This window comes from Pleurodeles waltl, chromosome 4_1, assembly GCF_031143425.1.
Source record: "Pleurodeles waltl isolate 20211129_DDA chromosome 4_1, aPleWal1.hap1.20221129, whole genome shotgun sequence".
NCBI lineage: Eukaryota > Metazoa > Chordata > Amphibia > Caudata > Salamandridae > Pleurodeles > Pleurodeles waltl.
Window position 1 is genome coordinate 822058486 of NC_090442.1, and position 72089 is coordinate 822130574.

Consider the following 72089-nt stretch of genomic DNA (forward strand, 5'->3'; position numbering starts at 1 on the left):
CGCAGCCATGGCTTTTAAACAGCAGAGCAACACAGCAGCCACAGGATCAAGTGTGGCTGAAAAATATGCCACAGGCGTGTTAGCACTTCTGTGTAACTGTGTCAAAAGAGAGAGCACATCCATCCCTCTCAGGGCAACAAAAAGACAAACATCTGTTGTAATTAGACATTCCCAGAGCTGTGGCTCGCCACAAACGTCTTCTCAGCTCTGTGAAGGCTATCAAGCATTCGTCATCAAATGGTACTAGATCAGACACATCCTAGTGTGTCACTCTTTGTAAGGGTTTGGAAAAAAGGGGAAAATTTGAACTCCATTGGCAGCAGTAGCCAACCATTCCCAGGAACAGTCTGACCTCCCTTTGAAAACACTTTTCTTGCACCTTTCTTTTTCTGTTGACCCAAGTATCGAACTTTCTTTTAACAGTACTGCAACTTTTCTGGGGAATCTTTATGTGTTTTCTCCTAAATGATTCAAGAGAGCTAGGGTATCTCTCCGGCATGCTTCTCGTGTATTTGACACATCCAATGGGTCATCAATTTATTGCATTAACACTGAATCTTAGGGCATTTTAAGTAACACCATGTTCTATTTCAAAATACTGATTAAAGATTGATGGTGATTGCCTATACCCCTGAGGAGTACAACAATATGTTAAAATATGACTACCAAATCTAAAAGAAAAAAGGAACTGACATTTCTCGTGGAGTGGAATGGAGAAAAATGCCTTACACAAGTCAATGACCGTAAACCTCGCCAACCTCGGCTTCACACAGCTCGTCAACACACCTACCCACACAGCCGGTCACACTCTTGACCCCATCTTCTCCACAAGCAACCATGTCACCTTCAACCATACCACCGAACTCTACTGGACCGACTACCACTGCATCCATTTTACCTTCAAGAAACAAACAGAACACCACCTCACCGAACAACCACCCAGCCGACGATGGGGCAAAGTCACCGAAGATCAACTAACCAACGCCCTAGCCCAGAAACCGACCGCCAACCCCACGGACCCTGACATCGCCGCACACAACCTCAAGCTATGGATCAACGACTGCGCCGACCGCCTTGCTCCACTCAGAAAACCCTCCAACAACCACGTCAACAAAAAAGCCACCTGTTTCACTGACGACCTCCAAGCCTCCAAACGCCGCTGCCGGAAACTCAAGCAAATATGGCTACTCGAACGCACTCCAAACAACCACAACTCATCAGGCTAGCAAAAAGATCCTCCTTCAAAATCCGCCTAGAAAACACAACTACAAATAACTTTTCAACATCGTAAAAGAACTCTCCAGCCCAAGCGCCACCATCAACGACATCACCCCCACCGAAGAACTATGCGACACCCTAGCAACCGCCTTCCACCGAAAAATCACTGACATCCACAACAGCTTCAACTTCTTTCATACCTCGGACACTCCTATTCCACCCTCCACAAACTCCACCTGCTCCAGCCGACTGACCTCCTGGACCAGCATCAGCGACGACGAAACCCGCAAGACCATGAACTCCATCCACTCTGGATCACCATCAGACCCCTGCCCACACCACATTTTTAACAAAGCAGACACAGCCATCGCACTACACCTATGGAAAGTCATCAACATCTCCTTTGAAACTGCAAGATTCCCAGAAAGCTGGAAACACGCCGAAATCAATGCTCTTTTCAAGAAACCAAAGGTGGACCCCAAGGACCTAAAGAACCTCCGGCCCATCTCCCTGCTCCCTTTCCCGGCAAAGGTAATTGAGAAAATCATCAACACTCAGCTCACTCGGTACCTCGAAGACAACAACATCCTCAAACCCTCCCAGTCCGGCTTCAGATGTAACCACAGCACCAAAACCGCCCTCCTCGCCGCCAGAGACGACATCAGAAGCCACCTCGACAATGGAGAAACATCAGCCCTCATCCTCCCAGACCTATCGGCCGCCTTTGACACTGTCTGTCACCACACCCTGAGAACCCGCCTCCGTGAAGCAGGAAACCCAGACCAGGCGCTCGAATGGACCGCATCCTTCCTCACCGGCAGAACCCAAAGAGTCCGTCTCCCCCCGTTCCAATCCAAGGCCTTCGACATCATCTGCGGCGTACCCCAGGGCTCATCCATCAGCCCGATGCTGTTCAACATATACATGGCCCCCCTCGCACAAGTAGCCCGTCAGCACAACCTCAACATCATCTCCTACGCCGATGACACCCAACTCATCCTTTGCCTCACCAAGGACCCACACACTGCTAAAACCAACCTCCACGAGGGACTGAAAGCCATCGCCGACTAGATGAAAGACAGCCGGCTAAAACTGAACTCGGACAAAACAGAGGTCCTCTTCCTTGAGCCCACCCCCTCCGCCTGGGACAACTCATGGTGGCCGGCCTCGCTGAGTCCCCCACCGACACCTACCGACAGCGCACGAAACCTCGGCTTCACCCTCGACTCATCCCTCTCCATGTCAAAGCAGGTCAATGCCGTCTCCTCCTGCTACAACGCCCTCCGCATGCTTCGCAGAGTCTACAAATGGATCCCAACAGAACCAAGAAAAACAGTAACCCAGGCCCTCGTCAGCAGCAGACTTGACTACGGCAACTTCCTCTACGCCGGTATCCCATCCAAACACCTACAACGCCTCCAACGCATCCAAAACACCTCTGCCTGACTCATCCTCAACATTCCTCACCACAGCCACATCACCCCCCACCTAAGAGAACTTCACTGGCTCCCGGTCAACAAGAGGATCACATTCAAGCTCCTCACCCACGCACACAAGGCACTCCACAACACCGGACCAACATACCTGAACAGCAGACTCAGCTTCTACACCCCCACCCGGCAACTCCGCCCCGCCAACCTCGCCCTCGCCTCCATCCCCCGCATCCGGTGCAAATCTTCCGGTGGCAGATTGTTCTTGTACCTCGCCGCAAAGACCTGGAACACCCTCCACTTCTGCCAAATCCTGAACTATGCTGTATTTTCCATTTGGCTTCCGCAATCTTATAATATAGGGATTACTATGGGTGTGCGGGGTGCTCCGCTAGCAGAGCTAACGGAGCTTTTGGAACTCCACGCTCCACCTGGAGCACGGAGTTGTCCAGAAAGTCTGCACTTGCGCTGTGCAACCCATACTGAGCTGCAGCATGCTCAGGAGCAGAGGAGGGAGGCAGACGCTGGAGAGGAGGACCCCCAAGAACACCCAAGTAAGTCCTCCACTCCTCTTCTCCTTTTGTGGTCATTCTTTGTGCACACTGGTGAACAAAAAAGGACTGACACAGCAACTTCCACTGCCTACGGCCCTGGCCTGAAATTAGGACAAGGCTGTAGACTATGAAAGTGCCATTTGAGGACTCTTGTGCACTGGCCTGTACCTGTGTGCACTGTACATGGGGCAAGCCGGTGCCCAAGAGTCCTGGCAGCTTTCACTGTGTACACCCTGGCCTGAACTTAGGCCAGGGCCATAGGCAGTGAAAGTAAGCTGCTGTTTCAGGCCTGTGCACACAGGACAGGCCGGTGACCAGGAGGCCTGAAACAGCAGTTTTCACTGCCAAAGCCCTCTCCTGAATGTGCCCAATCTCGGAAGTGCAAAGTAGGGTCGAACCTGGCTGGCCAGGCCTGACCCTACTTAGCACTTCCGAGATCGGCCGCATTCAGGACTCCGCGGGTTATGGAACTCCAACTCCACAGAATTCCACTGAGTTTTTTTTTAACTCCATGGAAGTCTGTGGAGTCGGACTCAGTAAACTCCGCCCAGGCCTAGGAATTACAAGGGCTTCCCAAAATTTCCTGCACAGCACTTTGCTCAATTACACTCTCAATTAAGGGTGTATTTCCTGCAACTATCTTAGTGTTATGTCATAAGATGATGTTCTAGGATACACTGCATTTGGCTTCACTATTATTTTTACTAACTCAGCTCCCTTTATGAGACCTGTGTCTTTTCCTGAAAAATTCCAAAGATCAGGAATCTCTGTTTCCTGCAAATCTTCTGTAAATCATTGCATGTATCACTAGGTACAGTGTGACAAGTAGGTACTGCTCTATAATTTGATAAGGGACATCTTGTTCCTAATTTGTTTGAATTTCAATTCCATTAGATTTGCAGCTGATTTACTGGACTTGAATCGCATACCGCAAACTAGAGTATGTCTTCTAATGAACCTATTTTTACTGGGACATGTTCTGTCACTAGGTTTATCAATTGCTTGTTTGTTACTCTTTTAACCTGAATTTTTATTCATGGTATGGGCAAGTCTGGTACTTCTGCAATACTAACAGTGGAACATGTAGCTCCAGTGTTGGCGAAGAATGACACAATCTGTCCCATAACATTTGCATTTACATAAGGGACCACACTGATCTACCTCCAAGGATCCAGCTAACATGCAATTCTCATCATCAGAACTATCACTGTGAAACGTTTCTAAGAATTCCTCATCACTTCGGTCACTTAAAGGAAATTGGGAAGCTATGTGATTTACATTTAAGGTTATCAGTTGATTTGTGTTTACTTTTGCCATCGGATTCATGTTTTGCTGAGCAACAATTTCTGTAGCTGTGACATCGGGGCTTGTGAAAACTGCATGTGTTCTACTCGGGACATTTGCACACCTGAAATTCGGGGTCTAGGGACTCCCTAAATTTGAATATGATTGTTACCCTGACACTGAGCAACTCCAGCATTCTACACCATAGTATTCACATTATTTAATAGGCATTCCCTTTGCCAATGTCCAGAATTTCCACAAGCATGACATGGACTATTTTTCTTCAATTAATGAACATCAACCAAATTTCCCTTCTGATCTATGTTAACACTGCATCCTCTACTTCTAGGCTGAACCACATTGCTAACTTGTTGCTACACTCCTTGCATTCCGTTCGTAGTCAGCATCACGGGTGGATTCTGATTCCCTCTATTTGCAGGTATCCATTGCATAAGCTGTTAGAAATGGGGTTTCTGGTTGGCTAAGTTATGCACCTAAGCCAGGCAGAACCCATCCACTCTAGTCAGGGCAAAGGAGTTACACGTCCAAGATAACCCCTGCGCACCCCCTTGCTAGCTTGGGGCGAGCAGTCAGGCCTAACCCTGAGGCAATTTGTAAAGCGTTTGCACAACACACACAACATATGTGACGCAATAAATACACCACAAAGGAACACAACACCAAGTTATGTAAAAATAAACTGTATTGTACAAAACATAATTAGACCAAACATAACATGTCAGTAATACCCTGCTACCTTAGCAGTTGTCAGAACATTATGCAATAGTCGCTCCGCAGAAACCATCAGTACTCACACATTACACACAGGTTAATTATTGTTCTGCAACATACAGAGAAGTCAGGAATCACATTACTAAAGGAACGTACTTGCCATAGAAATATCATAAATGGCCATCTCAGGGACACTAGAAAGCATATGGCAAGTCATAAAAACATATTAGCATAGAATGCCCATAACAGGAACATCAGCATATATATGTCACATTATACCAAAAACAGGTTAGCATCACAATTCCAGCAAGTCCATAATAGGAACATCATGAAAGTGTATGGTCCCCAAAAAGTACCTGTTTTTGATGAGTACAACGAGTGGGCCACAATGCTCCTCTGTGCACAACGGGGGCCTTGTGGTGATGTTGGGGGAAGGGGGGTAGCAGGCACCTGCTCTGATTTTTCTGGTGTGGCCCTCCTGGGGCCTGTGATCTATGGTGCCCCGGACCACTATGGGCCCTCCAAGGGTGGGGGGGCAAAGCCAAAACAACACTTGGTGACACAAGGGGACTTTGCGGTGGGGTGGGCCTCTGGCGAGGCTTCCACCCCACCCGTGGTCTACTGCCAACAATCAGGGCCCCAGTGGGGGCGGGGGGAACCACCGGAGAGGCTTCCTTCCCCCGCCCGATTACAACACAGCAAAGGATTCCGGTGGGGAGCCCTCGATGAGGCTTCCTTCCCCGCCCAACTAATCACACCCAAGGGGCTCTGGTGGGGCAGGGGGCCTCCGATGAGGCTTCCTTCACCGCCCGATCTTCCCTGCAGATCCGACCAGGCCACAGCGGTGATCAGTCGTAAGTTAGGGCCTTCTGGTGCCCTGGGGCACTCCTCGGATGACGCTACACCCCTGGGGCACTGCTAGGAGTGCACTTGTTTCAAATGTCCCATTTTCGTGCCTTGGGGCACTGAACGGAGCATGATTCCGACATGCTCAGTTCTCCAAGGGCACCCAGGCCATGGCGGTGAATCCTTTCATGGCAACGTGCTTATGAGCGCTGGGGGCAATGAAACAAAGCGCTTTCAAAGCGTATGGCCAGACAAAATTAAGCGGTTTTCCCAGCGCTTTCCAGGGCAATATGAAGAAGCACTCCTCTTGTGCTTAATGCAGTTGCAGGGGTCAGGGGCCACAGCACCCTGCCCCTGAGGGACACAGCAGTTGGATGATAGGGGGGCAGGGCCTGGCAGCAGGCCAGCACAAATGATTTCAGTCAGTTGGCAGTTCCTCCTGGTGACCAGGCAGGTCACAGGTCAGCAAAGCTACATACGTAGCATCCTGCTCATAGGGCTACTTAGGACCTACCTTAGGGGTGACTTTCATGTACTAAAAGGGGAGTTCTGGGCCTGGCAAGTAAATTTAGAAGCCAGGTCCATGTGGCAGCAAACTGCACACGTAGGTCCTGCACTAGCAGGCCTGAGACACTTTTGAAAGGCTACTTCAGTGGGTGGCACAAGCAGCAATGTAGGCCCATTAGTAGCATTTAATTTACAGGCCCTGGATATAGAGATACCAATGTACAAGGGGCTTACAGGTAACTTAAATATGCCAATTAAGCATAAGCCAATCATACCAAGTGCACAAGAGGGAGCACATGCACTTTAGCACTAATTAGCAGTCGTAAAGTGCAGAGAGTCATAGTGATAGACAAAAAGGGTCAGGAAAATTAGGAGGAGAAGACAAAAAGTTTGGAGAATGACCCTGTAAAAAGGTCCAATAATCACCATCAATTTCTCCCTCAAACATTTATGCTTCAATTCAGTTCCATCACTACAGTACCTTGCGTACTGTAGCACTTCATCAATGGGCTTGTTCTGCCAGCAAGTTAAATGCTGCTGAATCATGGTAATAATCTCTGGCTTCAATCCTTGAACAAACCTAAATGCAAAATGACTCATATCTTTTGACGCAATGGTTTCAGAACAAATGTGCTGCTTGGAAGTGTTCAGCAATCTCTGACATCATGCATGAATCAACTCTTTTGTTTCATGTGCTGTCCTGTCAATGTTCTGGCAGTCAACATCTTTCACGGAAACTTTGATCTTCAGGAATGTAATTACCTTATAGAACCCTTTGGTCACCTCTTCAGATGGGGCACCTGTTACTGGATCTTTCGGACGCTGACATTCTGACCAATCAATGGATTTTTACACTCTGTCCACAAATCAACTGGAACCACTATGCAAAATAATGTGTTTAAATCTTCCCACAGGCATTTTGAAAGTTTCACAAATCTCTCTGCCTGCTTGTACCATTCCACTAGCTTCTTTCTCAATCTCGGGTAATCATTTGTAAATGGCACTATGTCACTCCTACTCAAAGGTACATATACATAACCTCCACCTGGGATTTCTCTCTTGGCATCATTTTTACATTGTCTTCAGCTTGATTTACTCCTGCTGGAGACAAATTCTGCTATGCTTTCTGTTGCTCTTTTTCTCTTATTGCATCTGCCTTCTCATTTTTCTAATGCAGTGGTTCCCAACCTTTTGACTTCTGTGGATCCCCACTTTATCATTACTGGATTGTGGGAACCCCTACTGAATCCTTATTGGAATCTGGGGACCACCCAATGAGTCATTACTGAAAGATGGAAACCTAATCTGTTAATAATATTTATTTTTTTTAGCAGTCGTGGACCCCTTGAGGAGGCTTCGTGGACCCTGAGGGTTCCTTGGACCACAGGATGGGAACCACTAATCTAATGCTCCCCATGTTTGAATGTACGTAAGTAATTCTTTAATTTGTATTTTCATTCAGAGCGATCTTATGTTATGAGTATCTCTAGCACTGAATCGTAATCTATAACTTCTCTTTAAAGGTTAAGATTTTTCTAAATCAACTTCATATTGTTCTGCCAATACTGCTTACCTCTCATAAGCTAGTCCTGAGTAACATGCTTGCACATGAATTGCAATTCTTTTTCCATACATGTTTCTAATTGCTCCATCTCTAGCATTCCCCTAGTTAACTCATTTAGTTCTAACATTAATCGGGGCATATTCCCTGTTCTGTTTTTTCTCTGGTATCTTTGCTGACCTAATGTTACCGATCATTGCACCAGTTGCTCGTTTTGGGCTCAGAATTTCTAACCTATCAGTTATCTTCTCTGCTGAATCACCTTGCAAACTAATATTATTTCTCTAGGGCATATTTTGTGGGGTACTGCAATGTACATTTGCAATCTGATCTGGTGTGGGCATGTTAGGAAGTGGACATCCCTGAGGAAATCTCACATCAAGAACTGCTCCTACTTGATTTAACATCTGGTTAGGTTCTGCAATTCGTGTAGGGGTCAAAGTTGGGACAGAAGAAGCTATTCTGTCCATCTCCAAATTGTTTGAACATACTTATCTCTACATAACAATTAATGCTATTTCCGCAGATACTGGTGTTTCAGGGACTGATGAGATATTCATTGACTGGGCATTATTTCCAAAATTACCTGAAGCATATAATGGAACAACTGTAACTAAAGTCATGGGAACTGTTAATGCATCGGGTCCGATGAGTCCCGTCTGAGTCTGTGGAATTTGCATTCCAGTACCTTGACCTGTTAAAAGCGTACTGAAGGTCTGTTACATTTGACTGGGGGTAACATTTGACATTGTCTGCAGAGGTGTATGCACAGGCATAGTTTGATTCGGATTACAGTTCTACACAGATGTAGTCACATTAGATGCCTGCACCATCTGATTCACTTAAGGACTTGGCATTATCTGATTCATAACTGGATTTGTAATGGATTGTACTTTATGGACAGTCAGAACTGGTGGATAAACCATGGGCCCTTGTGACACTGAATTTGCAGATGTACTAGGAACTGTTTGACCCGGGGTCTGTGTTACTGGAACAGTTGGCACTTTCGGGACTATGTTCAGTACTGCTCCGTCAACTTTATGATATGTTGGGGGACGATTCATCAGAAGCTGATTTATGAACTCATCTTCCTAATCACTTTTATATGTGGCTGTCTTTTTACTCTCATCTGCTGTCTGTTCTGCTTTTGCTGTCTGCTTCTTTCTTGTCTTTGGGGTTGTACTCCCATCACCTTCCTCTGTGATAGCTGGAAACATTCTCACTCCATCTACTATGGCTGCTGTCCACATTTTTTGTGCTTCATCCTATCTAGCTTCTACTAATGTCTTAACTTCTTGCTGCACTCTACTCTCAAATGTTGCCGTTTCTTTCTGTCTTGCAACAAGTATCCAAATAGCAAGAGCTACAAATTGTGCGGGTCTTGGAAGAGGCTTTGATTCGCACATTACTCTCCTCAAAAAATCAAAATTTCTCAGATTAAATTTTCCATAACGTGTAAGAGCAAATGGACCTTTATTCTCAGTGATCTTACACCGTTGTTTAAGTCATAAGCATGCTGAAACTCCTTTTGCTTCTGATACTTCACAGGCTGGTTTTCCCTTGGGTGTTACCTTTTCATCTTGTCTAACCAGAATAAATACATCTCCTCTCAGTGCAGTTCTTAAAGCTTTGGAAAAATGTCATTTTTGCAGTTTCAATTAATCACAATGATTCAGGAAGTAAATTTAATCCCACAATCCTTTTTGCAATCTGTTCTCAACCAATAGCAACGTGGTACTGTCGACTTATACCAGCGGAGCTTCACACTAATTGACCTCTCTCAGCGTGGCACAAAATGACATCACACTCACTTTTTTTAGCAGCTGCAGTCACTTCCATTTGTCTCTCACACAATTGTTCACACATACTAAATGCAAAATGACTGCGAGCAAACCAAAAACCTGTCTGCACACTACGGGTAGGGCTCAAATGCTTTGAAAGCTGTATGAACCACACTTCTGACTGTGGCTTACACAATTACACAATGAGTGAAGCTTGACCAGCAATTCTCACTGCAGTTGATATAGATCCTTCATAGGCCTTTCAGATTCACTAAATACCAACCACAACTCACACTCACTCAGGGAACAACTACTGGCACTCTCAATGGCACCTCATGAAATGTATTTCATTGCAGACAATAAATTAACCAAGTATCTTCTACACTTGTGCATTATACTGGGATCTTAGGCCTTGACAGACCCGTCAACAACAACAACCACAGACATTTTTGATCATAAAGGGCCATAATCACTTTGAGTATGACAACTTCGCAAAACACTTTACAGCATCACATTTCAATGTAATATTCACAACATCACACTTCAATGCAATCTTTGCAAGCCCAAATCCCTATTATACTCACACAACTTGTCAGTCATAGTCACTGGAACTTCGTCAAACTCTGAAATGGACCAAAGGACGAATTACAGGGTGGGCAAAATTTGGACTGGGCAATGACATAAGATTGATCCTATTTCCCTACCACTAGACATAAGTATGGTTCCCCCTCCTATAGGACAAAACTATGACTTAGCTACCAGAATTGTAAACCCAAATTCCCTAACATTAACCTTAAATGTGGTTCCCCCACTTATCGGCTGAAACCGCACATCTGCTACCAAAACTGCAAATGCATTTTTCATCCTCTGCAGGAATCTAAACTAGATCGATTAACCTTTTGACCCAGTAAGATTTGTGGTGCACCATAATCAATTACTTTAACAACATCCCAATAATTTAGATACAAGGACCAGTGTGGCCACAGAAGGAAAACTCCAGTCAGGAATATAGTTCAAAGCTTTATTTCAAACACAATCTCAGAGTCATGTAGACTATGTGTAAAACCAAGTCATAAAGATACATATTCACCAAGAGTCACCCAAGGTGACAAAACAAGTTCAAGCAAACTGACATCAATAAATATATGTATTCAAGCAGAATAATACAGAAAGTTAACAGAAATATCTGAGACACAGAAATAACATGGTGCTCGGATTGCACAATCATTTAGTCAATTCAAATTCACAATCATTTAGTCAATTCAAATTCAATCGAGTCAATATTCATTGACTGAGCACATGTCAACTCTCCGGCTAACCAAATTAGGGACATACATGTGTGGTGAGTAACACATGCAGGCAAATACAATAAAGGACTACCTAATTTGGAAAAATAGAGTAACTAGGGACACTAACCAAAATAAAAATAAAATAAATGTCAGCATAGTGGAGAGTCTAACCTAGAATGGGCATTTCAAGGGGTAGGGGTAAATGGCAGAGAGGAGTATATCTCTTCAAGGGATATACCATTCAGGAATCCTTCAAAAGCAAAGCATCCGATCATCAACAAAGTTCAATCAGAAGGTAAATGAGGAAAATGCAGAGAGAGACGGGCTGAAACTTTAAAGTCCAACACTAATTTAAAACACATAAATCAAATTGATTTGTCGGATTAATGGCATCAGGTCACCAAAAACGTGACTTCATCCAATCAAAGTAAATTGACAACTTCACTTTGCAACAGTCGGATAATTCCCATGTCTGTCATGAGAACATCTCCTCTTTCTGTGTGACTCCAAATCATTTGAAACAAAAGTATACCTTTGCAACAGTTCACTCGGATTCCAGGTTTTCACCATGGGATCATCTCAGTTCAGAGTGAATCCAATGAATTTGAAACAAAAGTATCTCAAGGACAACCGTACACAGTTCTTCCATAATTGAACAATAGACTTTTACAAATGGGACCTCATGTGAGGAAAAATAATTCCGCACATCTGTGTGATTGCGAACTCCAAGCTCTGTAGCCCTAAGTTATGCTAACACAAGAAAGTAAAAAATCCATAAAAAAATACTTGTTAATAGAAGACACATACTATGCAGACTTATAAGTTCAGCATTAAAAGTATGCCATCAGAATAAGTAAAACATCTCATTATAGTTTGTAAAAATATTGTTAATGCACTAGATTAATTATAGCAGAGAAGTGCAATTTTCTCACTTGCACATATTGTCAAAGTCATTAATCCCTCACTAAACATTTAAAATGCACATTTGTTTCGATATTAGCTATTAGTTTAGAGTCTAAATTATACTTTAACATCAACTTTAACCATCTAGCATATGAATAAATTAGAACAGCACCAATGTTGTGTTTGATACACAAGCCAAAGTACACATTTCAAACGTATCAGTGCAGCTTTCTACTTCAGTTTTTCACTTATGTACTTTTGTGACTGAAACTTGACACATTCTGTTGAGTTCAACAGCAGGAGGAAAGGGCAAAATTTTATCCTCTACCACATTCATCACTCAAATTAGTATTGTTTCATATTTTTTTTATAACATGTGTCTATTGTGATCATTACATGTAACAGGGCAAATATGACTATACAGTTGTGTCTTGTGCTACATCATAGCAATCAATATTTCTAACATAGATTCAAGGCATTAACAGGAGTGTGGCTTCCAAGTCCAGTCATTCAGCAGCATAAAGTAAGATCATCAAACAATATTACTTGGAATAACACAGAAACATATAACCAGCAGTGCAGTGTGTAGACATAGAAAAAGCATGCTATGTTGCCTATTTATAATATTTTTATCCCGGTCATTTACTTCCAATGACTAAATGCAAAAGACAGCATTCCTGGCAGCAAAATATATATGTGTGGGGGGGGAGAAGAGTGACCACTAACTAGTGTCCCCTTCCTCAACTTGCAAGCTGCACTGCACCCCTTGTCTTCAGCCAGCCACTATTGGTCTAAGCCCATCACTCATGGCCATCATTGAATTTGCCACTGAAGTGCATTCATCATCTGAAGCCTGGGATGCCACCGCAGCAGCTTCACGGGCAGAGTTGTAACTGCCAAACCATACCTGCCCACCTGTCCAAATCCTGTACTGCATGTTCATCTGTGCAGACCATATTCAGCCTTGCTCCCTCTGCCACACCCCATTCCTGCAGGCCTATTAACTATTTCTGAGTCAAAGGCCTACATGCAGTGGATAGCCACTCAGCATTTAGTTAGCATCAAACCCAGGAGAACAAACCAGTAGGTCATCTTGGTTGAGCGCTAGGGTGCCGGTAGTAGGAGACAGGGTATGACAGAGTCTCCAATGATATGGTTGTGTCATATTGATAAACTTCCAGTATTGTCGCCCAAAACTGACATAGACTAATGCAGTCCCATGTCATATGCATTCAAGATGATGGTGTGAACCTGCATCTTGGGCATGTCATGGGCCTCGCTCTAATAATTTAATAATACATATGATGGATGTAATAGAATTGCTTCAATTTGAAATGCGCATTGCTCGCCACTTCCCTGCCTGGGGCAGTGCTCGCCTCCAGGCCACATAAGAGATTGGCTTGGGTATCGCAGCTGCCCACCTTGGCCATGTTACTGACAAATCAATCTGGCCATCAACCTAGAAAGCCCTGTAAAAATGGAAATCCGCCTCCAGGTCGATCCGGGGTCCAATATTAGCTGCAATGTCTGGTATTGCCTCGGCTTCCCAAGGAATGCAGCCCATATTTCCCATTGTGTACGAGACTCTTTTGAATACTGTAAGAACTGACTGCTGCAAAGATCATATAGGTCCTGTGCCTCCTGCAAGGTAATGAATGGCCCGTTGAGGTAGAGGTCACCTGCCATGTGACAGCCTCCTTCAAACCATTGTGACAGATACATCACAGTCTGAATATTGTGAAAGGGGTGCAGCCAGTAAAGGGGCACCAGCCTGCTACATAGTGCCTGGCGTAAAACCGGCCTAATGCCTGTGTCACTGCATGTTCCCAGGCTATTGCCACCTGCCTGAAAACAAAGGAGTAAGTGTGTGGCATCTCCTTCCTTTGCATGAGACACCACAGCAGATATGCAGTCATTCCCCACATCTTTAACAAGGTCTTCTCTTAATTCGGTCTATCTTCACACCACTGTGCTGCGTGTTGCAGTTGGCTCGCATAATAATACAGTTGAAGATGCAGCAGTCCGAGACACCCCAACTCAGCTTCCAATTTGAGTATGTCCAACTTAATCCTGCTCCTCTTACCCAGCCACACCAAGGATACAATTAGACTATTCAGTTTCACGAACGTGGATCTGGGAACTGTGAACATAGGGTTCTGCAGTGTGTATAAGCATCTGGGCACCAGGACCATTCTGCATAGAACCCCTCTGATCATGACTGACAGAAGCAACAGCACCCAAAATTTGATTGCTTCCTCAAGCTTAATTACGACTCTATCCATGTTAAGTCTGTAACAGGCTTTGTGAGTGTTAGCCACCTGATTTCCCAAGTAGCAAAAGTGACTAGCCTCCCAGTAGAGCTCAGTATTTGGGAGGTCAGGCTGCGGGATCTGCACTAGCACTTTCAAGGGGAAGAGCACTGTCTTCTGTTTGTTAAGCTGTATACCGAATGCCACACCAAATTCAGTCATAATCCTTGATAGAACAGAAACAGATCTCTCTCAGGGTGCGTGATATATAAGAGCACGTCATCTGCATACAGGGAGAGAACGTGAGTCACAACACCCACCTCAACCCCCCACTCAGCCTTGTCTCTATGTAAACAGATCACCAGCAGCTCCGTAGTCAGCACGAACAGGAGCAGTGAGAGAGGGCATCCCTTTCTAGTGCCTCTCCCAAAAGGGAAGCTCTCAGACACCATCTGCCCCATATTAACTAGGGCAACTGGATCGGCATAAAGTATCTGCACCCAAGATAGAAAGATTAGGCCCAGTACCAACCTCAGCTGGACCTCCCAAAGGCAATTCTAATTACGGGTATCAAAAGCTTTTTTGATATCTAGGGCTACCAAAGCCGCCTCCAGGTCCCCGTCAGCAATATAGTGAAGCACATATGACAACCGCCTCAGATTCATGTGTGTCCCTCTTACCGGTATGAAGCCACATTGATCTCCATGCACTAAGTGGGGCACCACACCGTGCAATTCGGTCAAGAGGGCCTTCGCTTAGTGTCCACTCCAAACATCGAAATTGGTCTGTTCGATTCAGGATCCAAAATATCTTAACCTGGCTTGGGGAGCATAATTATTTGTGCCTCTCGCATAGTTTGAGGTAATGTTCTGCACTCCTGCACCTCTCTAAGCGATTCCAGCAGTCGGGGCAAAAGTAGCACTGCATATGCCTGATAGTATTCCACCCACAGCCTGTCCTTGCAGCGAGCCGTATCCTAAATTGCCTCCCGTAGCTCCCCCACCCTGAGCTCCCTTCCCAGATGTTCCGTCCGGTAAACTGTGAGGCAGGGAAGCGTGAGTCCCTCAAGAAGTCATAGGACCAGCAACAAACCATCTTCTTGATCTCTGTACACAGATGCAAGGTGATCTCATAGAAGGAAATTAATACCAGCTTGTGTGTCCACTACAGATCCATCTGGGCACTTCAGCGAGGATCACAAGGTATGAGCATTCTCTCCTAGGCAACAATGACAATAGTCATCCCACCTTGTGCCTCTCCCTATGAAGCAGTTAGTGATAATCACGCTACCCTAGGCAGTCTAGTTGATTCCAAGTTTCCCCCACAAATCTTTATACCAACAATAGTACCTCCTGCCGCTCTCCCAGTATGGAGACATCTCATTGGAGAATTACCAGTCGTTGGTCCTCAGCATTGAGCTGTGCTTCAAGCCAGCACATAGTGCCACTGACATGGGGCAGGCGTTCCCCCCATGTCATTGTCTTCAGAGTTTCCGTCTCTCCTCCTGGTTGCCATTGTGGACTGGTTGGACTCAATATATCAAGCCATCATCATTCACAGTTCCTCACGAGCTGCGCATTATCAAGCATTATTGGGTGCAGTCTCCACAACAGTATTCTGGGACTGCTCTCACATTGTCCCGAGCCCAGAAGTAACAGTGCATGGTCAGAGAGGAACCTAACCAGGATCTGCACATCAGTTATCTCAGAGGCAAGGTCCTATGGGACAGAAACCTATTTAGGCAGTTATATAAAGCATGAGTTAGGGCATAGCAGGCATACTTTGTGGATTCGGTGCGGGTGACATGTCAGGCATCCAGACAACCCAAGCTCTCCATCACGCCTAGCAGCGCTGATCCCATATTCGCCTTGGTATCTTGTCTTGGGGCCGGTAGCGGTCCCGGTCCCTGTCCACACAGTTGAGGTTGCCTGTTCACACCAAGGGGATTCCAAAATAGGTGCAGATAATTTCAGAAAGCATACCACCCCTTCATTGAACATGCCTTATAACAACAGGTATCTTCCCTCAATGTCTGTTTTAGAACGCCGAACACTGAATGAAACATGAGGGGCAATCCAAATCAAAACCCTCCTGGAATAATTACAATAGGTAGCTGAGTACAACTGCCCTCCCCAGTTTTACTGCACTTTCTGTGTCTCATTATCCAACAGATGCGTCTCCTGCAGCAGTATCTCATAACATAAGAATTGAGCCCCTCCATGTTCCATGCTACTACTCTAAATCAGGCAGCCATAATCATCTGTTCAAGCCACCCCCTGCATTCCAGGCCTGCCCCCTCCCCCAGCAATCAGTGTACCACAGTTACTACAGAAACAAAACAAACCAACCCTCAACATCGTAGGCCACCTACCAACTAACACAATCCAATAACATGTGTCCCCCGAATATCTTAGCCCTATTGAACCCCGCTACAATAAAATCCCACAATTCATTACCCCCCACTCTCATGCACCTGAAATAGCTCACCAAGACAGGAATATCGGTGGGGAGAGACTGCACCATGTGACCCCTACTTCAGGCACAACTCAGCCCCATACATACACAGCCTTACATCTCAGACATTCACATACACTTTCCAATCATTCAGACCACCACATAATCCCACATGTTTCATAGCTGGACAGGCTTTCTACTAATTAATCGATCAAGAGGAAAAATAAGCTCCCTCCACTAACGCCAACTACCAGAGACCTCTAACATCAAAATGGGGGGAATGAGAGTGTGGCCCTTCCTGTGAGTATCTGTACAATCCACCCATACATTTTCCACATGTACATTCCCTGATATGCAATTGTTCACAAGTCTCAGAAACCACCACTACACAGCCCAGGGAGTCATTTCTCCCTCTCTCTCCCCTTAGAAACAGGCACTGGGGTCCAGTCATCTTTATGGATCTACTGTCAGTCTCACACCTCTTCAGGGCTGATAAAGAAGTGCATCCTGTCTGCATGAATCAATTTTAAAATGGCTGGCTAGAGGAGCATAGCGCAGTCCCATGGCTCTCAGTTTCTGCTTGACTCCTCTGAACATGAGTCATAATTGTTGGAAGTGCCTCATGTAATCAGGGAAAATCCTGATCACATGATTCTCAAGTTGTTCTTCTCCGGCCTGTGTGACTCCCTGTAGTACAGCATCTTTTTCTATAAAGTTGAGTATTTTTGCAATTAAAGTGCAGCGGGAGGGGTCCCAGCAGGGGGTCTCTGCATTAGGGTACGATAAGCCCTTTCTAGCACAAAGAACGAAGACAGCCAGGCTGTGGGTAGCATTGTTTTTATTCAGTGTTCAAGGAGAAGTTTCAAGTCCGACCCTCTATGTCCTTTAGGAAGCCCATAAACCCCAGATTACAGCAGCAGAAAAGTCCTGCTGCGTTCTCAGTTCAGAGTTCCAGTTTGTCTGTCTTGCCTGAAAGGACTCTCTATTTGGCACGCAGGGAGGCCACAACTTCTTACTTGGATAACGTCTTGCTTGGTGGGTGAGGATCACTCCATAACCTTGCAGAGGTCTGCTTTCAGCAGCCCTTCATCCTGTGAGACAGTGTCTATTTTTGCCTGCACCGCAGCACCTGAGACCTCAATGGCAGTAAGGATCTCGGCTCCCGTTGGGCCCCCATGGGCCCCACAAAGGAACTGCCCTGTCCTGCAGTTGAGGGTTTGTCATCACAGTGGTCCCCAGGGCCTTGAATGGGTCAATTTTTGTTTGCTGAGCTCCACTCTGTGGCTTATCCTTCCCCATGATGGCCTCTCCAGAGCATCCAGCTCCCAAATATGCCTCCTCACTTGGCCGGGTGACACCGCGCACAGCGCTACCAGAGTGGGGGGGGGGAGTAGACTCCAAGTTAATGAAGTGTTGAAGGCTCAATGTAAGGAGGAGGATGCACTCCAAGACCTCTACAGTGATCTGGCAGTATCGGCGATAGCTGCTAGGGCTGTCACCAGAACTCCAGTGTCCCAACTTAGTGTTCTGCTGTCAGATTCAATTTCAAGGTGATCAAGTCGCAAAGCTCTGGGCCACCGCTGCTAAGGTCCCCCAACCCAATTGAAGCTTTCACACTCCTCTCTGGAGGAAAGAACACTACTCCACCTCCTACAGAGCATTCAGTATATCACTGTCTCAGGGGTTCAGGGCAGAATCATTTCACCCCAAAATGTGGACGAGGTGTCGCAGGCACAGGAGGAGGGTGGCAAGCAGTTGGTAGGGCAGCACTAGGAAAAAAGGGGGGTCACCCACACTCACCATCCGCCACAGTCCAGGTCCTGCAATCAGTGTATTAATGAGGGCCTCCAGTGCATTGGAAGCAGGTTATGGGTGACACGGAGCAGCACTTGGGGATCAGCGTCAGGCCCTGCCCCAACGAGGATCCCCAGTCAGGTCCCAGATCATAGTGGTTGGTGGCTATACATCAATGTAACCAGTCAACCGATGGCAGCAAACCAGAGAGCACCATTCTCTCTGTGCCCCTGGGGCATCAGTGTCCTATTTCTGCTGCGCTCCTCTACAGGATGCCACCACAATACACTTGCCCTTCATGGCACTGCCGTATGCATCATTTGTCATCCTGGTGCGAGTCGACCATGACTCCTCACCTGGAGTTCGCATGCCCAGGCTCGCCCGCAGAGTCACATCACTGACACTTCTCCTCCCTGTGTGCGCCATCAGGGGAGTATCAGCCACTATTCACCACCCCAGGGCCCTGACATGATCACCGGTGGCAAGGCCTTTGCATGTGCTGGCCTCTCCTGGGCTTGCACACTCCTCTTCTGGCATGCTGGCAGAATTCTGAGTCCAACTCCCATGCCGGAGGCAGCTTCTGCCAGTGAACTACAGCCCCAACGGGGCCTTAACCTTCCTCTGCGTGGTTTCCGCTCCAGAACAGTCCCACCAGCAATTATGACAGTCCAAGCAAGCCGCAGCAGGCCTTCAGTTACAAGAACAGGGAAGCCTCGCATACCACTCTCCAATTTAGCTGAAATGGGGATTGATGGGGACTCGTGGGGTCCACTAGAGCATCAGCAATTTGCCCAGGTGGATCCTAGGTGGCTATGGAGTGTGGATGATGGAGGATTTCCATGAGCCAGGATGGGAGCTTGAAAAGCTAAGTCCTGGCGGCTATGTTGCTTGCCACACCCTCTCACATTGTTTAGGTTGATCTGAGAAACAGACATGAAACATTATCTACTTCTTTTTCTGTGCCCAGTACAATTACTACTGACCCAAAGTAATGATGTTAATTACCCTCCTTTCGTCTCTAAAAAATATTGGCACTTGGTGCCACTCCAGACACCGAACCTTAAGTGGTCTAAGAAAATATAGTCTATCTGAAGTGTGAACTACTTTGAGCCCAAATGGCTCATAAAATAGATTGGGTAGCCTGTCCTTTCATAGACTTTCCCAAAAAGTGGTTTCTTCATTGCTTTTTTTTAACTCCTGGTCAGTCGTTCTAGTCATCCTGGACTTGTTAAGTTTATTAATTTGAGGAAGATTGAGAGAGTCTAGGTATATATCTAACATCCTTTTTGATCTACCTAATTCAGTTTATTTATATTGTTCTAGGTATTTCAGTATATGTATTTTAATTGAATTATTTGTATTTGTTACCCTCTTTTTCATCATTGAGAGTAGATATGTGAGATTTGCCCTTTTTGATTCTCAGACAATTCATAATAACTTGGTAATGTTAATATCATGCAGTAGAATGTTAAAGGGATAGCAATAATAAAGGGAAGTCACAGGGACAGAAGATAGAAATTAATACCAGTGAATTGTCCAGCCTCTGCCCTCGTGCAGTGTGTCCACTCTGGGAAACATGCAGCATGCCCATTTTAGGTGTGCTTTGCTTTGAGGGTGAAGGGTGTTCTAAGGGAGCTGTTACTTCCCTTTCAGCACGGCTGTTTCTAATGCCTTTCGTGCCATAGAAATTCTGATTCCTTTTGAGCAAGCGTTGTCGTGCCTGGAAGCAGCAAATATTCAAAAACAACTGGAAGTAAGTCCAGTGAACCTAGAACATAAACATAGCCTGTGACAACTAGCAGCCAATCTGTGGAAACAAAGGCACCCCTGCAGTGTAACTTCACAAGCAGCTAAGTGGTAAATCCAGATTTTGCAGTGGTTCAAATTTCTCTGTATGTATATTTTTGATATCTATAACTGTACATTCTTGACAGGATAGTAATCTTTAGCATTTCTAAGATTGAGTTAAAACCTGCAAGGTTTCAAACAAAAGGCATGTACTTTACATAGAGCTGTTTGAACAGGGTGCGATTCTAACTAAGGGAATTTACAAGGTGCAAATTTTGACCTCAGGGATTTCTGCAGCAAACAATTTAACAAGTGAGCTTTCTTACACAGAAATATAAATATATGACCCACCCTCACATGCTCTGCTCTGCAGCAGTCACACTAACCATCTAGGCTATTTTTTAGTTATTTAAACCTGTGACCATAGACTGCACACACATCTGTACAGCAAATGCAACCAACAGGTTTTCTTCCTGATGTTATACCCTAAGAGTTTCTTGATACACAGAAATCTCTTCCGCAGGTCTCTTATTCCCGAACAAGTATTGAATACAGTCATTTTGTGACCATTTCAGAAAGCAAGAAAATATTTTTTGAAATGGCCCTTTCTTCAGGGTTATTCCCAGACTTTTTGCCTTCCTCCTTCTCTTTTTCTAACCCTGTTTTTGTTGGTTTCAGGACTCTGGGCACTTTACCACTGCTAAACAGTGTTTAAGTTCATGTGCTCTGTACTCTAAAACTTCGTAACATCGGAGTCTCCACAATTGGCTTATTTATTTACCTCTATGTCCCTAGTAGAGTGCACTATATGCACCTAGCACCTGTAAATTAAATGCTACTAGTGGGCCTGCAGCCCAGTTTATTCCACCCACTACTGTAGCCTTTCAAGCATATCTCAGGCCTGCCACTGCAGAGCCAGTGTGTGCAGTTTTAACTGCCATTTTGACTTGGTAAGTGTACCCACTTGCCAGGCCCAAACCTTCCTTTTTTGCTTGCAAGTCACCCCTAAGGTGGGCTCTAATTAGCCCCATGAGCAGGGTGCAGTGTATTTAAAAAGTTTGACATGCACTTTATAATTTAACATGTCCAGATAGTAAAACACTCTTAAATTCACGTTTCACTGTTGTAAGGTCTAACTCTCCCATAGGATAGCATTGGGATTACCTTAAAACATCTTTTAAGTGTAATTTACAATTGAAAAGAGATAGAAATATGGAGCCTAATGTCTCAAGATGCACATTTTAAAATCACAACTTCTGCTAAAGTCGGATTTTAAATTGCAAGTCTGAAATGCCACTTTTAGAAAGTTGCCATTTTCTTACCTTAACCATTCTGTTCTTTAGCCTGTCTCTGAATACATGTCTGGGTTGGGCTATGTGACATCTACACTTTACAAATTTCCTCTAACAGCCACAAACACAGGACACTAACTGCATCTGCATTCATCTGCTTCCTGGGACTTCCTGGGCAGAGGGAAGCGGAGGGCTTGACACTTACACCTCAATAGGTGGTGTTCTGTCTCCTCACAAAGGACTGATTACCCCCACAGATAGCCTGGCAGACAAGGCTAGGATGAAAGGAACCCTTGTGGACTTCAGAGGACTCCTTTGAAGTCTCCCCCACATCAAAAGCCTTTTGGGCATACGTACTGGACTTCAAACCTCAGCGCAAAAGATCTCTACCAGAACCAAGGACCCTCTGCCAGGAAGAAGGACTGCTGTGATACCAGGAGGGACTGCCACTCTGCACCTGCATTGCTGTGGTGGCCTGCTGCTGTGTAGTGTGCTGTAGGAGGTACTCCCACTTTGCTGTTTACTCTGCTGTGTTGGCCATCTGCCTGCTGCTTCTGTACTGCAGTGAGAAGAACTGGGTTTGTTTTGTACATCCTGAAGCCCAAGAGTCTCCAAGGGTTTTTTGGCTTGCCCCCTGTTCTTCTGCAGACTCAGGGACATCAAAGACTGCTTGCAAGTCTTCTGATTCTGCTGGAAGCTGCCATCTGTGTGTCCTACCCTTGCCTGAGGTTCCCACTCCAATCCTGGGCCTCAGAAGTGGGTCCTGCAGCTACAAACTTCAAAAAGGAATACATCGCCCTGAATGTAGCAAAGAAATCAGTGCACCGCATCTCTGACAGCGAAAAGCAGCTACCTGATGCTATCGGTTTCACTTACTTCATGACCTGACGATGCCGCTCTGCGCAGACTGCGGGCAATACATCGCATCCACTTCTGCAGTGCCCAACGATAAAACATTACTCCCTAGTGCAACAAAAATACAACCCAATGTGTCCTCACCATTGACGCATTGGTCCAACAAAGGTACTGTTCAGTGGATCCTCTGTGGGTTCTGTAACCGGCCTCCCCTCCATAGCAGTATTCTTGGATTTTATACTTTCACCGGTCCCTCATGACCTCAAGTAATCTTTTTACTGCTATAGACTTCTAAGCACTGTTTCCACATTTAGGGGGTGATTCTGACCCCAGCGGTACCAGACCGCAGGGGCCAGGGTCGGCGGGAGCACCGCCAACAGGCTGGCGGTGCCCCGCAGGGCATTCTGACCGCGGCGGTTCAGCCGCGGTCAGAAGAGGAAAACCGGCGGTCTCCCGCCGGTTTTCCGCTGCCCTTCTGAATCCTCCATGGCGGCGCAGCGAGCTGCGCCGCCATGGGGATTCAGACACCCCATACCGCCATCCTGTTCCTGGCGGTTCGCCCGCCAGGAACAGGATGGCGGTATGGGGTGGCGTGGGGCCCCTGGGGGCCCCTGCAGTGCCCATGCCAATGGCATGGGCACTGCAGGGGCCCCCGTAAGCGGCCCCACTTTGAATTTCACTGTCTGCATTGCAGACAGTGAAATTCGCGACGGGTGCAACTGCACCCGTCGCACCTTCCCACTCCGCCGGCTCAATTCTGAGCCGGCGTCCTCGTGGGAAGGGTTTTTGCACTGGGCTGGCGGGCGGCCTTTTGGCGGTCGCCCGCCAGCCCAGTGCAAAAGCCAAAATACCCTCAGCGGTCTTGCGACCGCAGAACGGTATTTTGGAGGGGGGAAGTCTGGCGGGCGGCCTCCGCCACCCGCCAGACTTAGAATGACCCCCTTAATCTTTAAAAAATCATATCTTTTCTTCTACTGATTGGAATTTTTGTCGTTTTGGTCTTTCTTTACTCCAATAAATATTCTCTATTTTTTCTAAACTGGTGTTGGTCTTTTTGTGGTGTCTTTTACTGTGTTATTCTAATTTAAGTGTTGCATAAACACTTTACACACTACCTCTTCAGTTAAGCCTGACTGCTCTGTGCCAAGCTACCAGGGGCTGAGCACAGGTTAATTTAGGGAGTGAAACTGACTTGTCTTGTCTAGGAATGTGGTCGCTGCTTGGGCAGGGTACAAACCTCTGCCAACTACAGACCCAATTTCTAAAAAGCTTTACAATCACTTTTTTAGTTTTCAATGTATTTGGGGGCAGGATTTGTAAAATGTTATTAAAATAATGCAGAAACTGTGGTTCACATTATGCATTACTTTATTTTTCCTTATGGAGTATATCTGCCCCTCGTGAATCCACCCCATCCCCCTATCTCTGCCACCAGTGTATGGGCTTGTGGAGCAAAATTTTTCTATTTCCAGCACTGAACATACTTATTACACTCCTTGAATTGTGAAAAAGCGACACAAAACCATAATTTAGGTTTCAAGGTGTGGCTTATGAGGTTATCAATTTGAAACAACTTTTGGACCTCACAGTATAGGCCAGTGCTTCCTGAACTTTTTTTGAACCACGACCCACTTTTTAGCATAACAAGAATTTGCAACCCACCTAGCTTTAATGGACATGAGGAGGGCATTCTGTGGTAGCGCACTGTCATTCACAGAAAGTGCATTTTCCACTAAAATGGCCACAAAAGTTGTAGAGATACACAGGTTTACTGATAACATTATATTGCACACAAATGATAATGTGAGGAAATTGGCTTTCAGTGAATATTTATATTGTTTCCATCACACTTCAGAATTACAAAAATGTGCTTCATTTTTTCTTTCTAAAGTGCTATATCTTTATACGTAATTTACAGGTATTTAAAGTTTGTTATGTTTTACATAAAATTACATTTTACAGCCTTTTCTTTCAAACTTTCTGTAACCCAGCAAGACTGTCACATGAATTTACTTTAATTTTTCTTTCACTGACTGTAAAGTGAGAAGAATGTCTAAACAAATCCCCATGTTAAACAAGCATTTGCAATACAATGGGTCTTGTGTTTACTCGAGTTAAAGCCATTAGTGTTGTAAACTTCTAACCGGACTTTTCTTGCCACATAAACTGAAAAGTAAAACAGTTCATAAGCGAGCCGATGGCCACCATGAGCGCAAAGCAAACACACAAAAGGAAACAGAAGTCCGCTCACAGTTAAACTTATCGGCAAAAGTGCAATTATCGATGTAACCGCAAAAGTGCAGTTATCCATGTACCTGGCAAAAGTGCAAATATTTATGTAACAGGGTCGATGTCATGCAAAGCACCGACTTCTGCCCAGCAATATTGCACTGCCGACGAAATAAAAAGAAAAAATAGTTCAGAAACCATAAGGAAAACATGGAGCCTCGCATGTTTTCAGTAGTTGGCTGGTGTGCTCGAGGCGGGCTAAACACCGGAAGAGGCATGACATATGCATGCCTTCCACTAATGAAATCAAGCTAATTTTAAAAGGTAAGCCAACAAACCAACCAAACGGATGGGCTTGACATGAGTGTGGTTAAAAGCCCACAGAGAGCTTTGCGCTCAACCCTAAAAAGCAGCAATTTGTTAGAAGGCATTGCCTAACATTTGACCACACTCAATGAAGCGCAGCAAACATGATAAGATAAATAAATAATTTAATAGCATCTTTATGTATTGCTTTGTCTTTCAGGACCCACCAAAAATCGTCTCCCAACCTGCAGTTTGAGAAACACTGGCCCATATTCCTGGGGAATCCAGATAGCCCCAATATTTAGGGGCACTTAAAGCTTATTTTTAGATTTTTAAAAATTTAGTGGTTAGTGTCACTCCCTATTATTTTGTTTTCAGGAAAAAGTCAAAATCAGTGTTGAGATATATTTTAGTGTAGTGTTGCTTTGATATAGTTTTTTTATCTGTTTACATGCTTCTGTATATTCCAGGGCTTCATTCAAAATGTTTTTTGGAGAACGTATACACTGCAGATATGCTCATGATCTAGTTTGTTAAAAATGCACCTAATAAGTAAATACATTATATACACATTTTTCTCTCCATTTATTTTTCGGGTTCTGGATGTTTCCCTTGTAAATTAGGTTATTTGCAATACATTATTCATGTGAATATAGGTCTTTGAGGCGATTTAAATAAGCCGCTGCTGCTTTCAGTCCTTCGTTGGCTCCTTCGTAGGAAGATTTTACTGGATCTGGATATAGGAATGCACAAAAGTCTCCAGTGAATCAGGGCTCATTTGTAATCTTTCAAATTAGAGTTTTAAATGAGGAGACTACAATTATCCTCATTCTGCCTTGATGAAAGAATAAATTAACGTGAATATTTAGCGCAGTTGTGGACTGGCTTTATGGGTGTTTTAGAAACATAACAGCCAAAAGCCAATTATATTGGTACACCATCTCAACATCATGGATATTAATTGCTTTTATCTCAGAAATTGTATCATTTTTATGGATTTAAACTTCTCGCCTTTGTTTTCTAACTTGCAATGTAATGTTGAATATTCCTCGCCCTGATATAAGCGCTGGATTGCATGTGTTATTCCGGAACACATTGAGAATGACTGCGCCTCTTCAGAAACGTAAACATCTGTCCTAACTATTGAATCCAGCACTTTTCTCCGTGTTTTGCCCTATGTAATGCGTTTTGCTCTCTTACAGCACTATTACAGCTCCATTAAAAACATATTTAAAAATAAAATAAATTGCATAGGTATTAGTTGGAACCTGGGACCAGATTCTGTTTCATGCTTGGTGCATATGCAGTAGATTAAGGGCCACATCTACAAAGCTTTTTTCTGTGCGCAAACAACCCGAGTGGCAAAGTCAGTCAGTTCACACACAGAAAAAAGCATTTTGTTATGTACAAATGCTATTTTGCTATTAGGTAATCTATTTAGCGAATGGTTAAATAGGTTTGCAAGTCGTAATTAAGAAGGGGAGTGCATAGGGCGTCCCTTCCTAATTGAGAGTCACAGTGGTATGTATGATTGTTTTGTGACTTTGAATGCATGCAAGACAATCTCAATTAACACCTATTTCAAATTGTTGTTAACCCATTCACAAATAGGAAAGGGTTCTCCTTCAGCATGCAAAAACGTTTTTTAAGAGCAGGTAGTGTGTCCTATGGTCCACTGACTACTCTTAAAAAATTAAACAGAAACGTTTCGTTTTTTGTTTTTTAAATGTATCCCATTTTCCTCTAAGGAAAAAGGTTTGTGTTTTAATAAAGAGTGCTTTTTTTAAAAGCAATCACAGATGTGGTGGTCTGCTAACCCCAGCAGGCCACCATCCCTGTGATTTTTACAATTCCCAGTGGGTCTCAAATTGTGACCTATCACATAAATATTAATGAGGTAAGTCTATTTGTGACCCACTGGGAATCGCAACAGAAACTCAGTGGAGTTCCATACATTTGGAATTGTGATTTCCTAATTGCAATTTGCATGGAATCGCAGTTAATATTTATGAAGCAGGTCGCAATTGAGGACAAATTTGGGAATGGCCGCACTCACAGTGATGGTGGCCTGCTGGAGTCAGCAGACCACCATGTCGGTGACTGCTTTTTTAAGTAAAGCAGTTTTTTGTTTTTAAATACAGTCTAGTTTTCTTCAAGGAAAACGGGATCCATTTAAAAAATAAAAATGAAACTGTTAAAACTGGGGTCTCTGGTTGGGAGTCAGGTAACCCCCTGTCCAAGCAAGGACCCTCACTCTAGTCAGGGTAAAAGAGAATCATCCTCAGCTAACCCCTGCTCACCCCCTTGGCAGCTTGGCACGAGCAGTAGGCTTAACTTCAGAGTGCTAGGTGTAAAGTATTTGTACCAACACACACAGTAACTTAATGAAAACACTACACAATGACACAACATAGGTTTAAGAAAATAGAAAACATTTATCTAAACAAAACAAGCCCAAATTGAAAAAAATCCACAATACACAAGTCAAGTTATCACTAAAAATGCAAAAAGAGTCTTCATGAAATTTTTAACACAACGCTAACGCAGTTAGCGTGAAAATGCACCTTGAGTGCATCAAAAATAACCCCACACGGGTGAGTGTGCGTCAAAAAGGGCTTGCGATGAGTCAATTTCACTCAGGTGCGAGACCTTGCGTTGTTTCTCCTTTAGTCCGGTGGCGTGCATCATTTCCTCTCTCTGCAGGAGAGTGATGTGTCGATCCAGTCAGCATTCTTGGGTCCAGGCAGGCCTTTCATTGTTTTTACATGCCCAGCCGTGTTTGCATCAGAAATTCAGCCACACGATGATCCGAAAACCACGCAGCGCAGGTTGCGATCTCACCAGCCTCAGTCAGGGATGCTGTATGTCATTTCCCCAGCTCCGGGCGTCGATCTTCCAGTCGCGTTGCAGGCAAGTGTTGATTTTCAGCCACGAAGCCGGCGGCGCATCAATTTTTCAGCTGCAGATCAGAGTTGTGTTGATCTTTTCCCCGCACGGTGGTCGGTGTGTGGATTTCTCACTCTTGGGCTGCCAGCTTCTCCTTCGAGGGTCCCAGGAACTGGAATGGCACCACTTGGCAGAGTAGGAGTCTCTCCAGAGACTCCAGGTGCTGGCAGAGAGAAGTCTTTGCTGTCCCTGAGACTTCACACAACAGGAGGCAAGCTCTAAATCAAGCCCTACGAGAGTTCTTCACAAGAAGGAAGGCAACACAAAGTCCAGTCTTAGTCCTCTAGCACAGGCAGAAGCAGCAACTGCAGCAAGGCTCCACAAAGCACAGTCACAGGCAGGGCAGCTTTTCTTCCTCAGCTCTTCAGCTCTTCTCCAGGCAGAGGTTCCTCTTCGTTTCCAGAAGTGTTCTAAAATCTGTGGTTTTGGGTGCCCTTTGAAGTAGACTTACTTCAAAGGAAAGTCTCGCTTGTTTGTGAAATCCCACCTTGCCCAGGCCAGGCCCCAGACACACACCAGGGGGTTGGAGACTGCATTGTGTGAGGGCAGGCACAGCCCTTTCAGGTGTGAGTGACCACTCCTCCCCTCCCTCCAAGCACAGATGGCTCATCAGGGAATGCAGACTACACCCCAGCTCCCTTTATGTCACTGTCTAGTGAGAGGTGCAATCAGCCCAACTGTCAAACTGACCCAGACAGGGAATCCACAAACAGGCAGAGTCACAGAAATGGTTTGAGCAAGAACATGCTCACTTTCTAAAACTTTCAAACACACAATCTTAAAATCAACTTTACTAAAAGATGTATTTTTAAATTGTGAGCTCAGAGACCCCAAACTTCATATATCTATCTGTTCCCAAGGGGAATCTACACTTTAATTAGATTGAAAGGTAGCCCCATGTTGACCTGTGAGAGGGGTAGGCCTTGCAACAGTGAAACATTAATTTAGCAATATTTCACTGTAAGGACATATAAAACACATTACTATATGTCCTACCTTAACCATACACAGCACTCTGCCCTTGGGGCTACCTAGGGCTACCTTAGGGGTGCCTTACATGTAAGAGAATGGAAGATTTAGGCCTGGCAAGTGGGTACACTTGCCAAGTCGAATCTACAGTTAACAACTGCACACACAGACACGCAAGTGTCTGGTCTGAGACATGATTGCATGTGGGTGGCACAACCAGTGCTGCAGGCCTACTAGTAGCATTTGATTTACAGGCCCTGGGCACCTCTAGTGCACTTTACTAGGGACTTACTAGTAAATCAAAAATGCCAAACATGAATAAGCCAATTACATACACATTTTGTATAGGAGCACTTGCACTTTAGCACTGGTTAGCAGTGGTAAGGTGCCCAGAGTAACAAAAACAGCAAAAACAGAGTCCAGCACACATCAACAACCTGGGAAACAGAGGCAAAAAGTTAAGGAAGACCACACCAAGAATGAAAAGTCTAACAGAAACGTTTCATTTTCATTTTTTTAGAGTAGGCAGTGGTCCATGGGCCCACTGCTGCCTGCTCTGGAAAAATGTTTGTGCCCCCACTCGCAAAGGGAAAGGCGTCCTTTACGGACCCTCTTGCTGTTTGAGATTGGGTTACAACCAACTAGAAATTGGTAGTAACTGCAATTGTTTTGCAACCGCTTTCACGGTCGCAAAACAATCATACATGGCCCTGGGAGTCGCTATTAGGAAGGAGTGCCCTTGGCACGCCCCTTCCTAATTGCGAGTCACAATCTCTATTTTGCAAGTCGGTAACAGGTTATAGACTCGCAAAATAGGGATGGTACTTGCCAAAAAGCCTTTTACCAGTGAGACATCTGACCCAAACAACAGCATTATCTTTGAGATTTTTTTTAGGGTAAAATACCACTTTTAAAAGGCAAAACCAAAGACATTCGCTATGGCAATGAGTGGATCTTCAGCTTTTCAGTGAACATGTTCGCACTTGCACAATCTTGTACAGCTGCTCCGTGATTTAGGCGCCTCCATGTAATGCAACTGCTTAAATTGCTGCAGTGCACGAAACAGAAGACAGAGTGCAAAGAATGCACATATTATTCTAAACTGGCACAGTTATTTACTGCATACGGGACCGATCATCCCCGTGGTGAGCTGGGCCATTATTTCTTAGGCTTCAACAACCTACATTATTACAGGGAAAAAAACGCACTTGCAATCTACTGGCAGCCATTGTAGAGTGCAGCGATTTGCATATATCCCATCAGCGACATGTGATATACTGGCCGCGCTTGTATTATGGTTTCACGCTGCAGCATGCAAAAGCACGTATCCCAGCTCATATGTTTTCAATTGTTGCTGTGTTTCATCATTTAGAAAGCAATAGACAGCACATCCCATTGGCTGTCGTCTACCGGGAAAAAGCAGTATACATCATTTACATTCTGGCACGGAGAATGCGCAATCAGGTGGGCAACTAAAGAAATGCAAATTATATACGTAATGAAATTTGAAATACTATGCGATTTTCAAACGGCCACATTCAAAATACGCTTAAAAATTATTTATAAAGAACATTCAACTTTGCATTTTTAAAGAACATTCAACTTTGCGTTGTTACTAACCATTGGAAATCACTTGCTGAGCTAATCACGGTGATCCTGACATCTTTCTGACAACTTCTGATAATCGATTTCTGGAAGATAACTGGGCAGATATAGCTGCATGCCGCATTCGTGGTAGCAATATTCCCAGGTGTTGTTGAACGCAGGCATGATTAAGCGAAAACCCGCCCACGCGATAATACTGAGAGCACTGATCGCGTGTTATTGAGGACCTCAGTAATTATTGCCACCTTCCGGGACATCAGTAATCATAGGCGGTGTTGAGTGCACGTGGTATTTAGAAGAGGAATAACTAGAAGCACCTTTTGGGGGCACCAATAATCACAGGCGATTTAGTGGACAACTATATTCACAGGAACCACTGGGAACAGTAGTTATCACCAGAGATACTAAAAACAAAGTTGATCACGGACACCATTGTAAAACAGTAGCAATCACAAACGGTACAGTGGTCAGCAGTAGTCACGTCTACCATTGCAGGATATCAGCAATCACAAACGTAAGGGAGGACATCAACAGCGACAGTCGGACTCTCGGTAGAAACGTAGTCACAGGGGGCATTGAGGAGAATATTAATCACAACCACGACTGAGGAGAGCAGTAATGGCAACCTAGAGAGCGGGCAGCAATAATCTGATATAGCACTAGAAGAGACAGCAGCAACCACAAACTGCATAGTGGACAGCGACAATCACAGCCAGAATTGGGGGGCAACTGAAGTCAAATGCAGCATTGGGGACAGCAATAACCACGGCCACCGTTGGGGACAGCAGGTATCACAAGAGGTTGTAAGGAAATCAATAAACACAGACAGTGTAGGTAACATTAATAATCAGACAAAAGTGATAGAAATAATGACATGCAGTGATTAGAAGTGAATGGTTCATCGAGCAATCAAGTAATCATCTAGACCTGTACAGCTCTGACAGTAGAATCTGATCCACGTCAGTAAACACCAACATACATTACTGTATATCGATTATTTGGCCTAAAGTAAGCAAATGGATAGTTTCATCACAGTTTCCAGGATGAAATCGCACAAAACACCATCACAAGTGTTATTCCTTCCTCCCCCCGGTACACGGCCGCTGCACAAAGGCAGACACTGTAATGAATACGAAACTACTGTGGAGGAGTAAGATTTGCAGTGTATCTAATCCTGTATGTTACTAAAGCACAGATGTTCATAAAACAAATGCAGAAGTGCCTGCCAAGATGACAGCCTGTTTAAGTGTGAGCTAAACGAAAACAAGTTTATTCAGGTCCAGTTCTCAAAATAGTTTAGAACCAGAATGTGTCTGTATAAACCATTCCTACCCACAACTATGGGCAAATTCCATCCAAAAAGAACTGACAAAATATTCATGCACGAGTTACAATTGTCGTACGTACGCACATGTTTTTTCAAAAGTGCACTCAATATTACCGAATATATGTCTGTAAATTGACAAATCTATATGTGCAGATATACGTGATTCGAAATCTGCACACATACGTTTGCGAATTAGAAAGTAGTCTGGATTAGCATAAAGTATGCATGTCCTTTGACACACTGCTCAAATTGTAAACATCTATGTGGAATTAGGGATGCTGGCTTTTCTGCCTCAGATATCCAGCAATGGAATTCCGTGGCACAAAACCCACAGATGTTGAGTGATGCCACACACCAATCTACAATCTGTTATTTAAATCCTTTTGGCAAAGTGAAACGATATTAACTGACGAGTACGGAAACATCTTCAGATAAGGAGAAGGATATCTCCTACACATATGTTGTGAAGGGCTGTGCTGAAGTCCTTAGTGTGAACCACTCAATCTGTGTGCAGCAATCAAGCAAAAGATATATAGAAGGAAGTTGCTGACTTATTCAATGCTTTGGATATGCACACCTTGTGTGAAAGAAGAAGTGTCAAGATGAACAGGGTCTTTACAGAGTAGATCGGAAACAGAAATATTGTGGGACAAAATCTCTTCTTAAGTATATCAAGGACAAAAATATCATAAACGTAAGTTTCTATAGGCAAGCAAAGTTATACTACACATAACTTCACCTATATGTACAGTGACAATATATAAATCTTCAAGGAAAGTAGACGTGGAGTTAAGAATAGGAAATCCTTACTTACCCATTTGCACTTACCTTCTCGATATTTTGGTCCTCCGTATTTTTGAAGATTCTGTCCACACAAAACTTTTGCTTCCAATAATCAGCCAGTGATCCAATAAAAAGCAGGTCAAGAGGAGGCAGTTTTATTGCTTGGAGGTGAGCCTGCTGGCTGGATCTGACTAAAGCTTACCTCTTCAAGAAAGAAGTGCCCACCTTCCTCTCCCCAAAGAAGATATGCATGAACAAAATGTGTCCCTTCTTACCCTCATCCTCTATCTTCATGTTGACCCATCTTCATTTGTCCACTTGCTCTTATCCACCTATCACTCCATTTTCATTTTTTCACACCATCATAAACAACTTCTGTCTACCCCCCCATTGCAAAAAAACAAATATCACCATGTCTCAGTGTATGCCTAACCCAGGTTCCCTTGGTTGTATGTTCTCATGTACTTCCATATCCTCATCTTCCCTCAGACCACTATCCCTCCGCCCTCCCTTTTCTAGATACGTTTCACATTTACTCCTTCTCCCCTTTCTCCACTGTCTTTCTCCATATACTTTTGTCTGCTGTCTCCGTGTCACCCACCCACATATTTTTCTCATATATCACTCTCAGTTCGTTTTCTCCCTACTACCACAGATGCCATATGTTCACTTGGCAATCCATTACTTTACTATGCAATATTTATTGCTTTTAAATGTCTCGTCAAAAAAAAAACTTCTCATGGTGTCATTAGGACAATCTTTAAATCTGGCTGTAATATATAGGTCCGAACCCCATAAACCATGTGCAAGTGGGAATGGGCTGGCACAGCCATCAGAGAATCAAAGGTCATTATCTGGTAGAGGGAGATCCTAGGCGAGGATAACTAGGAGGCAGATCGTCCTTATTCTATGTGTATAGAATAGACTCAGTTACAAACAGACAACTTGGGTGCTGCAGTCACTCAGGATTTCCTTACCCAATTTTAGATCTCTTCGGGTTGTATCTGACACTGGCTTCTATGCCAAGTCCACACCAGTTTACCCCAAATGCACCTCTTTTGTAGGAGATCTTGCTGAGAGAGGTCCACCATCCACCTACCTGGGCTTTGTAGGCAGTGCACATGCAATACTTCCCCACTATGGCCACAACTAAATTGCATGTCCAATCCTCACTCATACCTGGTGTGATAACTGTGCAGCACGGCCATATGGCAGCACTTGGTGTAGGTCTATGATATGAGCAGGGGAAATATCTGACTTGGCAGGAGTTGTATTACTTCTGTTACAGTAGCGTGGAGATCAGTGGCGGCGATTTTGTAAACTGCTGTAGAATATGTGAATCGGAAGACCAATGGAACGAAGTCTGCATGAACAAATATCTATGCACTAATGAGATCTCAGCAAAAGACCATCGGCATTTGAGGAGACACGGTAACGCAGCATAGGGAAACAATGCAACTCTCACTGCAGACGTGCACAGAAAATGACGTCCACTGTAGAAGGGGCATTGCCTGCAACTGCAGTCTTCACACAAGTCAAACACCCTACAGATTTATCAGGTGAGGAAAATGTCCCTGTACTACAGGTTTCAATATATGATTTTGCCACCTAATGTTAGTCAATACACTGTTTCAATGAGCCAGCAAAGGTATACATAAAACACACTGAGCACAGCGCCATAACTTTCATTTGTTTTGTGCACTCACAGCAGATTCAATACATTAATGACTACATTCGAACATCACTGACATTACAGGGCCTGCATCACCTTTCCATCTACCTTCCAATTACAGTTTGAATAAAAACACTTTAGCAATTATTCTAGTGACCCCCTTCTCGAGTTTGTGCGTTTAGAAGTAGCCTGCTCTGTGCAGTGCATTGTCAATAAGTAAGTGAAGCTCTTGACCTGCCATGTTTCACTAACAACATGTATGATGTGTGACATTCATCAATGTGTATATGTGACCTACTTAGTTATTCACTGAGCAGGCACACAAAGAAAATGGATATCAGAAATAGTCAATCCGTAATGATCATGGTGCAGAAGATGGCTTATTCACAATAATGTGTATTTAGGTGACGTGGATCGGAACAAAGCAATATGCAGGTCGGAGCAGTGCTATCCGTTATTATTCACGCCCTTCCAGTCAGCTAATTCCACGATACACATCTCTAGCTTGTCCTGCAATTACTGGGCACGCTTATAAGCCCCTGCCATCTCTGCTATCTGTGTAGGAGGGCGTGCACACTGGTGAGCAGATGTAAGTAATAGAAGCCAGGTGTGGGAACAGAAAGCGAAATGCATTTTTGTAGCTGAGGAGAAATAAATAGGCCTGGGCACCAAAATAAAAGTGGCCCCTTTAGTGAACTAGATTGCTAAAAATGTTGACCAGTTTTGAACTTGTATGTTCAGGCTGTGTAAGTGTTTTCTTGGTAGACTGCATGGATTTGAGGTTTCTGCTGTAAATGCTTGTTTCAATATCTGGGAAATCAACAGTAAAACCCGGCCCAGCAGACCATAAAACAGGCTCACAAACAGTCAAAAAACCGGCCCAACACTGACCTGTCAGACCAGCCCATTGTGCACTGTCTGATTGCCCTGTAGGCTAGTCCGACCCTGATCAGGGCATACCTATCACTGCTTTAAAGCAGCAAAGTTTTGGGTCGCAACTCTATAAAGACCACTAAATCACAATGGAGTAAGGATACATTGCTGCTACTGAACCCAGCTACCTCTTCTGTCCCTTTTTGACCGTCTGCTTGTTTTCGACGCACTATAGTGCTCTACTGCGTTTTGACCCGGTTCACTCTATGCTAACATACGTGCATACACACATAATCAGCATGCTAGGATAACAGCTGATCTATGATAGTAATTATTACACTTCACACTCATCATTTGCTCTATCAAAATGGGTTCCTTCCCTCCAGCGTCAATATCCTGGGAGACTGAAGTTCAGATGACACCAATGGATTGGGCGACATTAACCTTAAGGTCACCAACAACTTCAGACATAGGATCTATGACTACAATCATATCTTGGTGCACAACGTGAATGCCTGAAGATATTTTCAGTGTTTCTGGATTGTAAAGGGGGAAGGTCTAATGGGCAGAAGTAATAGGGAGGTGGAGGAAATCTGCCTCCTCACCCTCCTTGTCCCATCACTGTCCTTGAATCCAGCCTGAGCTCCAGAGGTATAGTGCTTGTGCAGTTTTCACTTTCATAACCAACCATAAACTAATGCTGAATATCAGTAACTATGCCTCTGTTCCCTCCCCAGTCACATGTGGGATCCCTCAGTGCTCTATCCTTCTGCCCAGGTTGTTCAACTTGTACATGGAACTGTTGAGAATCTTGATGCAAGAAGCAGGGGGGTGTCGATTCACCAGTATACAGAGAATTCTCAATTGTATGTTAAATATCTTCACAACATGACACATGTGCTATCAAAACCTCACTGCTAACAAAACTCCACAATTGAATGTCAGCGAGATTTCTTGTTAGGCCACAAAAAAATGCAAAGTCACCATCATTAGATATCCTGACAATGAGTTCACAAAGTATTCATGCTGGTACAGCTGTAAGAGAAGGCACAGCTCCTCCGCTAGGGTGGAGGAACATCGCCCCGTCCCCCGCCAGCAGCAGCAGCTGCAAACCTTTTACAAAAAACAATAATAAACTATATTTATTATTATTTTTTGTTAAAAGCGGTGGGGCCACAGGCTGTGACGTGCACTGACGGGGAGTGGACAGCACTCCCCCTCACTGCACATGTATGTTTGGCCGGCCGTCTAGGGCTGGCCAAACACACATGCGCAGTAGGCTCTCTCCTGCCCGGTACTGTGTTGCTGGGCTGGAGAGAGCAGGCACACGCTCCCAGTCTGCCTGGGAGTGCCCTGACTTGGCGCTGCCAGCCAATCCTGATGCTACTCTGACCAGCGTCAGGATTGGCCACAGGGCAGGCAAGGAGCCTGTGCTGCATCCTGCCTGTGCAGGAGAGGAGCATAGCGGAGGTGACGGCATCAGTGGCGTTGATTCAGGTATGTTTTAAAAAACATTGTTATTAATTCCTCACCCCACCTGTGCGCACCACCCCCTAATTAGCACCGTGAGCCGCTCCTGTGTAAGAGACTTTCTCTGATCCCCAAGGAAACTTAAACCTTGGTTAATTTGAAAGACTTCTACACTATTTATCAGGAATGCAGCACTTCATGTGTTTTTTTTAACATATGTTTCTATAAAGGCTCTACTTCTTTTTCTTTGTATTCTTATGACAAATTTTAGATTAAGAATTCGTGGTTGTGTGGGGTAAGTGTAGGGGGTGTAGTGTATTTACATGTCTGGTTTGTCCCTCTATTTTATAAATTATTTCTTATCACTATGCCTTTTATGTGATCTTGCTGAATGTTGAAGCATTTTATACGTATTCTTGCTTTTTGTCTTTTGTTATTATGCTGCAGAAATGCAGCAAATAAGGAATTTACTGACTGACTGTCTTCCGTATCTTTGTTCAGGCACTTGCGCTTTTTGTCTGGAGCATAGAATTTCAGTCTTGCCGGCAGATCAAGTTCATCATTGCCTGTAGTGAAAGAATTTCACTATCTTCCCATAGAAGCAAGAATTCCATTTGATGTAGCGTGCATCAACTGTAAGGCCTTTCGACCAGTTTTAATCAATTAATTTTTGATTTTGGAAAAAAGGCCCATTATAAACATACAATATAATGCATAGAGATAAACCTATAAAAGTAAGACTGAATATACACAAAATGCATAAAAAATGTATAATTGATTCTCATATCATCACCCACCTGTACAGACTTCACTCTTTACATCAAAAGATATTTTACAACAAATTATAACATGTAAGACTACATATGTCAACATTATTGGTATAATAAAAAACCATAAAATCTTCTGCTATAGAAAATCTGAAGCACCTTCTTGGTGTTGAATATAAATCAGGAAACTATGTTAATAAAATCATATACACAAACAGCTGTACTACGTCTACATATACATATTGCAATTCTGGATTTTTATAATTAATTCAACTTTCCATATAATTCCAGACTATAGCCCAAAAAGTGGCAAATACCAGTAAAAATCAGACCACTAAATATTCCCTGATGAGTTACTCATAAATCCATAAGTTAGTGAACGTTTTTTTTCTGAATTTTCCAGGCACTGCTTAGAAATCTTGTGTAATTAATTTAATGGCTTCACATTCATTGTCTTTACATACATTTTTGGCATCTTTATATACATTACCTTTAAATACAGGTTAAATCATCCCAAGAATGAACAGAAGCATTCAAGATGATGTTGCAGAAGAAATCTTAAGAAGCTCCCTCTGCAAACTGATGACTTCTGACAAGATGCTTGCAATTTCTGACTTGAAGATAATCTTGACTGGGGAACCAAGACCAAAGGTGAAGAGCTGAGCCCAAGCAGAGGAACACAGATGAAGAGCAAAGCCCAAGTTCAGCCTTCCTTGGAGGAAAGCCAACCACCTGGCCACATCTTGCAAATGGCTTTTATCTTTTTGTAGATACTCGAGTACTGTGATCCTTAAATTCTGCAGCAGTTATTTGAATACCGCTGTATCTTGTGACTGAAATAGAGCGTATGATCACAGGTTTTGGGTGCATGAATGGGGACAGTATTGACGGGGATGGTGATCAGGGTAAAGACCGCTAAGGTATACAAAAAAATGATGGATGGAATACATGAATTCATCTCAACCCCTGGTAATTACTCAGGCCAAATCCCAGTCCAGTGTTATTTTGCACACCACACCATCTCAGTCTGGACTCAGCCATACTCAAATCTGTCTTGACACTGCTTCAATGGGAACAGTCACGCCTGAACCAAAAGGGCAGGTCCCTCCTAAACCGGAACACAACCAACCCAGGACTGATATTGCCCTAGTTAGGGCAATACAGTAATGTATACAAAAGGTGAAGGATAGAATGCTTGAATTAATTTCAGCCACTGTTAAAATCTAGGGGCTGCATCCTAGGCTACTGTTATTTTGCACACCATCCCCACCTCTGTTTGAGCCTAGCCATATGCAAATCTGTCTTGACACTGCTCTAATAGAAACAGTCAAGCCCAAACTGCCAGGCCATGTCCTTGAACTGACACATGAGCAACCCAAAACTGGTTTCATTATTTTTAGGGCACATCAGCCAGGTATAGCATGGTTTCAGTGACACACTGTGCCCGGGACCCAGGTCTGAGCATATCAGTCCCACTTTAGGTTGACACACAAAAATATACAAATAAGTATGGATTGATTGCTTGAATTAATCTCAGCCACCAGTTATTACTCGGGTCACATCTCAGTCCACAATTATCTGCACACAGGCCACCTCAGTTTGGGCCCAGCCATATAGAACTCTGTCTTGGCGCTGCCCCAGTTGGGAAAATCAAGCCAGAACTCCCAGGCCAGGACATCCCTGAACCAGAACACAAGCAACCCAAGTCCAGATCCGCCCTAGTTAGAGTCATCAGCCAGGTATAGCATGGCACAACATGCATGGAACCCACGTCTGGGCATTTTTATCCCACTTAGTGCAACACACTAAACTATAAAAAAAGTGATGGATGGAATAATTGAATTATTCTCAGCCAATGGTAATTACTGAGACTGAATCCCAGTCCATTGCTATTTTCTACACCATGCCATCTCAGTTTGGACCCAGCCATAACCAAATTGCCTTGACACTGCCACAGTGGAAACAGTTAAGCCTGAACTGCCAAGCCAGGTCGTCCTTGAACTGGAACCCAAGCAACCCAGGAAAGGTTTCGACCTAGTTAGGGCTCATCAGCCGCATTAGGGCCCATATTTATACTTTTTGACTCAAACCTGCGCCAGTGCAGGTTTGCGTCAAAAAGTTTAATGCCGGCTACCACCATTCCATCTCACCAGCCGGGCGTCATATTTAAGGAATGACGGTAGCTGGAGCTGCGGCCTGGTTAGGGTCAAAATAAATGACTCTAACTGGGCAGCAGAGGCGTAGGGAAGACTGGGGGTTGTGTGTCAAAGAATGGAGCATATCAGGTTAAAGTAAAAAAATGACTCTAACCTGACTAGTGTCATTTTTTGACGCACAACCTCCATGGAAATGACTCCTGTCTAACAAAGACAGGAGTCATGCCCCCCCCGCCCAATGGCCATGTCCAGGGGGCACAGTGGCATGTAGGGGGGCCCAAGTTAGACCCCCCATGCCACCTAAAAAATAAAAAATACTTACCTCTACTTACCGTAGATGGGTCCCCTCATCAATGGGTGTCCTCCAGGGGTCGGCGAGGGTGGCAGGGGGTGTCCCTGGGGGCAGGGAAGGGCACCTGTGGACTGCTTGCATGGTTGGAGACCATGGAAATGAGCCCACAGGTCCCTTAACGCCTGCCCTGACCCAGGCATTAAAAAAACAGTGCAAATCCGGCTGGGTGCCATTTTTTAAGGGCTGCCTCTTCCTGTGGTCAAAATGACTTGGGAGGATAAATAAGACGTACATGCCTTAGAGTCATTTTTTGCACGGGAACGCCTACATTGCATGTCATTAGCACAAGGTGGGTTTTCACATCCAAAAAATGAATCAAACTCTATAACTTTGGTGCTGGATGGGTCTAGTGCCAAAGTATAAATATGGAGTTAAGTTTGCGCCAAATTTACGTAAACAAATTATGCAAATCCGGCGCAAACAGAGTATAAATATGGGCCTTAGTGTGGTTCCAGTGTAACAGTGTGCACAGGACCCTCATTTGACCATACCTGTCCCACTTAGTACAACACACAAATATATTCAAAAAGTGATGGATGGAATGCTTATGGGACCTGCAGAGGCAAAGGGAGAGAGTGGGACCCATTGAAACCAAGAAATGTGCAGAGAAGCACTGGAGCTGAGAAAGCCCAGATCACTATACTAGAGTGACATGGCAAGTTAGGTGGACCCACCTCTCAAATTCTCAGATATGCCACAGCCCAGGGAAGGGTCATTGTGGACCAGGTGGGTATCTCCCTGCTGCTAGACAACAAAGTGCACTTACTGATGTGATTTTGAGGTATAATTAAACGCATAATTACACACATATTTCTCCCTTTCACCAACAAATTCTAAAAATCTTATTTTCATTCAACACATTTTGGTTTTTTTTCCCGTCTAAGTGTGATAAATTCTGTTTCTGGAGAGATGCACTTGGCCCTCCCTGAAGGGTCATCCCCAAACACCTTCTCCCCTTCTGTTTTGTAGACTTTTCTTTTGTTGACCTTAGGACTCTGTGCACTTTACCATTGATAACCAGTGCTAAAGTAGTTATGCTCACTCCCTAAAAAAAGGTGAACTGCTGACCAGTGATGAAATATAAGTGTTCCCTGTATAAATTATATATGTAAATTGGCTTATCCATGATTGGCATACTTGATTTACTAGCAAGTCCCTAGTAAAGTGCACTGGAAGTGCCCAGGGCCTGTAAATCAAATGCTACTAGTGGGCCTGCAGCACTGGTTGTGCCACCCACACTAGTAGCCTTGTGAACATGGCTCAGACAGCAATGTCTGTGTGTGCAGTTTTAAGCTGACAATTCGACTTGGGAAGTGTTCCCACATGTCAGGCCTAAACCTTCCCTTTTTATACATGTAAGGCACCCCTAAGATAGGCCCTAGGTAGCCCCATATGCAGGGTGCAGTGTATGTTAAAGGTGGGACATGGACTGATGTGTTTTACATGTTCAAACAGTGAATTACTGCCAAATTTGGTCTTCACTGTTGCAAGGCCAATCTCTCTCATAGGTTAATATGGGTACTGCCTTTAAATATTATTAAAGTACAGATTCCCTTTGGGAGCAGATAGAGTTCTGGAGTTTAGGGTCTCGGAATTCACAATTTAAAAATAAATCTTTTGGTAAAGGGTGTTTTTAGATTGTGTGATGGAAAATGCCACTTTTAGAAAGAAGGCCTTTTCTTGCTTAAACCATTCTGTGACTCTGCCTGTTTGTGGATTCCCTGTCTAGGTCGGTTTGCCAGTTTGGCTGTTCGCACCTCTCCTTTAGATAGTGACACAAAAGGAGCTGGGGTGTAGTCTGCATATCCTGATGGGTCATCTGGGCTGCAGGGGAAGAGTGGTCACTTACACCTGAAAGGGCTGTGCCTGTCCTCTCACAATGCAGTCTCCAAACCCCTGGTGTGTATCTGGAGCCTGACCTGGGCAGGTCAGGATCTTGTGAACAACAGAGACTTTCCTTTGAAGTAGGCCTACTTCAAAGGCAGAAAGGTGTATAAGTAGTGGACCAAAAACTCCTGAAAATCTGATTACTTCTGGAAACAAGAGGAGAGAAGAGCTGGAGGGCCGGAGGAGGACTACTGCTGCTTTGCTTGTGACTGTGCTTTGCTGGATTGGCCTGCAATAACTGCTTCTGCCTGAGAGATGACAAATACTGACTTTTGTGTGACTTCCGACTGGTGAAGAATCTCCTAGGGCTTGGACTGAGCTTGCCTCCTGTCATTGAAGTCTCAGGGGCATCAAAGACTTCTCTCTGCCATCACCTGGACTCTCTGGTGAGAGTCCTGCCCTGTCAAGTGGTGCCCTAACCTGTCCCTGGGCACTTGAAAGGTGAAGCTGGTGGAAAAGGACAATAATCCACGCAAAGACCGCCATGTGGAGAAACTTTGATGCACCACCGGCAACGCAGCAGATAAACGTTGTGTTAATGACACAAGCCCCACGCAGTGCGGTTTCCTGACACCATGTGACTGGATTTCAACGCAATATCGCTGGCCATGAAAAATCAATGCAAAGTCTGCCCAGACCCGAGGTCTTGTTATATTTAAATAATATTAACTATTTTTCTAAGCTGCTCTGGTGTCAATTTTGTAGTGTTTCACTGTATTACTGTGTGTGTTGGTACAAATACTTTACACATTGCTTTGGAAGTTAAGACTGCCCGCTCATGCCAAGCTACCATTGGCATGAGCGGGAGTCAACTAAGGGTGATTCTACTTTACCTTGACTAAAGTGAGGGTCCTTGCTTGGACAAAGGGTAACCTGACTGCCAACCAAAGACCCAATTTCTAACAAGAATAATTTATTTATTTATGAGTTCCTAGTAAAGTGGGATACCATATCCCCAGGGCCAGGAAGGTGATTTGTACTAGTGGGCCTGCAGCACATACAGTGACATCCACTTAAGTAGCCCTTTCAACAATGTCTCAGGCCTGGCATAGCAGCCCTTTGTGCAGTTTGAAACTACCAATTCAACCTGACAAAATAAACAAATTACCAAGCATAAGACTCCCTTTTTCATACTTATGTTACCAACATGGTAGACCCTAAACAGTGGATAGGGCAGAGTGTGATGTATTTAAAAGGCAGGGCATGTACTTTTATACTTTACATGTCCTGGTAGTGAAACACTTACAAATATGTTTTTCTCTTGTTTAAGACCTAATACTCACCTCCAATAACATTGGGTCACCTAATTATATTTAATAAGCCATAACTTTTGTTTGGGAGCAGATAGAAATATCATGCTGGATGTTCAAGACATTGTGATTGGAAATTGTCTTTAATGTTAAAATTTAATTTCAAGTCACAAATATGAAAATGCCGCTTTTAGAAAGTTGACATGTTTATTTCATATCTATTTGGTGTCTACAGCCTGGTCATGGGTCACATGATGAGATGTACTTGACAGGGGGTCTTTGAGTATTTTTCCTAGACAGCCACACAATAGAGGGACTGGGTGTTGGCAGAATAGGTCATTTTAGCAGATAGGGGTTGGAGCTGCGCACAGTCCCACTTACACTTCAAAGACACTACCTTAGAACACACACTAAGAACTTGACACTCGCCCTTTGTGCCCAAGACATCCTGGGACCATGGCAGGATGGCAGGAAATTCCAGACCCTTCTCTGTGGGAAGGAAACTCCAGAAGTTTCTTGCTCTTCAAAGCTGGTACCAGGTATAATACTAGAACCCTCTTACTTTTCAGTGTACTTCTAGTCCTGTAGTGAACTCTTAAAGGAGGACTATCCTGCTGCGTGTGGATGGCTATATACTTTAGACAACTGCCTTGCTTCACCAAGAGGACTGCCTTGCTGACTGAAGCCTTCTTTGTGCCCTCAGAGGACTGCCCTGCTGCTTGAGACCTGGTTCTTTGCTCGAACCAAAGACTTCCAGAGTGACTCCAAGGGGTAGTTTGCTGGCCTGATGAGAGCCTCAGAGACAGAAAAGGCTCCAACCATGTTGAACCATAACTGGACCCAGCCTGAGTGAGTCCTGATCCTCTAAGCTGTGCACCTCCAGTGCTGGACCTTGGAAGTGGTGCTAAATGTGCCCAGACAGCCCAAATACAAAATCTAACTTCAAAGTAGCTCTCACTACATTCTTCTCTGCAACAGGAAATCCTGTTCAGCGGCCCCTGTCCAGAAGGGTATCCGGCCTTTTGGAGCTCTCATCTGCTACAGCCTGCTGCCAAAAAAGAGACTAAGGGGGTTATTCTAACTTTGGAGGAGTGTTAATCCGTCCCAAAAGTGACGGTAAAGTGACGGATATACCACCAGCCGTATTACGAGTTCCATAGGATATAATGGACTCGTAATACGGCTGGTGGTAAATCCGTCACTTTTCCGTCACTTTTGGGACGGATTAACACCTCCTCCAAAGTTAGAATAACCCCCTAAGTCCGAACGTAGAATCTTCACTTCATGCTTGTCTAGTGGCACCCCGATGATGACACCACCTCCTCAGTCACTACAGGCCACCTTCTCTCCCTGAACTTTACCTTCTCAGACATTGTTCTTCAAAAACTCTTCTAAGTTCTAAGTATAAAGTTAAGCAGAGACTGCTTAAAAGGGCCCAATTCACTTTGAGTACTTGAACAGTGCTCCATCACAGTCACAGTAACCTTTGCTTCTGTCTCATATGCCTTGATGTCAGCATTTAGGCCCTCATTTCGACCTCAGCTGTCTTTTTTAAAGACCGCCGAGGTACAGCTGTGCTGAAGACCGCCAGTGCAGGCTGTTTTCCGTGCAGCGTATTATGACTGCTGGCAGCCCTACGTCCTTTTTCGGACAGAGAGCCTCCAGCAGCCATACTGGCAGTCAGCGGGGAAGTGGTGGCTGCTCCACCTCCACTGCCCCGTCATCAGAACACCACCCACCAAATCACGTCCCATGATGCGGTGTGGTGGTGTTCTGGTGACGGGGAGCTGGCAGCGGAGCAGCCCCCATGGATCCCATCCCCTCCCGTAGGATCAACGGACAAGGTAAGTTGATAGTCCGTTGGGGGGGGGGTTGTTGTGTGCGTGCATGGGTTTGTGTGTGTGAGTATGTAGAGGAGGTGTTTGAGTGAGTGTATGCATGCAGGTGGTGTGTTGTGAGTATGGGAAATGTGTACGGGTCGGTCTGTGTGCTTGTCTGTTTGTATGTGTGCGTGTATGTGTTGTTGTAGTGTATGTGTGTGTGTGTGTGTAGGGGTGTGTGTATGTGCATGTTGGGGGTGGGGGTGGGGAGGGGGTGTGTGTATGTGCATGTTGGGGGAGAGGGTGGGGTGGGGGGTTCTGCCACCTTTGGGGGGTGGCAGGGGGCTGGCGGTGTGGGGGGAGGACTCAGGGGTGGGGGAGGAGGGTGGGGCAGACCCCTATCAGTGCCAGGGCAGGAATTCCCTGGCACTGATAGTGCCTACCGCCATGGATTTCGCGGCGGTTCCAAACCACCCGAAATCCATGGTGTATGCAGGGTCCTGATACCGCCAGTGGTCTGGTGACGTATGGCAGTAACGGCCATGGTCATAATTTCATTTCTTTTTCCGCCGGCCTGTTGGCGGTTTTACCGCCACTTCTCCCCCATCCACCAGGGTCGTAGTGAGTGTTTTGAGCTTTTCTGTCCTATTTTTTACTTTAAACTTTAAAAATTCATACCTCCAGTTCTACTGATTGGATGTTTTCCATTTTGCTGTTGAATAAAATATTAAAATTGACTCTATTTTTCTAAATTAGTGTGGGATTTTTCTTATGTTGTGCTTTTTCTTTATTACTCTTTGGGTGCTGCATAAATACTTTTCACATTGTCTTTAAGTTAAGCCTGACTGCTTTGGTGCCAAGCTACTAGAGGGTTGAGTATGGGTTAATTTAATGAGTGGTTCACCCTGATGAGGATTGGTGGCTGTTGCTTGAGAAGGACTCATACCCACCCAACCAACAAAGCTATTTGTCACATTGGGTTATCACCTTTATGCATTACGTTTGAATGTGGTTGATGGGTGCCAGTGTAAGATAACCCTTATCTTTGGCCCAGTCTATTAAGGGGCTCTTAGCCCATATGTAGTCTTTGTCAAACCTGAAGCACACCTTTCAAAATTAACGCTATGCAATACAGCATTTGTGAAAAGTGCCTTTATAACACTCCCAAATTAGTTTGACAATTAGCAATAGCATCCAGCTCTCCTGCCTCACTTATAACCTTTGGATACAAGATATTAAGGTTTAGAAGTCCTATATAAGCCTTTGTCTATAATTTTTACGTAATTGATGCCCTTCATGGTGACTTGGTGGCAATCCCAGTCACCATTATGATTTCCTTTTCAAATATTATCTATTTAGAAAGCCAAGGTATTAGAGGTATTGTTGCTTACTGATTTTTTAAATGGTTCTAAATTATCCCTGATGAAGGACCCTTCTTGAACCCAAAACGCATTGGGCCTAATAAACTGTATGATATACGTCTATAATTAAGGAATGCAGGGCCATATTTATACTTTTTGACGCAAAACTGCTCTAACACAGTTTTGCGTCCCAAAAATTAGCGCCGGCTAACGCCATTCTGAAACGCCATGTTGGCGCCGTATTTAATCAATGACGTTAGCCGGCGTTAGCCGCCGGCGCTGCCTGGTGTGCGTGGAAAAAAACGGCGTACACCAGGCAGCGCCGGCGTAGGGGGATATGGAGCTTGGGCGCCAAAAAATGGGGCAAGTCAGGCTGAGGCAAATTTTTCGCCTCAACCCGATTTGTGCCATTTTTTTCGACTCCCAACCCCCATAGAAATGACTCCTGTCTTAGCAAAGACAGGAGTCATGCACCCTTGCCCAATGGCCATGCCCAGGGGACTTCTGTCCCCTGGGCATGGTCATTGGGCATAGTGGCATGTAGGGGGGCACAAATCAGGCCCCCCTATGCCACAAAAAAAAAAATATATATACTTACAGGAACTTACCTTAATGTCCCTGGGATGGGTCCCTCCAGCCTTGGGTGTCCTCCTGGGGTGGGCAAGGGTGACAGGGGGTGTCCCTGGGGGCATGGGAGGGCACCTCCGGGCTCCTTTCGAGCCCACAGGTCCCTTAACGCCTGCCTTTTCCAGGCGCTAAAAAACAGCGCAAAAGCGGCCGTACATCATTTTTTTTGACCCGCCCACTCCCGGGCGTGAATTTTGCCCGGGAGTGTAAATACGGCGCACATGCCTCACAGTAAATTTTTTAGACGGGAACGCCTACCTTGCATATAATTAATGCAAAGTAGGTGTCCACGCAAAAAAATGACGCAAACTCAATGGACTTTAGCGCTAGACGCATCTAACGCCAAAGTGTAAATATGGAGTTAGTTTTGCGTCGGAATTGCGTAAAAAAAAACGACGCAATTCCAGCGCAAACAGAGTATAAATATGCCCCGCAATATATATGTGCACACTAATATATACTGACTTTGATATAATTCAAGGACATCTTTACTTAACCCCTTCGCTGCCAGGCCTTTTCCCCCTCCTGTGCCAGGCCTTTTTTTGCCTATTTGGGGCAGTTCACGCTTAGGCCCTCATAACTTTTTGTCCACATAAGCTAACCAAGCCAAATTTGCGTCCTTTTTTTCCAACATCCTAGGGATTCTAGAGGTACCCAGACTTTGTGGGTTCCCTTGAAGGAGGCCAAGAAATTGGCCAAAATACAGTGAGAATTTTATTTTTTTCAAAAAAATTGGAAAAAGTGGCTGCAGAAGAAGGCTTGTGGTTTTTCCCCTGAAAATGGCATCAACAAAGGGTTTGCGGTGCTAAACTCAGCAGCTTCCCAGCTTTCAGGAACAGGCAGACTTGAATCAGAAAACCCAATGTTTCAACACAATTGTGGCATTTTACTGGGACATACCCCATTTTTGCAATTTTTTGTGCTTTCAGCCTCCTTCCAGTCAATGACAGAAATGGGCATGAAACCAATGCTGGATCCCAGAAACCTAAACATTTCTGAAAAGTAGACAAAATTCTGAATTCAGCAAGGGGTCATTTGTGTAGATCCTACAAGGGTTTCCTACAGAAAATAACAACTGAAAAAGATAAATATTGAAATTGAGGTGAAAAAAACATAAATGTTTCTCTACGTTTTACTCTGTAACTTTTCCCTACAATGTCAGATTATCGAAAGCAATATACTGTTACGTCTGCTGGACTCCTCTGGTTGCGGGGATATATAGGGCTTGTAGGTTCATCAAGAACCCAAGGAACCCAGAGCCAATAAATGAGCTGCACCCTGACATGCGTTTTCAATCTATACTGGGTATACAGCAATTAATTTGCTGAAATATAAAGAGTAAAAAATTGCTATCAAGAAAACCTTTGTATTTCCAAAAAGGGCACAAGATAAGGTGTTGAGGAGCAGTGGTTATTTGCACATATCTGAATTCCGGGGTGACCAAACTAGCATGTGAATTACAGGGAATTTCTCAAATAGATGTCTTTTTTACACACTCTCCTATATTTGGAAGGAAAAAATGTAGAGAAAGACAAGGGGCAATAACACTTGTTTTGCTAATCTATGTTCCCCCAAGTCTCCCGATAAAAAAGATACCTCACTTGTGTGGGTAGGCCTAGCGCCCGCGACAGGAAACACCCCAAAGCGCAACGTGGACACGTCCAAAATTTTGGAAGAAAACAGAGGTGTTTTTTGCGAAGTGCCTACCTGTAGATTTTGGCCTCTAGCTCAGCCGGCACCTAGGGAAACCTACCAAACCTGTGCATTTCTGAAAACTAGAGACCTAGGGGAATCCAAGATGGGGTGACTTGTGGGGCTCGGACCAGGTTCTGTTACCCAGAATCCTTTGCAAACCTCAAAATTTGGCTAAAAAAACACATGTTCCTCACATTTCTGTGGCAGAAAGTTCTGGAATCTGAGAGGAGCCACAAATTTCCTTCCACCCAGCGTTCCCCCAAGTCTCCCGATAAAAATGATACCTCACTTGCGTGGGTAGGCCTAGCGCCGGCGACAGGAAACACCCCAAAGCGCAATGTGGACACGTCCAAAATTTTGGAAGAAAACAGAGGTGTTTTTTGCGAAGTGCCTACCTGTAGATTTTGGCCTCTAGCTCAGCCGGCACCTAGGGAAACCTACCAAACCTGTGCATTTCTGAAAACTAGAGACCTAGGGGAATCCAAGATGGGGTGACTTGCGGGGCTCGGACCAGGTTCTGTTACCCAGAATCCTTTGCAAACCTCAAAATTTGGCTAAAAAAACACATGTTCCTCACATTTCTGTGGCAGAAAGTTCTGGAATCTGAGAGGAGCCACAAATTACCTTCCACCCAGCGTTCCCCTTAGTCTCCCGATAAAAATGGTACCTCACTTGCGTGGGTAGGCCTAGCGCCAGCGACAGGAAAGGCCCCAAAGCGCAACGTGGACACATCCAAAATTTTGGAAGAAAACAGGTGTTTTTTGCGAAGTGCCTACCTGTAGATTTTGGCCTCTAGCTCAGCCGGCACCTAGGGAAACCTACCAAACCTGTGCATTTCTGAAAACTAGAGACCTAGGGGAATCCAAGGAGGGGTGACTTGTGGGGCTCGGACCAGGTTCTGTTACCCAGAATCCTTTGCAAACCTCAAAATTTGGCTAAAAAAACACATGTCCCTCACATTTCTGTGGCAGAAAGTTCTGGAATCTGAGAGGAGCCACAAATTTCCTTCCACCCAGCGTTCCCCCAAGTCTCCCAATAAAAATGATACCTCACTTGCATGGGTAGGCCTAGCGCTGGCGACAGGAAACACCCCAAAGCGCAACGTGGACACATCCAAAATTTTGGAAGAAAACAGAGGTGTTTTTTGCGAAGTGCCTACCTGTAGATTTTGGCCTCTAGCTCAGTAGGCACTTCGCAAAAAACACCTCTTTTTTCTTCCAAAATTTGGGATGTGTCCACGTTGCGCTTTGGGGTGTTTCCTGTCGCCGGCGCTAGGCCTACCCACGCAAGTGAGGTATCATTTTCATCGGGAGTCTTGGGGGAACGCTGGGTGGAAGGTAATTTGTGGCTCCTCTCAGATTCCAGAACTTTCTGCCACAGAAATGTGAGGAACATGTGTTTTTTTAGCCAAATTTTGAGGTTTGCAAAGGATTCTGGGTAACAGAACCTGGTCCGAGCCCCGCAAGTCACCCCATCTTGGATTCCCCTAGGTCTGTAGTTTTCAGAAATGCACAGGTATGGTAGTTTTCCCTAGGTGCCGGCTGAGCTAGAGGCCAAAATCTACAGGTAGGCACTTCGCAAAAAACACCTCTGTTTTCTTCCAAAATTTTGGATGTGTCCACGTTGCGCTTTGGGGTGTTTCCTGTCGCCGGCGCTAGGCCTACCCATGCAAGTGAGGTATCATTTCTATCGGGAGACTTGGGGGAACGCTGGGTGGAAGGAAATTTGTGGCTCCTCTCAGATTCCAGAACTTTCTGCCACAGAAATGTGAGGAACATGTGTTTTTTTAGCCAGATTTTGAGGTTTGCAAAGGATTCTGGGTAACAGAACCTGGTCCAAGCCCGCAAGTCACCCCATCTTGGATTCCCCTAGGTCTCTAGTTTTCAGAAATGCACAGGTTTGGTAGGTTTCCCTAGGTGCCGGCTGAGCTAGAGGCCAAAATCTACAGGTAGGCACTTCGCAAAAAACACCTCTGTTTTCTTCCAAATTTTTGGACATGTCCACGTTGCGCTTTGGGGTGTTTCCTGTTGCGGGCGCTAGGCCTACCCACGCAAGTGAGGTATCATTTTTATCGGGAGACTTGGGGGAACGCTGGGTGGAAGGAAATTTGTGGCTCCTCTCAGATTCCAGAACTTTCTGCCACAGAAATGTGAGGAACATGTGTTTTTTTAGCCAAATTTTGAGGTTTGCAAAGGATTCTGGGTAACAGAACCTGGTCCGAGCCCCGCAAGTCACCCCTCCTTGGATTCCCCTAGGTCTCTAGTTTTCAGAAATGCACAGGTTTGGTAGGTTTCCCTAGGTGCCGGCTGAGCTAGAGGCCAAAATCTACAGGTAGGCACTTCGCAAAAAACACCTCTGTTTTCTTCCAAATTTTTGGACATGTCCACGTTGCGCTTTGGGGTGTTTCCTGTTGCGGGCGCTAGGCCTACCCACGCAAGTGAGGTATCATTTTTATCGGGAGACTTGGGGGAACGCTGGGTGGAAGGAAATTTGTGGCTCCTCTCAGATTTCAGAACTTTCTGCCACAGAAATGTGAGGAACATATGTTTTTTTAGCCAAATTTTGAGGTTTGCAAAGGATTCTGGGTAACAGAACCTGGTCCGAGCCCCGCAAGTCACCCCTCCTTGGATTCCCCTAGGTCTCTAGTTTTCAGAAATGCACAGGTTTGGTAGGTTTCCCTAGGTGCCGGCTGAGCTAGAGGCCAAAATCTACAGGTAGGCACTTCGCAAAAAACACCTCTGTTTTCTTCCAAAATTTTGGATGTGTCCACGTTGCGCTTTGGGGTGTTTCCTGTCGCCGGCGCTAGGCCTACCCACGCAAGTGAGGTATCATTTTTATCGGGAGACTTGGGGGAACGCTGGGTGGAAGGAAATTTGTGGCTCCTCTCCGATTCCAGAACTTTCTGCCACAGAAATGTGAGGAACATGTGTTTTTTTAGCCAAATTTTGAGGTTTGCAAAGGATTCTGGGTAACAGAACCTGGTCCGAGCCCCGCAAGTCACCCCATCTTGGATTCCCCTAGGTCTCTAGATTTCAGAAATGCACAGGTTTGGTAGGTTTCCCTAGGTGCCGGCTGAGCTAGAGGCCAAAATCTACAGGTAGGCACTTCGCAAGAAACACCTCTGTTTTCTTCCAAAATTTTGGATGTGTCCACGTTGCGCTTTGGGGTGTTTCCTGTCGCCGGCGCTAGGCCTACCCACGCAAGTGAGGTATCATTTTTATCGGGAGACTTGGGGGAACGCTGGGTGGAAGGAAATTTGTGGCTCCTCTCCGATTCCAGAACTTTCTGCCATAGAAATGTGAGGAACATGTGTTTTTTTAGCCAAATTTTGAGGTTTGCAAAGGATTCTGGGTAACAGAACCTGGTCCGAGCCCCGCAAGTCACCCCTCCTTGGATTCCCCTAGGTCTCTAGTTTTCAGAAATGCACAGGTTTGGTAGGTTTCCCTAGGTGCCGGCTGAGCTAGAGGCCAAAATCTACAGGTAGGCACTTCGCAAAAAACACCTGTTTTCTTCCAAACTTTTGGATGTGTCCACGTTGCGCTTTGGGGCCTTTCCTGTCGCTGGCGCTAGGCCTACCCACGCAAGTGAGGTACCATTTTTATCGGGAGACTAAGGGGAACGCTGGGTGGAAGGAAATTTGTGGCTCCTCTCAGATTCCAGAACTTTCTGCCACAGAAATGTGAGGAACATGTGTTTTTTTAGCCAAATTTTGAGGTTTGCAAAGGATTCTGGGTAACATAACCTGGTCCGAGCCCCGCAAGTCACCCCATCTTGGATTCCCCTAGGTCTCTAGTTTTCAGAAATGCACAGGTTTGGTAGGTTTCCCTAGGTGCCGGCTGAGCTAGAGGCCAAAATCTACAGGTAGGCACTTCGCAAAAAACACCTCTTTTTTCTTCCAAAATTTGGGATGTGTCCACGTTGCGCTTTGGGGTGTTTCCTGTCGCCGGCGCTAGGCCTACCCACGCAAGTGAGGTATCATTTTCATCGGGAGTCTTGGGGGAACGCTGGGTGGAAGGTAATTTGTGGCTCCTCTCAGATTCCAAGATGGGGTGACTTGCGGGGGGGCAGAAAAGGCCTAAAATAAATTTGCCCCCCCGTCCCCCCCTGGGAGCAACCCTTGCCTACGGGGTCGCTCCCCCTGCGTGACATTGGCGCCAAAAAACAAATCCCCGGTGCCTAGCGGTTTCTGCCCCCTTGGGGGCAGATTGACCTAAAATCGGCCAATCTGCCCCCAAGGGGGGGCGTAAACGGCCTAAATACAATTTGCCCCCCAGGGGAGCGACCCTTGCCTGATGGGTCGCTCCCCATCTCTAAAAAAACAAACAAAAAAAAAACAAAAAAAAATTCCCCTGGCGCCTAGAGGTTTCTGCCCCCCCCCCCGGGGGCAGATCGGCCTAATATTAGGCCGATCTGCCCCCGGGGGGGCAGAAAAGGCATAAAATAACTTTGCCCCCCCAGGCCCACCCCCCCCGGGAGCGACCCTTGCCTACGGGGTCGCTCCCCCTGCGTGACATTGGCGGCAAAAAACAAATCCCCGGTGCCTAGCGGTTTCTGCCCCTTTGGGGGCAGATTGACCTAAAATCAGCCAATCTGCCCCCAAGGGGGGCAGAAATGGCCTAAATACAATTTGTCCCCCAGGGGAGCGACTCTTGCCTGATGGGTCGCTCCCCATCTCTAAAAAAACAAACAAACCCCCCCAAAAAAAACACACAAAAAAAAATTGCCCTGGCGCCCCCGGGGGGGGCAGAAAAGGCCTAAAATGAATTTGCCCCCCCAGCCCCCCCCCCCGGGAGCGACCCTTGCCTACGGGGTCGCTCTCCCTGCGTGACATTGGCGGCAAAAAACAAATCCCCGGTGCCTAGCGGTTTCTGCCCCTTGGGGGCAGATTGACCTAAAATCAGCCAATCTGCCCCCAAGGGGGGCAGAAATGGCCTAAATACAATTTGTCCCCCAGGGGAGCGACTCTTGCCTGATGGGTCGCTCCCCATCTCTAAAAAAACAAACAAAGAAAAAAAAAAGAAAAAAAAAAAAATTCCCCTGGCGCCTAGAGGTTTCTGCCGCCCCCGGGGGCAGATCGGCCTAATAATAGGCTGATCTGCCCGAGGGGGGGGCAGAAATGGCCTAAAATAAATTTCTCCCCCCCAGCCCCCCCCCTGGAGCGACCCTTGCCTACGGGGTCGCTCCCCCTGCGTGACATTGGCGCCAAAAAACGAATCCCCGGTGCCTAGTGGTTTCTGCCCCCTTGGGGGAAGATTGACCTAAACTCTGCCAATCAGCCCCCAGGGGGGCAGAAATGGTCTAAATACAATTTGCCCCCCCCCCCTGGGGAGCGACCCTTGCCTGATGGGTTGCTCCCCATCTCTAAAAAAACAAACAAACAAAAAAAAAAAAAAAAAAAAAAAATTGCCCTGGCGCCTAGAGGTTTCTGCCCCCCCCCGGGGGCAAATCGGCCTAATAATAGGCCGATCTGCCCCCAGGGGGGGGCAGAAATGGCCTAAAATAAATTTCTCCCCCCCAATACCTCCCCCCGGGAGCGACCCTTGCCTACGGGGTCGCTCCCCCTGCGTGACATTGGCGCCAAAAAACAAATCCCCGGTGCCTAGTGGTTTCTGCCACCTTCGGGGCAGATTGACCTAAAATCAGCCAATCTGCCCCCATGGGGGGGCAGAAATGGCCTAAAATAAATTGCCCCCCAACCCCCACCCCCCCACCCCCCTCCCATGGGAGCGACCGTTGTCTACGGGGTCGCTCACCCTGCGTGACATTGGCGCCAAAAAACAAATCCCCGGTGCCTAGTGGTTTCTGCCCCCTTGGGGGCAGATTGACCTAAACTCTGCCAATCTGCCTCCAGGGGGGCAGAAATGGTCTAAATACAATTTGCCCCCCCTGGGGAGCGACCCTTGCCTGATGGGTCGCTCCCCATCCCTAAAAAAAGAAACAAAAAAAAACAAAAAAACAAAAAAAAACAAATTGCCCTGGCGCCTAGAGGTTTCTGCCCCCCCTGGGGGCATCTGCCCCCAGGGGGGGCAGAAATGGCCTAAAATAAATTTGCCCCCCCCAGGGAGCGACCCTTGCCTAAGGGGACGCTCCCCTTGCGTGAAATTCACGCAAAGAAAAAGCTCCCTGGTGTCTAGTGGTTTCTGCCCCCCTTGGGGGCAGATTGGCCTCATCAAAATAGGCCAATCTGCCCCCAAGGGGGGCAGAAATGGCCTAAATATAATTTTCCCCCAAGGGGAGCGACCCTTGCCTTTAGCGCTCCCCACCTAAAAAAAAAAAATGAAACATAAAAAAAAAAAAAAAAAAGGTCCCTGGTGCCTAGAGGTTTCTGCCCCCCCTGGGGGCAGATCGGCCTAATAATAGGCCGATCTGCCCCCAGGGAGGGCAGAAAAGGCCTTCCTGAAAAAATTCCCCCCATGGGAGCGACCCTTGCCCAAGGGGTCGCTCCCTTATGTGAAGATTAGTAAAAAAGAAAAAAAATCCCTGGTGTCTAGTGGGGTTTCAAAAGCCGGATTGCAAGCAATCCGGCTTTTGAAACCCTCGGAGAGACTTCAAAGGGAAGGAAATACTTTTCCTTCCCTTTGAAGCCCCTCCGGGCCTCCCAAGTGATTGAAAGAGAAATGCTTTTGCATTTCTTTTTCAATCGTGCTGGAAGCAGAGCTTCCAGCGCGACGAGGGAGGCCCCTGTGACTAATCAGCGTGCGCGCTGACGTCACAGGGGGGGGTGGGGGGTGTCAGGGGTGGAAGGGGAAGGTCTTCCCCTTCCATCCCCGACATGGGGGGGAGGGGGGTGCACGGGGAACTGTAGCCTTGGACGAGATCATCTCGTCCAAGGCACAGAAGTGGTTAATGTATTCAAGTATGTATAACACATTAACTCTCAGACGTTTGAATGCCTCATTGGCTAAAGACTGAACACATTTGATTAGTGAAATTGAGGCAATTCGTTTGCCTCAAAGTCAAAAGAATTTTGAAGTAGTCTTACGAGAATGCCTTTGTAAACAAGTGATGCTTTCAAAACTGACACACAAACAACGGAAGAGCCTCTCTTAAAAACTCTGTTGGCATCAATAATTCGAAGGTTACAGCTTAGTTGGAATTCCAAACTAATCAACTTCAGCAAATCTGTCACACATTGGTTGCAAGTCCCACCATTTGAAGTTCATCAGCTCAGATGCACTGAGATGCTCTCAAATCTTCATCCATTTTCACAACGGGCTGAAAATGTGTATGTTTAAAATCTGAGTTTGTTTCTTTTATTGTCCTCCTTCTCTTTCTCTTCCTTCCAGGGTACTCTTATAAACTTCTCTCAACTGCCTGTTTTCACACCATGCTCTACTTTTGCCCTCCCTCTTCACATAATCCCTCAATTCCTTCTTAATTGGGACTTATCACCTGAAGCTCTCTAGTATCTTAACTCCTAATTATTATCTCTTGAATACTGCCTTATTTACAACCATACATTCTCTTAGCACTTCACATACCTGACCCCATTCTCTCAGTCCTGTTATCCTTCTATAGCTCTGTCCTCCCTGATCATCTAAACTCATGAATCCTTTCTACTTGAGGTCTTCCTTTTTTCTAATTTCCTAATTCTATTTGCCTTACAGTTCTGTATTGTACATAGTTGGTCATTACAACCCTGGCAGTCGGTGTTAAAGCGACGGTAAGACCGACAACAGGCCGGCAGTAAAACATTTGCAATTACGACCGTGGCGGAAACCGCCAACGAAGACATCCACTTTAACACTCCGATCACCACGGCGGTACAAACAAACAGCACGGCGGTCAGTGCCAACAGACAGGCGGAGGACAATGTACCGCCGACACTATAATGACAGGCCAATCTGCCACCTTTTCCGGGGCGGATTCACCGCGGATAAAAACACGGCGGAAACAGGAATCCCAAAGGGAAAACGCTCACCTCTACACACCCCACGAGGATGCCATGGACCCGGAACTCCAAATTCTTCCTGCAATAGTCTTCCTGCTCCTCTAACAGGAGCACGAATCCCAGCGGCGAAGACCACAGTGAGTAATGCGCCTACGACACAGGGGAGGGGGAGGCAAAAAACAGGGAGACACACATGCAACACCCCCACCCTCACCCACTACAACACACAAACAATGCATATCAATACATCACAGTTACACCCCCAAGTCCCCCGGAAGAATGCAAAGACAATAGAAAATGAGTGTAACCATTGTAATATATTAAAAGCAAGTAGGCAGAAATATATATATACACCATGTACATAATATATACCAAGCACAGTAGTCCAGGTTGTGCTCGAAGAAAGTCCGTGGAACATTGGGACCACACGGTATGGGCGAGGCCCACACAAGATCCCCGACCATGATGGAGAGAACACTGCAGGGGCATCAGAGAGCAACTAAACAGGCACCTCAGGGGGAGGGAAAGGGGGGACACCTCAGCCGCTTGAGTGCACAATGCCAAATCCACGAGGGGGCCACATGCCCACTGTTCAATCCTGGGGAGTGCAAAGCCACAGTCTCTCAAGTCTCTACAGTGGGTGGGTTGCCCACTGTTCAATCCTGGGGAGTGCAAAGCCACAGTCTCTCAAGTCTCTACAGTGGGTGGGTTGCCCACAGTTACATCCTGGGGAGTGCAAAGCCACAGTCTCTCAAGTCTCTACAGTGGGTGGGTTGCCCACTGTTCAATCCTGGGGAGTGCAAAGTCACAGTCTTTCAAGTCTCTACAGTGGGTGGGTTGCCCACTGTTACATCCTGGGGAGTGCAAAGCCACAGTCTCTCAAGTCTCTACTGTGGGTGGGTTGCCCACTGTAACATCCTGGGGAGTGCAAAGCCACAGTCTCCCAAGTGGATAACAGTCTCCATTGGTTCTGGAGGGGGCATGGTGTCCAGAGTGCTTCATATTGCGAAGGACAGAGGTAGTGGATGACAGTCTCCACTGGTTCTGGAGGGGGCATGGTGCCCAGAGTGCTTCATCCTGCTAAGGACAGAGGTAGTGGATGACAGTCTCCGCTGGTTCTGGAGGGGGCATGGTGCCCAGAGTGCTTCATCCTGCGAAGGACAGAGGTAGTGGATGACAGTCTCTGCTGGTTCTGGAGGGGGCATGGTGCCCAGAGTGCTTCATCCTGCGAAGGACAGAGGTAGTGGATGACAGTCTCCACTGGTTCTGGAGGGGGCATGGTGCCCAGAGTGCTTCATCCTGCTAAGGACAGAGGTAGTGGATGACAGTCTCCACTGGTTCTGGAGGGGGCATGGTGCCCAGAGTGCATCATTCACCCCGTGACGGACTCAGTTGCGTCAGTGCCCTTGCCGCTCATGGGCCAGCGGTGCTTGAGATGGCGGTGCCCTGTTCAGCGGTGCTTGAGGTGGAGGTCTCCATTGCAGGGTCTCAGCTGCTGACGGTCCTTCATGGCCCAGCTGGGCATTTGCTGGCGGTTGTTCATGGCCCAGCGGGCATTTGCTGGCGGTCCTTCATTGCCCATTGGGGCATTTGCTGGCGGTCCTTCATGGCCCAGCGGGGCTTTTGCTGGCGGTGGCCTCCTGGGCAGGAGGGCTGTTGCTGGCGGTGGCCTCCTGGGCAGCTGGGCTGTGCTGTGCTGGCGGTGGCCTCCTGGGCAGCGTGGCTGGTGGTGGGGGTGGCCTCCTGGGCAGCTGGGCTGGTGCTGGCAGGCCCCTCCTGGGCAGCTGGGCTTTGTGCTGGCGGTGGCCTCCTGGGCAGCTGGGCTGGTGGTGGGGGTGGCCTCCTGGGCAGCTGGGCTGGTGCTGGCGGGCCCATCCTGGGCAGGTGGGCTAGTGCTGGTGGTCCTCTCCTGGGCAGCTGGCCTTGTGCTGGAGGTGGCATCCTGGGCAGCGGGGATGATGGCTGTCTTCTTTGCCGTGCTGCTCTTCCCAGACTTGCCGGGTTTCATGTGGCCCTTCCCCACCTTGGAAGGTGTCAGAGCTGACTCCCCACTCCCACCGGGACCCCTGGGAGCGGCTTTGGTGGCTGGAGTCTTCCCCCTCTCCCGCCGGGCACTGGCCAACTTCTGATGCTTCACAGGTGGGGGACTGTCTGTGCTGTGGCTTCGTGCCACACTGGCTGCCCTGGTGGCCGGTGCACTCCAGATTCCGGTGACCACAGGCACCACTGGTCCCGGAGATGTTGTGGCTGAGGTGCTAGTTCAGGACCTAGGAGACAGACGGGGTGGGGGAGGTGTGGGAAAGAGATAAAGGGTGGACAGGAAACGTTTTTGGGAGTGGGGGTGGTGACTGCACGTGACCGGGGTGTGGTGGTGGGTGTGCTGGAGAGGGACGTAGTGGCTGTAGATGTAGTGCATGCAGGTGTGAGTGTAAACGAGACTGGGAGGGAGGAGGGAGACGAGGAGGAGGGGGACACAGTGGAGGCAGTGGATGTTGGCGTGTCTGCATGTGTGTGATGCTTGCGTGAGTGCCTGAGGGATGTGTGGTGCTTATGTTTGCCAGAGCTTCCCTTGTGTGTTGACGTGTGTGCATGCTGGTCTGTAGGTGTGCTTGGGAGAGGCTCAGGTAGAGGGGATTGGGTCTGGGTGGAGGAAGTTGGAGGGGGGAGGCTAGAGACGGGGACAATGGCTGCCATCAGTGCTGAGGCCAGAGTCTGAAAAGCTCGCTGAAGGGCCGCCTGACCAGAATGAATGCCATCCAGGAATGCATTAGTTTGTTGCAACTGCCTCTCTACACCCTGGATGGCATTCAAAATGGTAGACTGCCCAACAGTGAGGGACCTGAGGAGTCAATGGCCTCTTCATTGAGGGCAGCAGGGGTGACAGGGGCAGGGCCTGAGGTGCCTGGGGCGAAGGGGATGCCCACCCTCCTGGGTGAGCGGGCACGGGGCAAAGGCTGAGGGGCTGCTGGGAGGGCGGTTCTGGTAGGGGGGGTGGCGGCTGTACCTGTAGACACAGGGGGCACAGATGTTGCCGCCACCACAAGGGAGCTCCCATCAAAGGACGAGTCCGTGTCACTGGTGTCAGCTCCTGTCCCCGCTGTGGAGCTCCCCTCGCCCTCCGTCCCACTGGTGAACTCTGAGTCCATAGTCTCGCCCTCCAGAGCCATGTGGGATGCAGCTCCCTCGTGCTCCGGTGCCACTGCTCCTCTGCCTGATGATGCTAATGCACTCAAGAACAGGGAGACCACAAAAAGGTGGGGGGGGGGCGACAGAAGAAAGACATGTTGAGTGCATGCATTACCGCTTCCGTTGGCAGACACGACAGACACAGAAGCCCCCTGCACTACGCCGCGCTCCTGGGCTCCACTGTTCAATTCCTGGGAAATGGCCTACAAGGCTATGGACGGCATCTGCACACATAGATGACACAGGGGCATGACTAGGTGTACTTGCCACTCTACAGAGGTGGGGTGGGGTGCCAGATGGGCTGCCTTACGAAGGGGCCTTGCCTACGGAACTCGCCCTGGCCTAGGGAAATCCAATGTTAACCAATGCAGCATTGCGCCGCGGTCATCGACTGCCTACCGCGATGGTGTACAACGCCAGCGCAGTCAATCAATCAAAAAACATTTATAAAGCGCGCTACTCACCGTGAGGGTCTCAAGGCCCTAGGGGTGGGGGGTTACTTCTGCTCGAAGAGCCAGGTTTTGAGCTGCCTCCGGAATGCAGGGTGGTCCTGGGTGGTCCTGAGGTTGGTGGGGAGGGAGTTCCATGTCTTGGCCGCCAGGTAGGAGAAGGATTTCCCACCTGGCGTGGTGCGGCGGATGCGAGGGACGGCGGCGAGTGCGAGGTTGGCGGAGCGAAGTTGGCGGGTGGGCGTGTAGAAACTGAGGCGACGGTTGAGGTATTCGGGTCCCTTGTTGTAGAGGGCTTTGTGTGCGTGGGTGAGGAGCTGGAAGGTGATCCTTTTGCTGACGGGAAGCCAGTGCAGGTGTCTCAGGTGGGCGGAGATGTGGCTGTTGCGGGGTATGTCAAGGACGAGGCGGGAGGAGGCGTTTTGTATTCGCTGAAGACGTTTCTAGAGTTTCATCCATTCTGCAACGTCTTTCATTCCATCTTGCAGGTTGGTCTTGGCGCTGGTGGGGTCCTTGGTGAGGGAAAGTATCAGCTGAGTGTCGTCGGCGTAGGAGGTGATGTTGATGTTGTGTTTGCGTATGATGTCGGCGAGGGGGCTCATGTAGACATTGAAGAGAGTTGGGCTGAGCGAGGAGCCTTGTGGGACGCTGCAGATGATCTCGGTGGGGTCTGAGCGGAACGGAGGGAGGTAGACTCTTTGGGAGATGTTAGAGAGGAAAGAAGTGATCCAGTCCAGGGCCTGTCCAGGGCCTGTCCTTGGATACCGGTGGAGCGCAGGTGGGATATTAGGGTTCGGTGGCAGATGGTGTCAAAGGCAGCCGAGAGGTCGAGGAGGATGAGGGCGACTGTTTCTCCATTGTCCATCAGAGTTCTGATGTCGTCTGTGACTGAGATGAGGGCGGTTTCTGTGCTGTGGTTGGCTCGGAATCCGGACTGGGAGGGGTCGAGTAGGTTGTTGTCTTCAAGGAAATTGGTTAGTTGCTTGTTAACGGTCTTCTCAATGACTTTGACAGGGAAGGGGAGGAGCAAGATGGGGCAGAAGTTCTTCAGGTCGCTGGGGTCCACCGTAGGTTTCTTCAGGAGGGCGTTGACTTCCGCGTGTTTCCAGCTCTCGGGGAAGGTGGCAGAAGCAAACAAGCTGTTGATGATGGTCTGGAGATGAGGAGCGATGATGTCGTCAGCTTTGTTGAAGATGAAGTTGAAGTGTGGGCAGGGGTCCGAGGGGGCACCGGAGTGGATGGTGTTCATGGTAACTTTGGTCTCCTCCGCGCTGATGTGAGTCCAGGTGTTGAGGGTGATGGCTGGGGTTGTAGGTTCTGTGGTGGTTGGCTGGGTCTGGTGTCTGAAGCTGTCGTGTAGGTCGGTGATCTTACGATGAAAGAAGGTAGCGAGGGAGTTGCAGAGGTCTTGTGAGGGCGTGATGGAGTTGGAGTTGGCGTTAGGATTGGAGAGCCCTTTGACGATGTTGAAGAGTTCTTTGCTGTTGTGAGTGTTCTTGTCCAGTCTGTCTGTGAAGGAAGTTCTTTTGGTGGCGCGGATCAGCTGATGGTGTTCGCTGTGGTGTTTTTGAGGTCAGACATGTTTTCTACGGTGTGGTCTTTGCGCCAGGCTTTCTCGAGGGTACGGCAGTTTTTTGGGGATTCCTTGAGGGTGTCTGTGAACCATTGAGGTTTCCTGGTGCTGGTCTGTCTTGGGAGGCGTCTGAGGGGTGCGAGGTTGTCCGCACAGTTGGTGATCCAATGAGTGAGGATGAGGGCTGCGTTGTTGGGGTCGGTGGAGAAGGTGGGTGGGTTGGTTGTTGCTGAGTGTGGAGAGCAGCTGTTCCGTGGGGATTTTGTTCCAATGTCTGCGTGGGATGGGTTGTGTGCGGAGGTGGAGAGTCTTGCGTCTGAAGGTGAAGTGGACACATCTGTGGGCGGTCCAGTGTATTACGGAGGAGTGGCTGAAGGATACGTGGTTGCTGGTGGAGAAGATTCGGTCGAGCATGTGTCCGGCGATGTGGGTGGGGGTGTTCACCAGTTGCTTGAGACCGAGGTTGGCGAGGTTGTCGAGCAGGGTGGGAGTGTTGGGGTCGTTGTTCTGCTCCAGGTGGAAGTTGAGGTCTCCGAGGAGGATGTAGTCCAGCGAGGCTAGGGCGTGCAGGGAGATGAAGTCAGCGATGGATTCGCTGAAGAGGGCGCGTGGTCCAGGGGTCTGTAGATGAGAGTTCCTCTGAGGGTGGTCCTGGGGTCGGTGTGGATCTGGAAGTGCATGTGTTCGGCGGCGAGGGGGGTGTGTTCGGTGGAGGTGGTGACGTTGATGGAGTCCTTGAAAACGATTGCGATTTGGTTGGTGCGGTCTCTCCTGGTGATCTTGTAGCCGTCGGGGATGGCTATGGCGATGTCAGAGGCCGAGGAGGCGTTCATCCAGGTCTCAGTGAGGGGCTGGGCGGGGGGAGTACTTACTGTTTAGCTGGTCTTGCTGGGAGGTGTCAGGAGCCTGGGAAGGTGGAGCTGGAGCAGCGGGGGAAGCGACCTACCCTAGGGTCAAGGGTTGCTGACTCTGCCGCGCAGCGGGTGCCATAAGAGGGAGGGGGGGGAGGAGGGGTCAGCAGGGGGTGGGAGGCGGGAGGGGGGACGACAAATGGGAGCAGGGGGCGGGGGGCGGGCGGAGCGGGAGGTGGCAGCGGGAAAGCAGAGGGCGGGGGGGTCAGATAGAGGGGAAGGGAAAGAATAGAGGGAAGGGGGATTATAGAGGAGGAGAGGAGTCAGGAAGAAAAGAAGAGAGGAATAGAAGCAGAAGGAGAGAAGACCACAGAAGAAGAGGAGAGACGAGTCCAGAAGAAGAGGAGAGACCAGAGAAGCAGAGGAGGGAAGAGTCCAGAAGAAGAGGAGAGACCAGAGAAGCAGAGGAGGGAAGAGTCCAGAAGAAGAGGAGAAGGCCACAGAAGAACAGGAGAGAGGAGTCAAGAAGAAGGGGAGAAGACCACAGAAGAAGAGGAGAGACGAGTCCAGAAGAAGAGGAGAGAGCAGAGAAGCAGAGGAGGGAAGAGTCCAGAAGAAGAGGAGAGACCAGAGAAGCAGAGGAGGGAAGAGTCCAGAAGAAGAGGAGAAGGCCACAGAAGAAGAGGAGAGAGGAGTCAAGAAGAAGAGGAGAAGACCTCAGAATAAGAGGAGAGACGAGTCCAGAAGAAGAGGAGAGACTAGAGAAGCAGAGGTGGGAACAGTCCAGAAGAAGAGGAGAAGGCCACAGAAGAAGAGGAGAGAGGAGCACAGAAGAGCACAGAAGAAGAAAAGAACACGCAGAGAAGAGTACAGAAGAAGAAAAGGAACACGCAGAGAAGAGTACAGAAGAAGAAAAGGAACACGCAGAGAAGAGTACAGAAGAAGAAAAGAACAGGCAGGACGGGGTGCAGGGAAGGAGAAGAGCACCGAGGAACACAGAAGAAGAAGAGAACACGCAGGACGGGGTGCAGAGGAGGAGAAGTGCACAGAAGAACACAGAAGAAGAAAAGAACACGCAGGACGGGGTGCAGAGGAGGAGAAGAACACAGAGGAAGAGCCGAGCAGGAAGGAAATGCGGTGAGGAAGAAGAGAAAAGAAGAGCAGAACACAGAGGAAGAGCAGAGCAGGAAGAAAATGTGGTGAGGAAGAGGAGGGGGACACAGAGGAAGAGCAGAACACGAGGAAAGTGCGGTGAGGAGGAAGAGAAGGACACAGGAGAAGATCAGAACATGCAGCAAGTGGGCTGCAGAAGAGGAGCAGAGAGCGGAGGAAGATGGCTGCCAGAAGGAGGAGCAGAAAGCGAAGGGAAATGGACAGCAGAGGTGCGAAGAAAGGTTGGAGGAGAGAGTGGAAGGCAGAAGACAGAAGTTCAGAGAAAGAGAGGTGAGGAGCGAGGGGCTGGGCGAGGGACTGGGCGGGGGGAGTACTTACGGTTTAGCTGGTCTTGCTGGGATGTGTCAGGAGCCTGGGCAGGTGGAGCTGCAGTAGCGGGGGAAGTGACCTACCCTAGGGTCAAGGGTTGCTGACTCTGCCGCGCAGCGGGTGCCATAAGAGGGAGGAGGGGGGAGGAGGGGTCAGCAGGGGGCGGGAGGCAGGAGGGGGGGCGACGAATGGGAGCGGGGGCGGGCGGAGTGGGAGGTGGCAGCGGGAAAGCAGAGGGCGGGGGGGTCTGATCGAGCGGAAGGGAAAGAATAGAGGGAAGGGGGATTACAGAGGAGGAGAGGAGTCAGGAAGAAAAGAAGAGAGGAATAGAAGAGGAAGGAGAGAAGACCACCGATGAAGAGGAGAGACGAGTCCAGAAGAAGAGGAGAGAGCAGAGAAGCAGAGGAGGGAAGAGTCCAGAAGAAGAGGAGAGACCAGAGAAGCAGAGGAGGGAAGAGTCCAGAAGAAGAGGAGAAGGCCACAGAAGAAGAGGAGAGAGGAGTCAAGAAGAAGAGGAGAGACCAGAGAAGCAGAGGAGGGAAGAGTCCAGAAGAAGAGGAGAGACCAGAGAAGCAGAGGAGGGAAGAGTCCAGAAGAAGAGGAGAAGGCCACAGAAGAAGAGGAGAGAGGAGTCAAGAAGAAGAGGAGAAGACCACAGAAGAAGAGGAGAGACGAGTCCAGAAGAAGAGGAGAGAGCAGAGGAGGGAAGAGTCCAGAAGAAGAGGAGAAGGCCACAGAAGAAGAGGAGAGAGGAGCACAGAAGAGCACAGAAGAAGAAAAGAACACGCAGAGAAGAGTACAGAAGAAGAAAAGGAACACGCAGAGAAGAGTACAGAAGAAGAAAAGGAACACGCAGAGAAGAGTACAGAAGAAGAAAAGAACACGCAGGACGGGGTGCAGGGGAGGAGAAGAGCACTGAGGAACACAGAAGAAGAAAAGAACATGCAGGACGGGGTGCAGAGGAGGAGAAGAGCACAGAAGAACACAGAAGAAGAAAAGAACACGCAGGACGGGGTGCAGAGGAGGAGAAGAACACAGAGGAAGAGCTGAGCAGGAAGAAAATGCGGTGAGGAAGAAGAGAAAAGAAGAGAAGAACACAGAGGAAGAGCAAAGCAGGAAGAAAATGCGGTGAGGAAGAGGAGCGGGACAAAGAGGAAGAGCAGAACACGAGGAAAGTGCGGTGAGGAGGAAGAGAAGGACACAGGAGAAGATCAGAACACGCAGCAAGTGGGCTGCAGAAGAGGAGCAGAGAGCGGAGGAAGATGGCTACCAGAAGGAGGAGCAGAAAGCGAAGGGAAATGGACTGCAGAGGTGCGAAGAAAGGTTGGAGGAGAGAGCGGAAGGCAGCGAGGTGCTAGGTGAGGGGCTGGGCGGGGGAGTACTTACGGTTTAGCTGGTCTTGCTGGGAGGTGTCAGGAGCCTGGGCAGGTGGAGCTGCAGCGGCAGGGGAAGCGACCTACCCTAGGCCACAGAAGAAGAGAGAGGAGCACAGAAGAGCACAGAAGAAGAAAAGAACACGCAGAGAAGAGTACAGAAGAAGAAAAGGAACACGCAGAGAAGAGTACAAAAGAAGAAAAGGAACACGCAGAGAAGAGTACAGAAGAAGAAAAGGAACATGCAGTTACCTCACATCCCATTGTCCCACTTTACAGGTCATGCAGCCGCCATTTCAGGGGCCCACATGGCTTCATTTTCAACTGCGTCACACATACCTAGGCCTACACTCTACACACATACAGCCCATCTTTTATGTATGAATGGTGTTCTGTGTAAACTGTGGGTACGTACCTCTGAGTTGTTTGACTCTGTGCTCACTGTTGTCCTTCGTAGACACCGTCTGCTGGGACATGTGAGGAGATGGCGACATCCTCCGGTGTACCAACCATTGGTGGACACATCCCCAACATGATAGGTGCCATTGATGGGACCCATGTGGCTTTGGTCCCCCCCCCACAGGAGTGAACAGGTGTACAGAAACCGGAAGAGTTATCATTCCATGAATGTACAGATGGTATGTTTGGCAGACCAGTACATCTCCCGTGAGAATGCCATGTTCCCTGGCTCAGTGCATGACACCTACATCCTGCGGAATAGCAGCATCCCTTATGTGATGGGCCAACTCCAGAGGCACCGTGTGTGGCTATTAGGTGAGCACCTGGAAGCAAGTCATTGGGAATGGTTGTCTGGGTCTGGGGATATCCCTCCAGGTTAGTGCGTGTCTAACAGTTGTCCCTCGACATTTGCAGGTGACTCTGGTTAACCCAACCTGTCATGGCTACTGACCCCAGTGAGGAATCCCAGGACAAGGGCAGAGGAACGCTACAATGAGCCCCATGGGCAAACTAGAAGGGTGATCAAGCGGACCTTCGGCTTCCTGAAGGCCAGGTTCAGGTGCCTCCATATGACAGGTGGATCCCTATTCTACTCACCAAAGAAGGTGTGCCAGATCATCGTCGCCTGCTGTATGCTTCACAACTTGGCTTTGCGATGACAGGTGCCTTTTCTGCAGGAGGATGGTCCGGATGGCGGTGTTGTGGCAGCTGTGGAGCCTTTGGACAGTGAAGACGAGGAAGCAGAGGAAGAAGACATGAACAACAGGGACATAGTGATCCAGCAATATTTCCAGTGTGACACAGGTAAGAGTAGAGACCTGCCTACTACATGTACTTTAACACTACTACCGCTCTACTGTCTGTCGTTTTCACCCAGTGTATGGTCACTGAGTTGTCACTTTCCCTTACGATTTCACAGATGTGGGTCCCACTGTGTGAGATCTGCTTAGATTCCTCATGGACTAGAGCTGTGTGACATAGTTATGTTGACATTACAATTGAAAGAGCATTTTGTCACTGTAATTGCTAATACACTATTTCGAAATCACAGACTGACTCCAGATTGTTTTGTGCTTTAAAATTGTTTATTTTAGTGCTCAAAATTGGAGGGGGTAGCAAAACGGTGAGGGGTGATGGCGGAGGAATGTCCATGGCAGAGTCCAGTCTATTAGTCACACAGGTGCATTGCCCAAATGGGCATAGGAAGTGGAGATGGGGCAGTTTAAGTATGGACAGGGTGACAAAGTGGGACAGTAGGATGACAATCAGGGTGGTCTCATTTTTTGGCTGGGGTCTTGGCATCGTGCTCTGTCTTGTTCCTGGATCTAAGGGACCGTTTCTGGGGTGCTGGGCTCTGCAGGGTGTGTGGTGCTGGTGTGGTGATCCTGTGGCTGGGCGTCCTGTCCACTAGCGCCGGCGGAGGTGGTGGGCAGTTCATCGTCCATGCTAGTGTCAGGGGCCCCTTGTAGTGCCACAGTGTCCCTCCTGGTGTTGAGTACTTCCTTCAGCACCCCTACGATGGTGCCCAGGGTAGAATTGATGGTTCTGAGTTCCTCCTTGAAGCCCATATACTGTTCCTCCTGCAGGCGCTGGGTCTCCTGAAACTTGGCCAGTACTGTTGCCATCGTCTCCTGGGAGTGGTGGTAGGCTCCCATGATGAAGGAGAGGGCCTTGTGGAGATTGGGTTCCCTTGGCCTGTCCGCCCCCAGTTCTCTGGACTGTGTGCCCACTGCCACTGCCCCTAGGTCCCTGTTGTTGTTGGGGTGGTGGGTTATCCTGGGTTCCCCGTAGTGGTGGACACACCGCTGGTTGACGTGTCATGGGGACGGAGGTATGGGCCCGCTGGGTGGGTGCTGTGCTGGTGTTTCTGGAGGGGGGAAGGTCTGTGGTGGTCTGTGACTGGGTGAGGGGAACCAACTGTCCCGAGGTCCCCGATGGGCCGGGGTGGTCATCTAGATCCAGTTGGACAGAGCTGCTGTCATCACTGTGGGCCTCTTTGTGTTGGTGGTGTGGACATGTGTGGACCCTCCTGTCCAGTGACGTTGGGTAGGGGTCCTGCAGGGGTATAAAAGGATTGTTATTACATCTGTGTGTGTCATGGTGTGCAATGGGTGGGTGACCGTGTACCCCAGTGCTTGCATTCCTGTGTGGAACCTTGTGTGATGATGGTTTAGGGGGGTGTATGGGTATGTGCAGTGGGCATGCTTTAGTGATGGGTGTCCATGCTTTGTTGTTGCATGCAGGGCTTGGTGTTGGGATGGGTAGTTTGTGATGCTGGGACATATGTGAGGAGTTGGGGTGCTGGGGGTGAGGGTGAGGGTGGGGGTATGTGCTGGCATGCAGGTAGGGTGGGGGATGCAATAATTAAGATTTGTCTTACCAGAGTCCATTCCTCCACCTACTCCTGCAAGGCCCTGAGGATGCAGAATCGCCAAGACCTGCTCCTCCCATGTTGTTAGTTGTGGGGGAGGAGGTGGGTGTCCGCCGCCAGTCCGCTGAACTGCCTGGTGGTGTCTGGAGACCACAGAACGCACCTTCCCCCGTAGGTCATTCCACCTCTTCCTGATGGCCTCCCGATTTTTTGGGTGCTGTCCGACTGCGTTGACCCTATCCACTATTCTTTGCCATAGGTCCATCTTCCTTGCTATTGAGGTGTGCTGGACCTGTGATCCGAATAGTTGTGGCTCTACCCAGACGATTTCCTCCACCATGACCCTGAGCTCCTCCTCCGAGAACCTAGGGTGTCTTTACTGTGCAATGGGGTGGTGTAGATGATTTGTGGGGTGGAGTGTGTGCTGATAAGTGTGCTGATATGTAGTGGGGTGTTGTGTGAGATGCGTGTAAGTTCTGTGGGTGATGATGTTGTGTGCCTGTGGATGCTGTTGTTCTTGCTGGTGCTGTCTCTCTCTGGCCCTCTTTCAGAATTCTTGGTGGTAGGGGTTTGTGGGTGATTTGGGTGTGTGTTTTATATTGTATTGGGTGTGTGGGAGTGGTGTGTGTATGTGTATCAGGTGTGTGTATTTCGAATTGTCCAATGTGGCTGTGTTTTGTATGTGTGTGTGTATTTTGAGCGCGGCGGTGTGTACCGCCAATGGAATACCGCGGTTGAAAGACCGCTGCGTGGATTCGTTTGTCGTGATAGTGTGGGCGTATTTCTGTTGGTGTGACGGTGGAGGTTTTGTTTTCGCCAGTTTATCACTGACCTTTGGTGTGGCGGACTTGTGCGGGTGTCTGAATTTTGGCGGATTTCGTAATGTGGGTCATAATAGCTGTGGTGGAATTCCGTGGCCGAGGCGGTGTGTTGGCGGTCTTCTGCACAGCGGTAAGCGGCTTTTACCGCCAATGTTGTAATGAGAGCCTTAATGTTTTAAACCCTCTATCTCATTCTTTTCTTCTTCTGTGTTACTCCTCTCTAACACATAACCTGATGTCTTCATCTTTTAACCACTGTTTTCTTCCCACTCTAGAACATGTTTATCCTTTATCTCAATTATCAGGACTCATTGGTTACTTGCAGAGTCGAACTGTGAAAAAATAGAGCTGGGAACCACAACAAAAGTGGCCTCATTAGGGAATTGGATACCTCAAAGAAGTGACCCATGTGTGCAAGTTGGGGCAGTGTTGAACTTGCAAAGACAAGCTGTATAAGTGTTTGGTAAGGTGTGGAAGGCTGCATGGATTTGAGCTTGCTGCTGGCAATGTTTGTATTAATAACAAGGAAACCAACAATAAAAACTGTCCCATCTGACCATAAAACAGGCCAGCAAACAACCAGGCTAAAGGTCCACACACTATCCTGTTGAACCAGCCCATCCGGCACTGCCAGAGAGCCCCATAGACCAGTCTGACCCTAGTTACTTGTTCTTTGTAAGGCGATAACAAAACAACTCATTGTTGGACTCTGCAGAACACTAACGCCTCTTGGCTTGAGTTATGTGTTAAAAAAGATGTAAAATAAGATACGACTGCGAACTACTGATAGCAACCCTGGCTCCAAAACCCCTCTACGTTCCTAACCTTGAGACCTGAGGTGGCAAATGAATTACTAGAGGTTTCAGAGTACAAGCTAGAGCTGTTGCGGCTGCTTATCCCTGATACTGAATAGTCGTCTTTCTGTCCACATTTTCTCCCTCATATTTGCTATGCTTCCACAAGCACCGAAAAAGCTTCTGAGATCCTGTATGGAATGAGCTAAACATAAACCTTTATGCATTTAATCTTCATGAAAATCCTTGCTGTTGAAAACATTTTAAACCCATATTTTAATCTGAGGATATATGATTGAAGACTAATAAATACAATGCTCTTATTAACTTTCCATTTAAGTATATCACGGTAGAAAGCTTCCATTTCCACTGTTCTAGTCTAAACAGTGTGCTTCTAGCCATTAAAATATTTTTTTTTCTTTGAAATAGAACCTTTCAGCTCAGACTTCATAAGGACTGTGTCAGTGTCAGTAAGTAACATGCATAGAAGACATGAGAGGCTAAAGCTTGTTTGAGATGAAACACTCTAGTACAGGAAACGGCATTATTGATTACATTACCGACTCGCCTACGTTCTGCCCATCATTAAGGTGCAAAACCAAGATGAAAGCGGAAACTAGTTTTCATTGTCATAAGCAGGTCATATTTTCTTCCATGGGCTTAACAAGTGCCATTTTCTTTTTCTTTTGTGGCAGAGCTGTCTTTGAAATATGAATATAAGAATATAATATTTGATAGCTGGTACATCAACTTTCACATACATACACACATATATATATATATATATATATATATATATATATATATATATATATACATATATGTATATATATATATATATATATATATATATATATATATATATATATATATATATATGGAAAACATTTCTGTTCGTATTTTCATCTGAACCATCTAAAGGTAAGTAAAAGTAAATATGTTTTAATCGTTAAAAGCATATTTTATACAGCAAATATGTCGCCAGGTGGTGAAAAATGTCCTACTTTTCGTTTAATATTTTATTGATTTTGTTTTGGTATCGTTGTACTAAGGCACATTCCACACTTCATTGCATAGTTCCATTTTGTGTAAAACATTCACTGTATTTCTCTTTCGATAATGGAAATGGTTATTAGCTAAAATGTTTCTTTGTATGTACTTACCTTGGCCAATATGCATACAATTTGTGGGAAACAACGCTTATTCAAACACATATTTATTTTTTTAAATGTCGTTACCAACCATCAAAACAGAATACAATCATGTAGGAACAAAATACTTATATAACATAGATAAGGCTTCATGACACGTAGGCCCTTATTACGACCCTGGCGGTCAGTGATAGAGTGGCGGTAATACCGCCAACAGGCTGGCAGTAAGTACTGGCAAATTATGACCATGGCAGTGATATCTCCGAAAGACAGCCAATGTACCACACCGACCGCCAGGCCGGAAACAACAGTCACCACGGCGGTAGCCGCCTACAGCCAGGTGGAAGGCAAAGTAACGCCCACCATAGTATGACATGCCAAACCTCCACCTTTTCTGGGGCGGTACCAACTCCATCAAAAACCTGGTGGGAACAAAGCCCAGAAGTGAAAGGACTCACCATTGGAGACACAGGGAAGAACCATGTAGCCATGGAACCAGAACTGCAAGGCTTTCCAATGATCCTCTACGTTATGCTCCACCACGAACACCAACGCCGGCGAAGACGACGACAGTAGGTACAGTCATCTAGCACACAAGGGAGGGGGGAGGAAAATGAGAGTGACACACACACACACGCACAACACACATCCCACAAACATACACACCATACACACAACCAGCTGCACCAACAATACAATTTATCAATGTAAATCGCATGAATAATGCAAGGACAACAGGAATTGACTAAAGTGATTGTAATAAGATCAACATCAAAATTATTAAGTCAATGTGGCAATGAAACAGATATGTACAAATGTACAAAAAAGGGACACTGCCCAGTCCTCAGTTCACAGGGGCCACATGGCCACAGGGCAAAGTCCAAGGCCCCACTCGATCCCTGCACTAATACGGAGAGAACACTGCAGGGGTATCAGTTGGCAAATAGGCAGGCACCTTAGGGGGAGTGGGGGCACCTTAGCTGGATGCAGAAACAATACCACTGGTTCTGGAGGCGGCAACATGCCCTGTGTGTGGACCTGGGAAGTGCAAGGCCA